This window comes from Trichosurus vulpecula, chromosome 3, assembly GCF_011100635.1.
Source record: "Trichosurus vulpecula isolate mTriVul1 chromosome 3, mTriVul1.pri, whole genome shotgun sequence".
Taxonomy (NCBI): Eukaryota; Metazoa; Chordata; class Mammalia; order Diprotodontia; family Phalangeridae; genus Trichosurus; species Trichosurus vulpecula.
Window position 1 is genome coordinate 367016576 of NC_050575.1, and position 72089 is coordinate 367088664.

Below are 72089 nucleotides of genomic sequence, written 5' to 3' on the forward strand. Positions count from 1 at the left end.
AAAATAAATACAGAAGAGATAATTTAAGAATTTTTGGACTACCCGAAAGCCATGATCAAAAAAGGAACAGCATCTTTCAAACAATTATCAAGAAAAACTTCCCTGAGGTCCTAGAACCAGAGGGCAGAATAAATCCACCAATCACCTCCTGAAAGAGATCCCAAAAGGAAAACTCCCAAGGAATATAGTAGTCAAATTTCAGACTCATCAGATCAAGGAGAAAATACTGCAAGCAACCAGAAAAAAAGCAATTTAAATATCATGGAAGCCCAGGCAGGATTATGTAGGACTTAGCAAGCTTTTACATTAATGGATCAGAGCCTGTAATATGATATGTTGGAAGGCAATGGAACTTGAATTACAATCAAGAATCAACTATCCAGCAAAATTGAGTATAATGTTTCAGGGGAAAAGATGGAAAGATGATACTTGTAACTCTTGAGAACTATCTTTATTATAGCATTTAGAAGGGGGTACACATAGACAGAGGGGGTGGGTATAAGTTGAATTTGATGTGATGATAAAAAAATTGAGGAGTGGAAAAAAAGGATCCTACTGGGAGCAGAGGAAAGGGGGAGTCAGAATAGAGTAAATCATATCACAGGAAGAGGCGTAAAGACCTATTACAGCCAAGGGAAGGAAGGGGGAGATGAGCATTGTTTGAACCTTACTCTCATTGAATTTGGCTCAAAGTCAGGATAATATACACTGCTTATAGAAATCTATTGTGTTCCATAGGTAAATAGGAGGAGGAAGGGGAAAGAAATGGGAGGGGGTGGATGGAAGGCAAGGAAGAAATAGTAGGAGAAAGGGAAAGAAAAGGGAGGAGGGGGTGATAGAAGGGAGGGGAGATTAAGGGAGGCAGTGGTCAGAAGCAAAACACTGGTGAGGAGAGAAAGGTTGAAAGAGAGAGAAAAGTATAAATAGGAAGGAAAATAGGATAGAGAGAAAGACACAGTTAGTAATCATAACTGTGAATGTGAAAGAGATGAACTCTCCCATAAAACAGAAGCAAAGCAGAGTGGATTAAAAACATAATCCCACAATATGTTGTTTATGAGAAACACATTTGAAGCAGAGAGATACACACAGAGTAAAGGCAAAAGGCTAGAGTAGAATAAATTATGCACCAGCTGAAGTTAAGACAAAAAAGCAGGAGCAGCAATCCTGATCTCAGAAAAAGCAAAAGCTAAAATAGATGTAATTAAAAGAGATAAAGAAAACAACACCTTGCTAAAAGGTTCCATAGACAATCAAATAATATCAATACCAAACATATATGCACCAAGTGGGATAGAATCCAAATTCTTAGAGGAGAAGTTAAGGGAGATATAGGAAGAAATAGATAACAAAACTATTCTATTGGAGGACCTCAATGTTTCCCTCTCAGAACTAGAAATCTAGCCACAAAACAAACAAGAAAGAAGTTAATGAGGTGAATAGAATTTTAGAAAAGTTAGATATGATAGACCTCTGGAGAAAACTGAATGGCCATAGAAAAGAATATATCTTTTTCTCAGTGGTACATGATACCTGCACAAAAACTGACCATGTTTTAGGGCATAAAAACTTTTCAATCCAATGCAGAAAGGCAAATCTATTAAATGCATCTATTTCAGACTATGATGCAATGAAAATTATATGTAATAAAGGGCCATAGAAAAAAGACTAAAAATTAATGAGTAACTAAATAATCTAATCCTAAAGAATAAGTGGGTCAAACAACCAATCATAGAAACAGTCAATAACTTTATCAAAGAGAATGATAATAATGAGGCAACATACCAAAATTTATGGGATGTAACTGAAGAAGTTCTTAGGAGAAATTTTACATCTCTAAATGCTTACATGAACAAAATAGAGAGAGAGGAGACCAATGAATTACATATGCAACAAAAAAAGCTAGAAAAAGAACAAATTATAAATCCCTAATTAAATACAAAGTTAAAATTCTAAAAATCAAAGTAGAGATTAATAAAATTGAAATTAAGAAAACTGTTGAACTAATAAATAAAACTAAGAGCTGGTTTTGGGAAAAAATAGTAAAACAGATAAACCTTTGGTTAATTTGATTGAAAAAAAAGAAGAAATGAAAAGGGTGAATTTACTGCCAATGAAGAAGAAAAGTATAATTAGGGCCTATTTTGCCCAACTGTATGCCAATAAATCTGACAATTTAAGTGAAAAGGATTAATATTTACAAACATATCAATTTCCCAGATTAACAGAAGAGGAAATAAAATACTTAAACAACCCCATTTCAGAAAAAAAGAAACTGAGGAAGCCATCAATGAATGAACTCTCTAAGAAAAAATATTCAGGGCCAGATGGATTTACAAATGAATTCTACCAAACATTAAATGAACAATTAATTCCAAGAACATATAAACTATTTGGAAAAATATGTGAAAAAATAGTCCTACCTAATTCTTTCTTTGAAATAAATATATTGCTGATACCTAAACTGGGAAGAACAAAATCAAAGAGAAAAATTTATAAACCAATTTCCCTAATGAATATAGATTAAAAAAATTTAAATAAAATATTAGCCAAGAGATTACAGCAATTTATCATGAGGATAATACATGATGACCAGGGGATTTAAATCAGGAATTCAGGCCTGATTCAATACTGGGGAAACTATTAGCATAATTGCCTATATCACTAACAAAATTAAAAGAAATCATTTGATGACACCAGTAGATTCAGGAAAAGCTTTTGACAAAATACAACACTGGAGAGTGTAGGAATCAAAGGAGTTTTCTTAAAATGTTAAGTAGTATCTATCTAAAACCATTGGCAAGAATTATAGTAATGGGGATAAACTAGAACAATTTTCAACAAGATCAGGTATGAAAAAAGAATGTCCTTTATTACTTTTAATTATTAATTAATAATAATTAATTATTGTTATTCAATATTGTACTAGAAATGTTAGCTTTAGCTATAAGAGAAGAAAAAGAAATTGGAGGAATTAGAATAGGCAATGAGGAAACAATATTATCACTCTTTGCAGGTGATATGATGGTGTACTTAGAAAATCCTAGAAAATCAACTAAAAAACTACTTCAAATAATTAACAAGTTTTGCAAAGTTGCATGATATAAAATAAACCAAAATAAATCATCAGTACTTCTATATACGACCAACAAAGTCCAGCAGCAAGAGAGAGAAAGAGAATTGTAAAGTAACTGTAGACAATATAAAATATTTGTGATTCTACCTGTCAAGACAAACACAAGAACTGTATGAACACAATTACAAAACATATTTCACACAAGTAAACTCAGCTCTAAACAATTGGAAAAATATAAATTCTTCATAGGTAGGCCAAGTTAATATAATAAAAATAAAAATAAATTCTACTTAAATTTCCTTACACAGTGCCATACCAATCAAACTATCAAAAAATTATTTTATGTAGCTAGATAAAATAAAGCAGAATTCATCTGGAAGAATAAAGGTCAAGAATATTGAGGGAATTAAAGTAAATAAATGCAAAGGAAGGTGCCCTAGCCATACCAGAACTAAAGCTGTAAAGTGGCACTCATCAACAATATTTGGTCCTGGCTAAGAAATAGAATGGTGAATCAGCGTTATAAATTAGGTACATAAGACACAGTAGTAAATGACTATGGTAATCTCCTATTTGATAAACCCAAAGACTCTAGCTTCTGGGATAAGAATTTGACAAAATTTAACAAGAATTTAACAAAATTTGAAAAAAATTGCTGGGACAACTGGAAAAGAGCATGGCAGAAACTACCATAGACCAACTTCTCATGCCATATACCAAGATAAGGTCAAAATGGGAACATTTTCTAGACATAAAGGATGACACCACAAGCAAATTAGAAGAGCAAATCATAGTTTACCTGTCAGATCTTTGGAGAAGGGAAAATTTTTTGACCAAATAAGACAGGGAATATTATGAATTACAAATGGATAATTTTGATTAAATTAAAAAGTATTTGCACAGACAAAAACAATGCAACTAAGATTAGAAAGAAAATAGACATCTAGGAAACAATTTTTACAGTTTTTTTCTGATAAAGGTCTCATTTCTCAAATCTATAGAGAACTGAGTCAAATTTATGAGAATACAAGTCATTCCTAAATTGTTAAATGGTCAGTGGATATGAACAAACAGTTTTTGTATGAAGAACTTAAAGCTATCTATTGTCATATGAAAAAAATGTTCTAAATCACTGTTGATTAGATAAATGCAAATTAGAAAAAACTCTGAGGTACCTCTTCACATCTATCAGGTTGGCTCATATGACAAAAAAAGGAAAATGATAAATGTTTGGACAAGATTTGGAAAAATTGTAACACTAATGCATTGTTATTGGGGTTGTGAACTGATTCAACCATTCTGGCAAGCAATTTGGAACTATGTCCAAAGGGCTATAAAACTGCATACCCTTTCATCCAGCAATACCACAACTAGGTCGGTATCCCAAAGATACCATAAAAAGGGGGAAAAGACATGTGTGTACAAAAATATTCACAGCTACTCCTTTTGTGGTGGCAAAGAATTTGAAATAGAGTGTATGCCCATCAATTGCAGAATGGCTGAACGAGTTGTGGTATATGAACGTAATGGAATAATATTTCCTATAAGAAACGATGAGCAGGCAGATTTCAGAAAAACCTGGAAAGACTTGCACGAACTGATGCTGAGTGAAGTAAACAGAACCAGGAGAACATTGTACACAGTAACAGCAACATTGGGCAAAGATCAAGGACAGTTCCAAAGGACTCGTGATGGAAAATGGTATTTACATCCAGAGAAAGAACTACGCAGATCAAAGCCTACTATTTTCACTTTTTTTGTCTTTTTTTCTTTTTCATGTTTTTCCCCTTCTATTCTGATTCTTCTTTCACAATATGACTAATGTGGAAACATGCCTTACATGATTTTCCATGTATAACTTATATCAGAATACTTGCTCTCTTGGGGAGGGGGAAGGGGAATGAGGAAGAAAAATTTGGAACTCAAAATCTTTTAAAAATAAATATTGAAAATTAATTAATTAATAAACAAACTAAAAAAATCCCTGGAGTCTGGAGATGGATTACTTTGTGCAGGAAACAACAAGAAGGCCAGTGTCACTAGATCATTGAGTACATAGTGAGGAATAATGGGGAAGAATACTGGATATGTAATAGGGCATCAGTTTATGAAAAAGTTGTTAATGTCAAGCAGATTTTATATTCGATCCTGGAGGGAATTTGAACCAATGGAATTTATTGAATAGGATGGTGAAAAGCACTTCAAAGTCAATTTGAGAGCAGAGTGGAGGATGGCTAAAAATAGGGAGAGATTTGAGCTTGCTATTTGAGTCAGCATGCTATTGTGATAGTTCGGGTGTGAGACAATGATCTCCATAACTCTCCGGAGCTTTGGAACAGCTAAAGGAAGGTTATACAACTCTGCCCAGGAATAGGAGCTAGAATGTAAGGTTTCTGCTAGAAAGAGAAAGAGAGGTTTATCCAGGAAGTGCTCACAAAAAAATCACACAGTGTTAGAGCTGGAAAAATAATCTTATAACAAAGAGCATTATGGCTTGGAAGAATCTTGGAACACACAATGTGAGAGCTGAAAAGGACCTTCAAACATAGAATATTAAGAATTGGTAGGTACTATTATGAGATAAGAAATGATGAACAAGATGTTTTCAGAAAAACCTGAGAAAGCTTATATGAACTGATGCAAAGTCAAATGAGCAGAGAGTCAGGAAAGCATTGTACACATTAACAGCAATATTGTAAGGATGAACAACTGTGAAAGACTTAACTGCTCTGATCTAGACTAGAACCCAGATTTCCTGTCTCTTCTCCTAGAATTATTCTGTATATCTTGAAAATTATATTGCTGTCTTCTGGAATTCTGATAGAGGAAGGCACCCTGGTGCTGGAACACATAAGCATACTCCTGTTCTTAGCTACCATAGTTCCTTCACAGGAATGACAATTTACTCTCTCAGATACATACTGGTCAATATAACTATGATTCAGGTGATTTTTGCCTTTAAAAAAAATTCCAAAACCTGAAAGAGTTCACACAGTTGAATAAAAAATTGACATCTATTTTTAAGATGATCGGCTTTGTGTGTGTCTATTTATTGGGACCTTGCATAAAGCAAACTATTGAATAATTTCTATAGGCACTCCCTCATTTTTTTTCTTTTTTTCCTGTCATTTTTTCTTCCTGTTTTCTGAATGTGTGTCTCCTGGGTTGAGCACTATCATCCTTTAGGTGTTGAATAAGTGTTGGCAGAAGAGTACAGAAAGCAAGAGATATGCAAGAAGCCAGACAATTTCATCCACCAAACAATTTTTCAAAAGCCAGATGCCAGAATTTAAGGCTAAAAATGAGCAGCAACAAGAAAAAACATCCATGGTAATGAAAGCTTCAAATTTAATAAATGATGGTCTACACAGACACTGGATCTGATTCTTTGTGATACTTTACATAAAGAAAAATGAGAATTGTTGGAAAACCCTATAATATGAAAATGATTACATTCAATTCAGCAAACATTTATTAGTCTATTTATTTTCAGTGTTTTTTTCTCAAAAGCCTAGCCACATAATAATATTCACACAAGAGAAACATGTAACTACCATTTTGCTTAGTATTTCATTGGGACTGCAAGGTAGGCTAGGACTTTAGAGAAAAAATTATAAATAAGATAGCCAATCAATGTACTGCTGTAAGTGAGGGATTAATTAAGGCATTTCACTTAGGATTTCAATCAATATCACCTATGCTGCAAAAATTAAACAGCTCTTAATTTTTTCAGAGCAAGTTATTCTCCACTGGCTGTTTTGACCTCCAACAAAATCCTCTTCACACCCTGGAGGTGATGTGCCACTGAATTAGCAATGGTAAAACAATCAGAGTCCAAGTTCTGATAGGTCCTACCATGGAGTAAAAGCTTCCATTGTGAGTCTCCTGACAGACCATGGGCTTACTTCCCAAGGAATTCCTGGATGATAAGCTTAGAGAGAAGAAAGTCTCTTCAGCAGAGGTTTGAATACGAAGTGATATTTCTTTTTCCACTGACTGCTGTCATGAAAGTATCTCCCAAGGGTGTAGAAGTGGTACAGTTGTTATCCTAGGAGATTTTAACTACCTGGATAGAAGTGAGGAGCAATGAAATATTAAAGCCAGCAGTCTCTTTTTTTATCTTTTTTACTTTGTTTCCTCTTATCTCACACATTTCATTTCTTCATCTCTTTACTCTTTGTCTCTTCACTTTTCTTCATTATCTTTTTAAGGGTCCTTTCTCCCTTTTGTTGTTCTTTTTTTCTTAACTTCCTGATCCTTTATCTTTTCTCTTCCTTTCTCTCCTTTTCTTTTTCCCTGATCTCTGCCCTTTCCTCTTCTCTACACCTGATACTGCTGTCAAATGCTGCAACCATTTATAAAGTTTTATTCTCTCTATCCCGCCCCAAGGTCCCCAGATTTCCTGACTGTCATACCTTAATTTCCAAATCTATAATCTACCCATGGCAAGTCATAAAACATGTGAAAGCAAATCAAACAGCCTGTTCCTTCTCATCTCATTCTTCCATCTGGCTTCTGCAATTCGAATTTAGTGGCAAATGTGGTTCTGAGCATTGGGGGGCTGTGTGAGAGAGAGAAATACTGATACTATCAGCTCAAACGGCTGCACTCTCCTGAACTTTATTTCTTTCACCATCTGTTCTCTGGGAAATGATGGAGGCTGCAATTTCAAAATGCCCCTGTCAGGGCGTGGTAGAGGAGTTTGCCATCTAAGGATGCGAATAATGGAGGCTCCCTTTCTGTGACTTTTGGGAACACCCTGGAATGAATTTGAGAACAGTTCTTTAAAAAAAAAAAACAAACCCAAGATTTTGTGGAGGAAAAAATAACCGTTGCTTTCAAAGAGAGGTATATGCTTGTATTTTATTTAAGGGGGGGGATTGAAGCCTAGAAGAAATCACTGAGAAATACCTATTTGAATTGAGGAGTTTAGAGTACAGAGGAGGAGATTGGAAACTGAGCCAGTGAGAAATACGAAAGAATTCCTGTCTTTTATTTTCCAGTCTGACCCCAAATCAATGTCTTTCTGGGGTTGCTGGTGTAGCCAGAGATCATAAAGTTGCACTACAATGACTATTTCAGTTTGCAGGAAAAACAATTTGATTTCCAAAAGTACCTACTTAGAGAAAAGAATATATCTATACACCTGCCACATTACATGGGTGAGTATGTGTGTGTATATATATATATATATATATGTAATATGTGTGTAAGTGTAGATATATATGTATGTGTATGTATATATGTGTATATATACATACATGTGTATATATACACATATAGAGACACATACACATATATTGTCTCATTTAGTATTATGTATGTGTGTATAACGCATACTAAATGAAACAAAAAGAAAATTAATTATATTTTGAAATATAAGAATTTGAATGGTTATCAGTGGGAGAATTGTTCCTGAATTACTTGCTCATGGTCAGTCTGATTATTGGCTTGTTAGACCAAAGATCAACATCAATGTGAAATTAGAAGAAAGAAGACATTTGAAAAGAAGGTATAATATACAATTGAAAATGATAATATATTATTATGTTAATAAATATGCATATACACATAATATATACTTGTATACATGTATATGTCTGCATATGTATGTATAGCTATTTCTATTTTTTTATCTATCTATAGAAGGATAGATATCTTTCTTTTTTATGTATTTACCAGGTTTGTCAGAAATGTAAAGAGATATTTGTCTCAGATAGAAGGGAAACCACAATGCAAGAATTATTTTCTCTGGGAACTTCAAAAACTCATATCAGAAAGAGTTAATATTTGCTAAGTAGATCTGTTTCATGCAATAGTTTTAACTTTAAATAAGTTGATGATGGACCTCTGGTATCTTTTCCAAGACATTTAAAATATAGCACTTTCCCCTAAGACCACAGAGATTTCCAAATTAGAGAGATTTAGAAATGTTCTTGGAGAAGATTGAGTCACAGTGTGCCTTGAGAGTCAGGGTTTGCCTTGAGAGTAAGGTCATAGTTCTGTGAATAGCAAAGAACTCCCTAGGGATATGAAGTTAAATGAAATGCTTTGACCTGATATGGCTTAGATTAATGTCAGGGTCCGCCAGTCTCTGACCAACAGTCTTAAAAGTCAGATTCTTTCAAATTTTGCTGTCGTTCTTGGTAGCATCTTCGAGGTTATCAACTCAGGTTTATTGGCAGAGAGCTTGAACACGTTAACCATGAGTTCAGTGAACAAACTGACCAGTTACAAAATTTATGACAGGGGATATTTGGAAATATGTTGGACATTTTGGGAAATATAACTTGAGTAATTAATATGTTCAGAAACTCACACCTATGTTACTTTATTACTTTCTTCAAGAAAGGCCGATATGTGCAGAACATAGTAAGAATTAGATAACATAAAAAGGAAATTAATCGTATTTTTAACAGATAAGAACTTTTTATAAATTGGAGAACCATTTCTTAGTCATTTGGCCTGTACAATCTGATAACTGGCTCATTAGAACAATGACCTATATAAATATGAGATTTGAAAAAAGTAGACGTTTGTTACAAAGAAATAAGAGGAAAGTAGATGTCTATTAGTTGGGGAATGGATGGATAAAAAAGGGACAGTATAAATCAAATCAAATCAAATTAAAAATGGGCATATTTCCTTTGTTTTTTAAGTGACCAAACACTCCCCCACCAATACCTAACAATTCATATTATTTTCTTAGCTTGCAAATTCTTTCTGACAATGAAGACATGACAAGAAAGCAGGCAAGGTTTTGCATACTCTTCTACAAAGACCACATCTTTTCAGTTACACATTGACTGAAAAAATATACACAAAATAAAAAAAAAATCCATTGAATTGTTTGTTTGTTTATTGGAAAATAATCCTTTGGTTTTGGCTGAACAACATATAGTCTTAAAAACTCTGCCCTAGCAAGTTGTCTTTAATGGATATCTCAAAAGTATATATGATTTCCTTGGAAGTTGTGACAAAAGAGGCAAATTTGTCTGGCAACTTTCTAATTCAGTGGTTCTTAACCTGGAGGCTATGAACTGTTTGGTTAATATTTTGATAATGATTTCAATGTAATTTGTTTCTTTCGTAATCCAGTATTGTTTATTTTAAGGAATTTAAAATATTCTGAGAAGAGGTCAATAAGCTTCAGCAGACTACCAAAATAATCTAATTTAATTATAAACATAAACTGAGGTATAAAATGGGAAGACATATGCTCACCAAAGGTATTTGCCACTATCGTTTATGATGTTCAGAGCTTAATCCAAATGAAAGAAGGGTTCTTTATAGAAAGATTTCCTCTAGATATCCCTGTATATGAATGAAGGGCATTATACACTTTACCTCTAACCCTAGAAAATTAGTTTCCTAATAAAATCCTTAATGATTCAAAAAAATGTTTGAATTAACTGCACACACAGAAATGTGTATTCCTTTCCTATATATGTATATGTGTACCTTCCCAACGTGTGTATCTCTCTATGTATCTATCTATCTCTATCTATCTATCTATCTACCTATCTATCCATCAAAACTAGATGGCTCAGTGGATGGAGTGCTAGGCTTAGAGTCAGGAAGACCTGAGTTCAAACATGGCCTCAAACACTTACTAGCCATGTGACCCTGGGAAAGTCACTTAACTTCTGTTTATCTTAATTCACTGGAAAAGGAAATGGCAAGCCACTCCAGTTGACAAGAAAATCTCATGTATGGCATAGTCCACAGGGTCATGAAGAGTCAGACATGACTGAACAATTGAACAATGATGAGAAAGAGAAAGATTGGGGGGGGGGGGGGGGCGGGAGAGAGAGAGAGAGAGAGAGAGAGAGAGAGAGTTCTCTGTGTGTGTATCTTATTTTTTCAGACAAATGGAACTGGATAGGCCATATAACGGATCAATCAGTACATATATCTTTCATAGACATCACTTCATTTTTTTATCCCTAGTGATTATCACTGTGCCTGGTACATAGTGGGCATTTAAGAAGTGGTTTTCGATTGATTAATTTTCCCAGATACAGCAGGTAGATGATGAACAGTATGAAAAATTGGGAAATTATGCAATGTTTTTAATGACTAATCTTCTCCCTGAAACAAAAGTCCATTTTTAAAATACTGACATTCTTCTAGTGATGCCATACAGCTTTATACTAAAGGTTCTCAATTTTTTTTTTGCATCACTGACACCTTCAGCATTCCAATCAATGAAGCCTATTGACCCCTTTTCAGAATGTTTTAAGGTGCAAAAAGTAAAATATATCATGTTACGTATTGCATATTATATGTGCATAATATAAATATTTATATGACAATATATTACATATGCATATATACATATTATATATAACATTATATATGCATGTTATACATATTATAAGCATATTAAATACAAGCACATGCGTATTTAAAATTTACAACAGGTTAGGAAGCACCGTTCTATATCATGGAATACAGTAGCCATTGAAGGGTAGAAGTTTCAAGTGATTGATGGAGTACATAGTAAGCATTATTTAGCTCCGGAAAGTAACCAGTGAAGAATTATATAGAAGTGGCATCATGATTATCATCAGAGGTATACCTCACCCGAAAAGGAAGTCATGGAATGAAAACGGAGGATTTTCAATGAATGGCCCATCTGATCCATTGAGTTTCTTTATCATGTCAGAAGAGCTAAGACAAAATTGCCCATTGTATGGGACTCACAAAAGAACAAGTGCAGGAGGTGGAGAAAATACACAAAGGCTCTCTGTTCCGTGGCTGAGCAGGCAAAGGCTCCTGCCCGTGCATCCAGGGCCTGGCTCCCGCAATTGAATCCCGACGTAGCCTGCTCCAGATCCGCCTGGCCTGCAGCTTGCCCTGGAAGTACTGAACCCTAATGGATCAGAGGCGAGTCTTTGGGGCAGCTAGATGGCGCAGTGAGTAGAGCACCAGCCCCGGAGTCAGGAAATCCAACCTCAGACACTTGACACAAGTACTAGCTGTGTGACCTTGGGCAAGTCACTTAACCCCAATTGCCCTGCCTTCCCCTCTCAAAAAAAAAGAAAGAAAATTTTTTTAAAAATATGCAAAAGGTGGCGGAGCCAAGATGGCGGCTGGTAAGCAGGGAATAGTATGAGCTCTGTACCGAGACCCTCCAAAAACTTATAAAAAATGGCTCTGAACCAATTCTAGAACGGCAGAACCCACAAAACAGCAGAGGGAAGCAGGGCTCCAGCCCAGGACAGCCTGGATGGTCTCCGGGTGAGGTCTATCCCACACGGAGCTCAGAGCTGGGAGCTGGGAGCTGGGAACGGAGTGGAGCAGAGCCCAGCCTGAGCGTCGTGGACCATCCAGACCAGAAGCCGGGCAGAGGGGGCCCTAGCACCCTGATTCAGTGAGCTGCGGCAGTTACGAGACTTCTCAACCCACAAACACCAAAGACTGCGGAGAAGGTTAGTGGGAAAAGCTGCGGGAGTGGAAGGAGTTCGCGGTTCGGCTTCCAGGCCCGGGGGCAGCGGAGGTGGGGCAGCTACAGCTGTTGTTACTTCCGGCTCCAGGCCCACCTGGTGGGAGGAAGTAAGTGGCGGATCAGAGCAGGGGTGCACAGCCTGCTGAAGATCTAAGCCCAGTTCAGGTTGGGGGTTCTTGGGGAAGGAGCAGTGTGGGTCTGACAGAGCTGGCACCTCCCCCCCAAACGTAGAACATAGAACTCTGTAATCTACAAGCAGTCATACCCCACTGAAAAACTCAAGGGTCAAGTTAGTTGGCTGGGAATATGGCCAGGCAGCGAAAATGCACCGATATTCAGTCTCAGACTTTGCATTCTTTCTTTGGTGACAAAGAACACCAAAACATACAGACAGAAGAAATTAATAAAGTCAAAGAGCCTACAACAGAAACCTCCAAGAAAAACAGGAACTGGTCCCAGGCTATGGAAGAGCTCAAAAAGGAGTTGGAAAAGAAAGTTAGAGAAGTAGAGGAAAAATTGGGAAGAGAAATGAGAAGGATGCGAGAAAACCATGAAAAACAAGTCAATGACTTGCTAAAGGAGACACAAAAAAATACTGAAAAATACACTGAAGAAAACAACACCTTAAAAAACAGACTAACTCAAATGGCAAAAGAGCTCCAAAAAGCCAATGAGGAGAAGAATGCCTTGAAAGGCAGAATTAGCCAAATGGAAAAGGAGGTCCAAAAGACCACTGAAGAAAATACTACTTTAAAAATTAGATTGGAGCAAGTGGAAGCTAGTGACTTTATGAGAAATCAGGATATTATAAAACAGAACCAAAGGAATGAAAAAATGGAAGACAATGTGAAATATCTCCTTGGAAAAACCACTGACCTGGAAAATAGATCCAGGAGAGATAATTTAAAAATTATTGGACTACCTGAAAGCCATGATCAAAAAAAGAGCCTAGATACCATCTTTCAGGAAATTATCAAGGAGAACTGCCCTGATATTCTAGAGCCACAGGGCAAAATAGAAATTGAAAGAATCCATCGATCACCTCCTCAAATAGATCCCAAAAACAAATCTCCTAGGAATATTGTCATCAAATTCCAGAGCTCCCAGATCAAGGAGAAAATACTGCAAGCAGCCAGAAAGAAATAATTTGAGTATTGTGGAAACCCAATCAGAATAACCCAGGATCTGGCAGCTTCTACATTAAGAGATCGAAGGGCTTGGAATGCGATATTCCGGAGGTCAATGGAGCTAGGATTAAAACATAGAATCACCTACCCAGCAAAACTGAGTATCATGTTCCAAGGCAAAAGATGGAGTTTCAATAAAATAGAGGACTTTCAAGCTTTCTCAGTGAAAAGACCAGAACTGAATAGAAAATTTGACTTTCAAACACAAGAATCAAGAGAAGCATGAAAAGGTAATCAAGTAACGGAAATTGCAAGGGACTTACTAAAGTTGAACTGTTTTGTTTACATTCCTACATGGAAAGATGATGAGTATGATTCATGAGACCTCAGTATTAGGGTAGTTGAAGGGAATATGCATATATATGTTTATGTATATATATAAGTGAATGTGTATGTATGTATGTATCTATGTGTATATGTATGCATGTGTATGTATGTATATATATGTGTGTGTTTTATATATATATACATATATATGTAAAAGAGAGAGAGCAGACACAGGGTGAGTTGAAGATGAAGGGAAGATATCTAAAAGAAATAAAATGAAATTAAGGGATGAGAGAGCAACATACTGAGAGAGGGAGATAGGGAGAGATAGAATGGGGTGGATTATCTCGCATAAAGGTGGCAAGAGGAAGCAGTTCTGTGGGAGGAGGGGAGAGGGCAGGTGAGGGGGGTATGAGTGAACCTTGCTCTCATCAGATTTAGCATGAGGAGGGAATACCATACATACTCAGTTGGGTATCTTACCCCACAGGAAAGAAGAGGGAGGAAGATAAAAAAAAATAAAAGGGGGGGATGATGGAGGGGAGGGCAGATGGGGGTGGAGGTAATCAAAACAAACACTTTGGAAAGGGGACAGGGTCAAGGGAGAAAATTCAATAAAGCGGGATGGGTTGGGAAGGAGCAAAATGTAGTTAGCCTTTCACAACATGAGTATTGTGGAAGGGTTATACATAATGATACATGCCTAGCCTAGGTTGAAGTGCTCGACTTCTTAGGGAGGGTGGGTGGGAAGGGAAGAGGGGAGAGAATTTGGAACTCAAAGTTTTAAAAACAGATGTTCAAAAACAAAAAAAAAAAGTTTTTGCATGCAACTAAAAAATAAGATACACAGGCAATGGGGCGTAGAAATTTATCTTGCCCTACAAGAAAGGAAGGGAAAAGGGGATGAGAGGGGAGGGGGCTGATAGAGGGGAGGGCTGACTGGGGAACAGGGCAACCAGAATATATGCCATCTTGGAGTGGGGGGGAGGGTAGAAATGGGGAGAAAATTTGTAATCCAAACTGTTGTGAAAATCAATGCTAAAAACCAAACATGTTAAATAAATAAATTTAAATAAAAAAAAATTACAGGAAAAAAATATGCAAAAGTATTAAAGTGAGCTCACAGATTCTTCAAAGCATTGAAGTATCATTTATCACGTAAGTTAACTTTCTTGTATGATAGAACTAAATAATTTCTTCCCGTAACAGAGTTTCCTGTAAAGGCACACTGAGGGCCCATCTTCTTTATTAAGAATGGGATTGACCTTTCCCCTAGCTCATCAACACCATGGAACCTTTAAAAGACATGGATACGGCAATGAGTACTTGAAGGTGTACTTAGCTCTCCATCTTGCACTTTCCCCACACACATACTCATATTTTTTTCACCCCACAAACTTCTGCTTAGAGTCAAAGAATATATAACTGAAAGACATACTAGAGACTATCTAGTATCACCCATTCACGTTTCATACTAAATTATAAATGAGCATATAGTCTGCATAATAGGATTTGGCCTAGCAGGAGGTAGATACACAACAGATGGATGAAATGCAATTATCCTACCATCTAATAGTCGCACTGGTTGATAACTCCACCAAGTGGAAATGAACCCCTTGCCAAGTATTGTCAATTCCACCATGACTGTTAAGAGAGTTCTCAACTTGAGTAAGAAATACCTGGATAGTAATATAACCTTACTCATGTGACCCTGGAGAAGTCACTTAAACTTTCTGAGGAAAATAGTAACATCTACCTTCAGGACTTTGGGGAGTATCAGTGGAACAATCTGTAAAAAATGGTTTTCAAATATCAAAACCACATATAAATGGTGAAAGCCCTCATTACCTCAAACCTATACTATTGCAATAGTCTGCTGGTTTATCTGACTATTTTAAATCTTTCCCTACTCTTCTATTCATTCGGCTGTCTAATTGATTGCCCTTAAGCACAGATCTGACCATATCACTCTCTTATTCAATAAACTCTAGTCTTGCTTACCTCTTACCTCTCCCTCTTACCTTCAGGATAGAGTTAAAATCCCTCTATTAGAATTCCTATACCTTCTCCCTACCTTATACTATTTGATCCAATGACATTGGTCTCCTTGATATTTCTGCAGAAGATACTCAATCTTCTGACTCTTAAGCCTTTTTACTGGCTGTCACTCAGGACTTAAACCCTCTCCCTCTTCATTTCTTCCTTCTGAATTCTATGGATTCTTTCAAACCTCATGTAAAGTAACACCTTACGAAAGAAAAGTTTCCAAATCCTCTGCAATATTAGTGCTTTCCTGCATGAGACTGCCTCTAATTTATCCTTTACATATATTGCTCATACACAGTTCTTAGCATGGTATTTCCCTTATTAGACTGTAAGCCTCTTAGGAATAGATGTGTGTGTGTGTGTGTGTGTGTGTGTGTGTGTGTGTGTGTGTTTCTTTGCATCCCAAGTACTTAACATGGTACCTGACACATAGCAGATATTTAATAAATGCTTATTGACTGTTTATACCTTTCTAATCAATTCACTGTTCCATTCACCACAGTGACATTTTAAATTATCTACTGTATGTGGGAAAATCAATCAATCCACAACCATTTATTAAATGCCTACTATGTACCAGGCACAGTGACAAGCACTAGAGATTTAAAAAATGAAGCCATGTCTATGGAAGATATATGTACTGATGTACCAGTTATATGGCCAATCTATTCCATTCCATTTATCTGGAGGAAAGAAGCCTTCTCTCTCTCTCTCTCTCTCTCTCTCTCTCTCTCTCTCTCTCTCTCTCTCTCTCTTTCTCTCTCTCTCTCTCTCTCTCTCTCTCTCTCTCTCTCTCTCTCTCTCTCTCTCTCTCTCTCTCTCTCTCTCTCTCTCTCTCTTTGTTTTTCAATTGATCAGTTGTATCTGACTCTTTGTGACCCCATGGAACATACTGCCCACGATGTTTTCTTGTGAAAGTTACTGGAGTAGTTTGCCATTTCCTTCTCCACTGGATTAAGGCAAACAGAAGTTCAGTGACTTGATCAGAGTCACCCAGCTAGCAAGTGTCTGAGGCCAGATTTGAAGTCAGATCTTCCTGACTCCAGGCCCAGTGCTTTACCCACTGAGGCACTTAGGTACTAGAGAGGTAGATGGATAGATAGATAGATAGATAGATAGATAGATAGATAGATAGATAAAGATATACAGATATATGTAAAACATATGTATATATTTTAAATATAAGATAAATATATGTCTATATATGTTTACATATAACATTATGTATATATACATTTACACGTGTTTGGATAGATAGATAGATAGATAGACAGATAGATAGATAGACAGATAGATAGACAGACAGAATTTCCTAACAATACCTCTTGGTTGAGAACCTTGTTTCAAATTTCATGGGAAAATGAGGCTGCTCCCAGAGTTCTCCCTCTTCACCGCTCCTCCTCATCTCACATAACTCAGATGCCTTCCTCCACTACTACACCTTCACCTCTATCACACATGAAAAGATTAGCCTTTCAAGACAAACTTTTCTACATGCAGAAGTAGTCCCAATCTATCTTCTCCAACAGATTGTCTAGTCTCTCACTTACATTCAGTCTCTCCTTGTCTACTGCCTTCTTCCTTGCTGTTTTCAAACATTCCCATATCTCCCTTGTCCTCAAAATAAATATATAGATAAACAAACAAATAAAATAAACCTCACTTGATGCATTTATAGCTATACCTATATTCCCATACATATCCAATTGTTTGTGGCTAAATTCATTCATGATTCTATCTACCTTCTAGGACTCCAATTCCTTTGTTTCTTTCTTTTTTTTTTTTTTTTTTACTTCTTAACTTTCTGCAGTCTGCTCTCATCATTCAAATGAAATTGTTCTTTCCCAAATTGCCAATGGTCTCTTAATTGCAAAATATGTCTTTTTCTCAGTCCTTAGCCTCCCCAATGTCTCTGTAACCTTTGGCCCTGTCAATCACCCTATTTTCTTTGTTATTTTCTTCTTTCCATATTTTTGTCATGGTATTTTCTCTTGGTTCTCCTTCTACCTTTCTAACTACTACTTATCAATCTCCTTCAATGAATATTCATCCATGTCTGGCTTGCTAACCATGAGTATTCCCCAAAGCTCTATGCTGAGATTCAACTATATAGATTTCAACTGGATTAGCCTCAGATTCCTCGTGTGAAAATGAGGGGGTGGGGGTGGGTAAGAACTATTTGAATTCTAATGCTCCTTCCAGTTCGATATAAATGATCATTTTACTTGATTACCCCTCAAAAGCAAAGCCAGGCCAAGACATGTAAGGACACACAGTGGATTTGAATTATTATTGGACTTCAAAACCTGACTTGTCACAAAATATATTGCAGTGTTCTCTGGGCAGTAGAGTTGTCCGGTTTCCTAAATGTGTTCAAGTCCTAAACCATCATCTCTTTCTTTGATGTTTGCAGTAATCCTGTTATTGGTCTCCCTGCTTCAAGTGTCTCCCTCTCCAGTCTATCCTCCACATAGCTGTAAAATTGATATCCCTAAAATGCAGACCTGATCCCTTTTCTGCTCCAGAAGGTTCAGTGGTTCCCTATTACCACCAGGATAAAAAACAATCCCTTCTCTTTGACGTTTACCGACATTCACTCTCCAACTCCATCCAATCTTTCCTGAGTGATTAAACTTTAAGTTCCGTCACCTACTTACTCTATGGTCCAGCCAGAAGCTACCGCCTCCTCTGTAAAGATATACCTCAGCTGTTAGTTCTTCTGATTCACCAGCCAATAAGTGAGCATCACAGAGGTGAGACCACCCCTTATCTCTGAGTCATATGATGCTGAAAGCCAACAACAAAGCTCCTACAGTCGACCAGATTAAAGAAGGGCCACTAGGAATGCTTGGAGCAGTTGGAATGCTCACTCTCCTCACCTCTGCCTCTTGGAATCCCTCACTCCCTTCCAAGTTCATCTCAGTGACACCTCCTCCAAGAAGCCTTTCATGGTTGTCATTTATCAGCAGCACAAACCAATCACTTTGTATTTGTTTTGTATAATTTTTCTATTTATTGAGACACCATAGCAGAGTAGTTAGAGAACTGTTGTTGAAGCCAGGAAAACACGGGTTTGAGTTTTTCCTGTAATAAATTTTGGCTGTTTCACCCTGGGCAAGTCATTTATCTTTTCAATGCTCTAAATATCCTGATAAGATTCTAAATTATGAAGAAGGTGCTTCTTTAACATTGCTGGAGAAAGTTTCCATGCCTAGGAGTTCCCTATAACAATGAAATTCCTATGCCAAAAAGTCATGTTCCTAACCCTGTATCTTACATTTTCCCCCTAAAATTAAAGTGTAATACAGAATAGAAGATAAACTGTTTGACAGGCTTATACTTTTGTATTTGCATCCCTCTCTGTATTTTGTAGTTGTACAAAAGAAAAAGATGCTTTCTTTTGTATTTGTGTCCTTACCACCTAACATATGCCTGACATAGTGCATGCAATTAATAAATGCTTGTTGGATCTATTATAAAAAAGAAAGAGACAGAAAAATTCTTCATTATGCCTACCTCCCTTCCAACTGTTTCACTCAAGCTGTCCACATGCTTTGTCTATGACTAGTATTGGTTAAACTCAGCTATATTTGGTAGAAGGCAGAGATGAGAAAATTTAGGATATGTATAAAAAACCTATCCAGGCATACTCAGGGGGGAAAATTAAAATTTGAGTAGAATGATATTCTGGAAATTTACATACTTGAACACACTGATATTGTGAAAAGTGTCCTGTACTGGAAATCAGAAGACCTTGATTTAAATCTCACCTTCACTGCTTATTCATTAATCATATCTTTGTGCAGGTCATCTCATCTCTTAATCTAAATTTCCTAAATCATAAATTAGACAGTTAAGTCAAATGATCCCTCGCATTCCTTCTGTCTTTAAACCCTATAATCTTATGACTCACCCTTGATAGCTTTGCTAGGCTAAAGCCCAAAGTAATCAATAGAAACTTTCAGTACACCAAAAGAGTCTTGATTTTTCAGATTTCATGGCTCACAGCATGAAGGGAACATGAACATTCTGTCAATGCATCAAGCATTCAAATACTGTTTGTGTTGACTGAATTTGCTTAGTGTAGTCAAATTTCTTCCCGAGAGAATGGCTGTGCAATTTCTAACGGAGGGAGTTTTGTAAATGTGCACATTTCCATGGTACTTTCAGAGCTGGCCCAGAATTTTTTTTCTTTTATGACTTAGCAAGCTATTTGTTTCCTCTCTTTTCTAGTCAGAAGATCCTGCTATTTCTCCTTAGACAAAATCAGCAGCACAAATAAAACTGCTAGAAAGCCAAAGGAATAAAAAATATCAACATATTCTAAAGGTCTCACAGGTAAATACGTTTCTTTACTAAATCATTTGATGTGCTGCTTTCAGTTAAGTATCAAGAGAAAGACTGTGGTGGTTGTTCTGATCCATGACAAGTGTGATTGTGAAAGAGGGGCCTATTTCTTACAGTCTTTTGCAGGAGGAGGGTATTCAGTGTTTGCATGATTCCTGTACCCTCAAGACCTGTTTACAATAATTGTATTTTCACACATATACTTTCTGTTCAAAGCAATTCACTCTTCATTCCACTTATATTGTTAGGGATAGGATACCTCCTAGTCAGGTTGCTGGGCTTGTTCAGGAGGCCATGTCAGGAAAAGTGAATGGGAATGAGCAAGTCTGACTGCCAGGAGATCTGAGATTCATTGTCATCTTTTTATTCCTCTGCTACCCTGTTTTCTTATCTGTAAAAAATGAATTAATAATGCTCAAAGGTAAGGGAAAGGGAGTAGAGGAAGGAAATCTAAGGAGCTATGTGAGACAGCTATTTATCACAGTAACATTTCACTTATCTAGAAGTTAATTTTGGGGGAATCTCATCTATTAAAACTTGTAGTAATAAACTTAGAAGAAGCACAAAAAAATCTGAGAAGCAAAAAAAAAATAGCCATAATAACATTTATTCACTTAAAGTTGATGCACTTTACTCATAGAATAGCTTCTCAGATCCTTACTTAGAACCTGTTTACTCTCATTCTATATGCACTTCTAAGAAACTTGATTTTCTAATTTCTTAGTTCCAGAAAATTTCAGACGAAACGAGGAAGCATGAGAAAGTAAGCAAAGGAAATAAAGTGGAGCAGGGACTTGGAGACAGGCATGATAACACAAGCAAAAGGTGATAGATAACCATTTGGTAAGAGGTGATGAGTCAAAAATATAGCTAAAATTCATAGAGCATAAAAGTCTGGGACCAGTTGACACAGGAATTTCAATAAGCTCTGAGGGTATATCAAGCACAAAAATTATTGATCATAATGATGAAACTGTGTTGTCAACGTAGCAAGCATACTCTGATCTTATTATTCCAACTCACAATCTAGCAAGACTTGCAACATCTTCCTTTCAGAGTCCTCAGAATAACCGTAAAGAGTTAAGGGGCTTTTTCTAATACTGTCAGTCTGAGCCTCCATTCTGCTGTTTTGTCTCCTACTATTAAATGTAGGTAGTAACTAGTATCTTCCCTTTATCATTGACAGATTCAAATGTTAATGCTCTTAACATCATTTAGCCAATAAATACTACTTAGCTGTTGCACAGGTATATTTAAGAAAAAGCTATAGTAAGAGCCAAGAATTCATTCCCCTTAATTGGTACATACCCTGTGCTCTACCACCAGCTTGCCTTTAGTGAATGGACCTGAACTTAAAAATGATTACTACAATGCAGTCGGCCCAATTAAGTTCATTTCTGAATTCAACATAGCCTCTGGGTGAGAGTGGTGTTAATGTGATTAAAGATCTTCCCCACCCATTTAATAGGCCTCAGGTGGAGCTAGTTAAGGGAAGCCTGATTAGGGGAGGTTTGTTTTCAGGCAGGCCCAGAATCTTTTGCTAACTAGGTGTGAGGCCCTGGGGCCCACACCCTTTTGCTGATTGGGCCCTAAATAGGATATGTATACCCTGAGGGTAGCCGTTAAGCTGAGAAGAGAGAATTGCTAGGAGAGAGACCTGCAAGAGAGAAGAGAGAACTGCAGAGACAGAGAGAAAGAGAGAAACAGAGGGCTCTCAGAACTGCAAGTCCTCAGAACTGAGGGAAGAGAGGATGCAGGCAAGCAGATAGCTAGGATTTGTGAGTGAATGTTTATGGGAAGGCCCCAGAAGAGGGGAAGGTTATAGGATGTCTTGGCTCTTTGCTGTGATATTGTGTTTTAATTTCCTTACTGTTAAATTGAAGTGGACTTACTGGTTTTGGGATATAATTACTGCTATGTCAGATTGGAGTTGTTGGTTTTGGAATCTGATCCTCTAGTGTCTGAATAAATATTTTACTTCTTCTGCCTTTTATATGGAGAGTCTCATATTCTATGATTCCAAACTATACAGGCATATTCATAGTCACTATCAATATTGTGAATCTTGCCTTACTGATATGATGAGTTACTTCTATCTTGTAGAACATGGTATCTGCTGGAGTGTGTTGCCTGATCCTCTGAACTGTATTGGTATTTCAGTAGTCTGAGCTATTGACAAACTCCATTAAGGACTCAAGTTCCTCAGTATATGGTTTTCTTCCTGCCTATTTCATTACCTCTTCCTCATTCACCTAATAGTGGAAAGAATAATATATAGAGTAATAGAAAAATAACTCTGTCATATACCTATGCCTTGTGAGTCTTACTTTCCAAGCTATACATTCTGGATACCCATGACTTACGGATAATAGAGTAAGACAGAGCTTGGGTCCCTCCTTTACCCAGAAGTATAGACATTCTTACTCCTCAGTTGAAGACATCCAGGAAGAGAAATGGTGTTGGCTGGCTAGTGCCTTTTGCATAAACACTCAGTCCTGGTTCAGCAGCCAATAAAAAGATTTTTTTAAATTTTTTTGTTTGTTTTAGGACACTATTACATGTGCTTTCTTGGAAGCAGAGAACTTGGCCCTTCCAGTTCCTGTCACCAGGCTCTTCCTGAACTAAGTTTATGAAACCTGCATATTCCATGACTGTACCCTCATTGACTAACTCTATTTTGTCAATGAGGGACAAAGTGAAGTCTAATAGTTTCTATTATATCTGTTGCAATATAATTTCAATTAAAAACTTTTTTAATTTGCTGCTTTAAGAAGCAAGCTTCAATTTTCAGAGAAATGTACATTTGTGCAACAACTGAATCTTTGGCTATCACACATTTGGGCCAAGTGGGTTGTTTAAGTTTTGTATTTGCGTATCTGGTAACTAGTATAGTGTCTTGTACATATTTGGTGTTTAATGAATGTTTGGTGAATTGAATTATTTGTTTCTATATCTTCATTGCTACACAGACTCTTGTACTTCTAGATCTCTCTTGTGCTTGGAAATATGCTAACAATTTTGACCCCTTTGAAAGTAAAAGAGGCAGAAAGGATTCCACCCTCTCACCGCACCCCATAGCCTCATTTCAACACTAAGTCATCTATTCCACTTAATTGCTTTGAGGAAACATTTTGTTTTTGTGCTTAAGACCTATAAGGAATTATATATAAAATCTTGTTCAATTTCCTTCTTTTATAATTTAGGAAACAGAAGCTCAGGGTGTGTATGTTGGGAATGGGAACAGTAGGGAGATTGTTGTCCAAAGCCAAAGCCACACAGATAACAATTGGCAGAGGTGGAGTATGAACCCAGGTCTTTATAAATCCAATGCTTTTAATAGTATACCCTTCCCTCAAATCTACTGACTCCTTATTGTCAACCATAGATAGTATGAACAAGAAAACTAGGCTTCAAAAATGTGGCAGAGGTAGAGAAAATGCTTTGAAGCCTCTTAAACCAAATTCAGTCTTTGGTCCTACCTCTATTCTGGCCTATCATTCTGGGGAGAAACTTTAGGAAGCTTCCTAATGAATATAACATTACTTTTGTTCCTTTTGGGCCAGAAAATGATGATTTTCTTATCTAAATTGCTACTGTCCTTTCTTTACTCATTCGTACACCATCCTAAAAAGTTTTCCTGGAAAGATGAACCTCAGAATATTTAGCTGTACATTCACTATTCTGACACTTAATTCCGCTAAATTGAATTCCCCATTTACAATTTGGCATCAGATATATATTCCTTCTGTTGAAAGCATTGACTCAGTATCCCATTACTCCCAGATCTACTTATTAATCAGTGTTGAAGAAGTCTCTGGTAGGGAAGGAGATACCAAGTCTGTGGTTTTTTGTATGACCTGCTCTTTGTCAGATATCACTACCTGCAAATTGTCAGGTTCCTGATACCTTGGAGAGGAACTGAGATGCAAGGACACAACCTCTTTTACTGAGGTGGACCTATCTGGATTCTCTTAATGTTACTTATATAAGCTGTTCCTACTTTGAAGCCATTGCTGATCTTCAATGAATGTGTTGTTACCTTGATGTGCTTATAAAAAATTTTGTTTTAATCCTCTTAGTCCTGAGTTTTGCCTCATTAATCAAGCTGAAAAGCACAATGAAGAATTTTCCTTTCAACACTTTTCTTCTTTCTTTCTTTCCTTCCAAACTTTCTTCCTCCCTTGCTTCTTTCCTTCATCTTCCCCCTTTCCTCCTCTTTTTGCATTCCTTCCTCTCTTCTTTCTTTTTCTTTTTCTTTCATATATATAAATTTTGTAAAATGACATCATCTGCTTTACCAAGAAAAACACAGCCGTCAACTATCAGTATGGGCAGAGTAGCAAATTAGAATTTTGTGAATGATTTCAGACAACATGTTAGTGAGAATTAAAAGGTTTAGATTCTAAAAATATAGGCGACATTCAAGAATTTTGCTTATGTTTATTTCTATGTTGATCTATGAATAATAACATTCTTGGAAATGAATGCCTTTCTGTGTAATCATTCTTCACTTAATTTTATTGCTGTCGTTTTCTTTGTTTTGTTTTTGTTTTGTTTTTCTTTGTTTTGGTTTGGTTTTGTCCTGAGTTGTACCTGATTTGTTGTATTCTCTTTCTTTCCCCTTACGGGACTATCCACCAAAAATAGTTGAATTCAAATTTATACATATTATTTCATTTGACCTTTAAAATATTCCCAGGTATTATGAAGAAGCTGAGACTCAAAAATATTAAGAATTGCCTGTAATCAGTTGTTATTGTATGCACAGTTAGTATATTTTAGAGGCAGGATTCAAAACCAAGTCTCTGTTGACTTTATATTCTAGACTCTTGCAGTATACTTCAATGCCACTCAAGCACTACAGATCTGCCTAGACCACCCCAAAGTAACCAGAAGGGAAGCTAATGGTCAATCTTCCCATTTAAGGTCCAGAATTTTCATTGTTGTGGTCAGGGGCCCACAAAGTTGGAATATGGAAGAGAGGCAACTCTCTCCTCAGCCCTCATCCAGGAGCCCAGACCCACTTACTGCATACACAAAGGGAAGAGACAGGTGGACACTGAAAGTTAATAAAGAAAACTATAAGGGGGGGCATGGCAGCTAGGTTGCTCAGTGGATAGAGTGAGGGGCCTGCAGTCAGGAAAATCTGAATTCAAATCCAGCCTCAGATACTTACCAGCTGTGGAACCCTAGGCAAGACACTTTTGTTTCTGTTTTCCCATCTATAAAATAAGCTGGAGAAGAAAAACCGCTCCACTATCTTTGCTAGAAAAACCCAAATGAGGTACAAAGAGTTGAACATAAGGGAAAAATTACAACATGGGGGGTGGGGGGTCATCCAGAAGCTCAGAGTGGGGAAAAATAGTGAAATTAACATAGTAAAGTTCTATTTCCTGCTCCTCATGAAACATTTTTTCTTTTTTTAATTCAGATTTTCTATTTTTAGTTTACAACACTCAGATCCACATGATTTTGAGTTCCAGATTTTCTTCCCTCCCTCCCCACCTTCCTTCCCAAGACGGCATGGAATCTGATATATCTTTTACGTATAACTTCGCATTGCACTTATTTACACAATAGTCAAGTTGTAAAGAAGAATTATGCCCAATGGAATGAATCATGAGAAAGAAAAAACAAAACCAGAAGAACAACATTTTTGATAAGATTCTAGGAATCAAGAGTTCTCATCTAATCTTTGGAAAGGGAAAAGAGGGAGGAGGGGATTCTCTAGGGATATAGTGGCTTTACTCATCACTATTCAATCCCTTACTCCGCAACTTCACCCAGGATTTTCTAAAGGAGGAAGGTGAAAGAAAACATATTCAAGTGTTTAAGATTGAATTGATCTTCGGCTACCTTTTGAAGCAACTGAAGTACCTAGAGACGCAACATCTACGGATAGTTATTGAGTTGTACTGAACTTCTTGAATATATTTTAGCTTCTTTTTCTTTTTTTATTGATGATTCACCCTATCACCACCTCCTCAATATGTCCCTGTTTGCGGTTATCCTAAAGGGAAACACAGCCTCCTCAAGAGGGAGAACAGTCCTCCTTAAAGGCAATCTAGAGCTTTGTGTAGATATGGTCGCCTATCAAAAGTTTTCTGTTAACTTTCAGACACAGTTGCCATCTTCCTACTGTGTCACTGCACTCCTTCCTCCTTGCCTCAGACCTTATACTCCATTTACTTTTCTAGGTACATGTGAAGCAGATTGGTGAAAGTTCAAAATATGCAGGCACCCATTGGCAAATAATAATAATAACTAAGATTTACGTAGTGCTTACTATGTGGAAGACAGTGTGCTAAGTGCTTTATAATTAATTATTATCTCATTTGAGCTTCACAACAATACTGGGGAGTAGCCGCTATTATTATTTCCAATTTCCAATTGAATTGCCTAGGGTCACACAGGTACTAAATGTCAGAGGTCCAGTTCAAACTCAGGTCGTCCTGACTCCAGGCCCAGCACTCTACCCACCATATCACCTAGTTGCCCCCATTATAGTTTGCTTGCTCTCAGATGAACACTACCATAGCTGGAAAGGATGCACAATTCAATTGTCCAGTGATTCAACCTCCCTGTCATTGTCCCAATGAAAATATTATTCCATACCTACTACTGACCTGTATACCTATATGTGCAATCTTACCCTATTAGAATATAAGCTCCACAAAAACAGGGACTATCTTGTTATTATATATGTGCGATAGTATCTAGCATGCAGTATAGCCTTAATTTTTTCATTATTGGATTCATTATCAAAATACTTAAATGAACAATTAAAAATGACCTGGAGTTATATGGCCAATAGCTTTCTGAAGCATTTTGAATCTAAAACAAATCTCCTTGTGCCTAACATTAGCAATAAAGTACAAGGTCTATGGATTTCTTTATAAAGAACGAACTCCAGAAAATATCCAAGGAGGAAATACAGTATATTGTATTAATCTATTCTTCTACTTCTGATTCTCCCCTTGCTCTTCAGGTCTGAGGTTCTAGTCCAGGTCCAATTCTCTTTATGCTTAATGGAAGAACAATTAGAGCTGAGGTTTGATAGGTGAAATTTGGGATGTGCTGCTAATGTGAAATCCATTGATTTCTCATCTTTCTACTTTGAATACAGACAATTATTTCCAAGATGAATAATATAACAAAAGGATCAAACTGATTTAGTATAACAACCTGTACAGTAGGAGCTCAGTAAACATTTGTTAATTGAATGAATGTTCTGATAAAAATAGAAATGTTTTTTACTTATTTTTTTTTACTTATCTTTTTTACTTATTGCTGAATCAAATGTATATGTTGGAAATACCTCATGCAATGAAATCCTCTTGATAGCTGGCAAACATAAAGCTAAAGATAATGGTGTGCATGATGATAATGATGCTGCTGCTGCCAACTGTCATCACTTTTACATTTGCAAAGCATTTACATAGATTAAATCACTTGATAATCACAACTTCATGTGTCAATCACTGTAAAAGTTGGTACCTACTACAAGAGAAGACAATTCAAAGATTCTTATTCCCAATTTACAGATGATGAGACTGAGTCTAACAAAGGTTAAGTGATTTGTTCATGGTCATAGAGCTAATAACTGTCACAAACAGGATCTGAACTGAGATCTCTCTAACCTATCTCCAGAATTTATCAAGGAGTGAGTCTAGTATATTCTGTAACAAATAACATCTTCAATATGATTTCCATCATTTGTGATGCAAAGGTTGATGCTCTTTGCAAGATTCACATGAACTCAATGCAATAACTCCACATTTTCATCAATTTTAGCACATTCACTCTTTATGTGTTCAATCAAGTGTGTTGCATCTGTGATTTTCATTAAGTACGCCTTCTCCTTTAGCATACCCCAGAAAAAGCAATCAAGGGGGCTAAGGTCTGTTAATACTCCAAGTATTTCAAAATATGCTTTCTTGCCTATGGGTCCAGACTTTAGGAACACCCTGTAGATAGATAGGTGATAGAGAGATACATAGATGGAGCATTTATAAAGTACTTACTATGTATCAGACAAACTGCTAAGCCCTGGGGATATAAGTACACATAAGCAAGAGAGTCCCTGACCTCCAAGAACTTATATTCTAATGTAGGAAGACAACACATGAAAAAATGTATAAAAGGACGAAGGATTTATGGATGCTGAAACACGGAATGGAGATGGCCAAGAAGTGAGGGACAGACTTGAAAGCTAATCAGTCAGAACTCATGATGGTTCCAGGAGTGAAACTGTAAAGACCTGGTAGAGAGGAAGAAGTATTTTTGGTGCCATTGATTGGGAAAGGCATGGTGGGAAGTTGTCTGTGAACATAGGAGGAAGTCTTGAACTTGGAAGATGAGGCTATATTTATTTCTATTAATGCACTTCATATTAATTTTGTATGCACATCTTTGTTATCAGCTGTAAACACCTTTCTAGTAGTGATAATTCCATTCTTTTGTATTTGTGAACCCCAACCCTCACACAGAGCCTAGCACATAGTGAGGAATTAATAATTCATTGTTGATTGATTGCTGAACTCCAGATCTAGAGTTCTTTCTGAACATAGGTTCAGAAAATATTAATTGTCTACTCTTAGAGTTGTGGGACAGAGCAGAATCCTTTCTCTATTATTCTGTTATACAGAACATTTTAAAATAGCAATAATAAAAAAGAAAATGCCCATAGGAAGTCGTGACTACAGTGTGTTATGAAAGCCCACTGGATTTAGAATAGGAGCTGAGTTATAAAGATTGTGATCTAAGAAGCCAATGTAAACTCTATTTGCCAAAATCTTCCTGCCTGAACAGAAAATAATCATTTTTCCTTTTTTTTATTACTTAAGCATTTGCCTTTCTTAATCTTATTTAGGATATGTAAGGCCCCAAAAGGATGCAACAGGACAGGGGAAATGGCACGTGAACTGTGTTAAGTCTCACCTCCCATCCAACTCCCAGAGCTCCTTTACACTACCAGACCAGACAGCTCTTTGATGTTAAAATTCTGACTTAATATGTGGGAAAACTCAATGAGTTTGGGAATTACTGTTTAGTAGTTTAGAAGATGGGATTTAAGATTGCTTTAAACAAGGTGATAAAGACCTTTCAACCTTTCTCTTCTTTTCTTTTTAATAGAATGCCTTTCCTAGCCTGACAGTACACCCTAGACAAATATCTACATATTTCCCATAATGAGACAGTGTCATAATTTTGCCCTGACAAACTCCCACTGTAGCTGCATGCCTGGCAAAAGAGCTCTACAATGGCTCAGAAGGATTGGAAGGGAAAAAAAGAGTTATCTAGACCAAAGGTATTTCCCACTCTCCAACCTTTATATATATCAGAATGTCTTTTTTCATATCTCAAGGCATAAATTGAATGGCATAATTTGCTGATGGACATGGAACTGTGTATTAGTTTTTATTTTGACAAAATCATTAAACATCACGTAGGTTGAAAAATGAACTATGAGGCAGTAAGCCAGCTTGGGAAGATTGCACTTCATAAACTGAATTGCTCACATGGGCAACATTTTGGTGGGAGTTATAGATTTTCTAGCATATCACTGATAGATAGTACTAATATAACTTCAATAAAAACTCTGGATATGTCAATATAAAATTTTTTCTACCATTGAAAGATGTAAGGTACTTCAACTAATAAATCGGAAGACAACTTATTCCTCCAGGTGCACTAACTTGCACATTGGATTACAACAAGCCACAAAATCATCTCAGGGATGTTCTGCAACTATACATACATTGTTGGAGAAGGATGCTCTCCACTGCTAGAGACCAGCAGGGTGGTAATTGGCATAGAACACAGACAGAAAATTTAGTACTTTCAAAGCCCTGCAATCTATTGCTTTATACTGTGTAAAATTTGTTAAGAGCTAAAGGAAAAACAAAAATAAGAAAATGTCTTCTTCATATAAACTTAATAAAGAAAGAAAACTTACTAAACAAAGGTCATGTTGATTACCTTTGGGAATGAAACTTAATGAACATACCCTGGAATGATTTAACTGTTAGTCCATGTCTTGCCTTGTAGGGAGGAAAACAATGATTGATAAATGGAAAAAGGAGTTTTGAGGAATGGATGGCAAGGGAAGGAGAAGTGTGGGGTGCTCAGTCAAGTAAAATGTTATTTAGTATGTAAAGATTACTAATTAAATGAAGGTTGTTGTGAGGATCAAAAGACATAATAGTTGAAAAGTGCTTAACACAGTGCCTGGAATACAAGATTGGTAAACGACTGCTCCCTTCCCCTACTTCCTGTGAATCAAAAAAAAGTTTATCAGTATGTTTATTCATTTATTTAATTCAACTTTTTTGGGGGGGAAGAGTAGGCAGATTTTTTTTCCCAGACTTTAGACAAATTTAATTATTTTATACAAATAGTTTGTTAGTATCTATTAGATTGTAAGGTCCTGGACTGTGGGATTTTTTTTGCATCCCCAGTTTTTAGCACAATACCTAGAAAATAGTCCATGCTTGACTGATTGTTTTGCTTATGATAAAGCCCTACTCATTTTTTTATTTAAAAAAATTAAATTTACATTACATGTAAAAACAATTTTAATAAGCATTTTGGAGTTCCAGATTTTCTCACTACCTCTCCCCTCCACAATGAGAAGACAAATAATTGTAAATGTTATTTTTGTGTTCTCATGCAAAACATTTTTATATTATTCATGTTATGAAAGAAAACACAACTTCCACCCACAACAACAACAACAACAAAGAGAAAAATTAAATAATAACAAAATCATGCTTCAGTCTGTATTTGGACTCCATCAGTACTTTCTCTGCCTGTGGATAGCATTTTTCACGTGAGCCCTTCATAATTGTCTTAGATCATTGTATTACTGACAATAACTAAGTAATTCACACCTGGTGGTATACTATTGCTATTACTATGTACAATGTTCTCCTGGTTCTGCTCACTTCTCTTTGCATCAGTTCATGTAAGTCTTTCTAGGTTTTTTTTAAAGTATCCTGATCACCATTTCTTATAGCACAGTAGTATTCCATGATAATCACAGACCACAACTTGTTCAGACATTGTCCAATTGATGGGCATCCCATCAATTTCCAATTCTTTGTCACCACAGAAAGAGCTGCTATAAATATTTTTGTACATGTAGGTATTTTTCTTTTTATCATCTCTCTGGGATACAAACCTACTAAAGGTATTGCTGGGTCAAAGGGTATGCATAGGTTTTATAGGTTTCTTTGAGCATAGATCCAAATTGTTGTACAGAATGGTTGGATTAGTTTACAACTCTGCCAACAGTGATTTAGTATCTCAATTTTCCCACATCCCCTCCAACATTTTGTCATTTCCCTTTCCTGTCATATTAACCATCAAAATGTGTACCACCAGGAATATAAACAATAACTGTCATAACCTGTGTGCTAAGGAAAGATTCTTTTGTGTCCATATTGTCTGGGTTTTTTTCTTCAATAAAAATGCATTGTATATCTTGCCAATTTTTTCTGAATTTATTAATATAATAATATGATTTGGGTTGACTTTTGTCATTAATATAGTTAATTAAATTTATAATTTTCATATTACACCCGCTCTGCATTCCTAGTTAAATCTGGTCACAATTATACTTTTTGAACTATAGTCTTTTAGTCTCTTTACTAACATTTTATCTAAAAACATGGATCTATGTTTATTAGAGATATTGGTCTACAATTTTCTTACTATTTTTACTCTCCCCAGAGAAAGTAATGGATTGTCCATCAAATGAGGAATGGCCCAAAAAATGTGGCTTATGAAAATACTGTAGTACTATTATTCTATAAGAAATGAAGAAAGAGATAATTTCAAAAAGCCATAGAAGGACTTATATGAAATGATGCTGAATGAAAGAAACAGAATTAGAAACACACACACACATGCACACACACACATGCACACACACACACACACACACACACGACAAAGAAACTGTAGAAAGAAACAATTTTGAAAAACGTGAGAACTATTGGCTATTAAAGATCCCAGAGGATGAATGATGAAATATGCTATCCATGCCTGAGGGGTGATATATGTATACACATATATCATGTATTAGTACATATACAATGTATGTATGTGTGTATATGTGTATATACATATATGCTCCAATATACGATATGTCATATATTCATTATATATTCATACACATATATACATGTGTGTACATATACATGTGTGTATATGTATGAATTTATATACAGCTAATGGGGGAAATTTTTTGCTTGACTATGCATATTTGTTAAAGGATATATGCTTTTCTTTTTCTTAGCATTGTAGAGGCAAAAAGGAGATAAATAGATTCATATTTATTAAAAATTAGAGATTTGGGTAGGTGGCTACAGATATGAAATGTTATGTGTACTTTAAGATGAAGTCACTGTATTATTAGATTTACTTGACATTTTTCTTTTTTTCCCAAAAGACCTCTTATTAAGTTGGAGTAATCTGTAAATATTTTTAATGTAAAAACAAAACAATAAAACAAACAAAAATGATCTATAGGCATGGAATAATTCCAAAACTCAGTTTACTTATCTATCAAATAGAGACTAGAGAGTTGATATAAGGAAATTACCTTGTAAATTCTAAAATGCCATATAAATATGAGCCAGCATTTGATACTGTTGCTGATGATCATAGTAACTTTTATAGTTCCTTAAGAATTGCAAATATTTTTTCATAAATATTTGCATCTGACCTTCAAAATTGACCTGCAGACTTCAAGGAATTGTGACCTTTAGGTTTAAAGATAGAGAGAAAATGTCTCTCATGTAGCAGAAAGATATTGTCATGTGGTCCCAAGAGGAAGGGATGTTTACCAAATTAGATAACATTATATTTTATTTAAGTAGTTAATTACCAAGAATATATATTTCTAAAGATATGATAAAAAATTATCCCACAATTTCAAATGTACTGCCAAGTAGAATAACTATAACTCTTTGTGTTGCCTTTTGGCATATCTTCAAGTTTAATTCCTAGGTATAAGTAGGCTTTGGAATACTGCCATCAATGACATGCACGTAAAACATAGCATAAAATATATCATCAAGGACATATATAACCAGAAAATTAATTGGGCTTGTGATGTAGGCAGAGATGGCATGATAAAGTATAAATAGCTCTGATTTTAGAGTTCAATTTTCAAATGTATCATGTAAAAATTGTGTGACCATGATTAAGTCATTTCTCTTCTCTGGGCCTCATCTATAAAGTGAAGGAGTTGGATCATCATTTTAACTGACTCTCCTATGGTTGGGGGACAATAGATAGATAATTCAAGCTGTGGATGAGTTTACCAAAAAAATCTTAAAACCTTGAGAAAGGTCCTTTAACAAATTGGCACAATCCTCTACAGAGAAATAATGAAAGAACAAAAATTATACAAGGTGAAAAGGCATAGATGAGTTTAAAACTGTCGTCATTGGAGGGACTGCCTACACAATAAGTGAATCATGAAAACAATGAAATAAAAATAATTATAAAGACTATAATTGAAATGTATGAAAATATATGGTCATAAAGTTTCCATAATGATTCTGTTAGTATAGTCAACAGGCTCAGATTTTGGCAAAAACTGGTCAAACATATGACAATAAGTGTTTTATTCTGGCCTATAATTCACCTAACCAGAGGCTCAAGACAATTCGCATAAGACTTTACTCATTGGTAGAGGCTGATTACTTGAAATTCTGTGCCTTCACAAGGGGAACAGTTGGTGAAAGCTTGGGAGAAAAGCCTGGTCTTCTGGCTTTCAGTTTTCAGAGAAAAGACATACAGTTCCATATTCTCTACAGGAAGATGTCCCTAATGGGAGAGAAAGAGATTTTGTGAAAGAACCTACTTGTTTTGAACCTGTGGTTATATTAATTATGCAAGATAAATGGTTTGGAGAAAGAAGAGCCATGCCAATTAAGGCTCAGTTAAGTTTTTTGGTATACTAGAATAATAATAATGATAATTATGATTATAGTAATAGCGGCTTAGATAGAGTGCTACACTTGGGTTTAAGAAGATTTGTGTTTGAATGCTAACTAGCTGTTTACTGCGGGGCAAGTCACTTAACCTAGTCTCTCTATATTTTCTGATCTCTAAAATGTGATTGTTGGATTTAGTAGCTTCTAAGGACTCTTTCAGCTCTAAATATATGATGTCATGATCCTATCTATTACATCTGTCCTTATTATGAATTAATTGTTAATATGAATTTTATCATACTTTACTAAGCACTTTCAAGTGCATCATCTAATTTGAACTTTACGCGAACGCTGAGAGTTACATAAATGCCATGATTTAGGTTCTTTTCCTCCTTGAGGCCAAGTCAAAGAGACATAGGGCTCACACTATGAGTACATGCCTAAGTATTCCCTATTCATTTATGAAAATGTAATTCTCACTTATGACCTAGAATATGCTTTGGGTAAAGAAGACAAAGAAGTCATGCAATTGATACTAAGGAATATCAGGAAATGGGGATTCTTTGAGATGAGGGCAGGTCATCCTCTTTGTGGGAAGAGTAGAATGACCTATAAATAGCTATCAATTTAATAACTAACATAGAAACACCACTAGTCCAAAAATACTCATGTCCTAAAGAGTCAGTTGAGCACTGAGCTTCACCATATTCTTATGAATTTGTGTAGTTCTCAGACTTGAAAAGTAATGAACGATATCGTCTTTTCTGTTTTCACTTTTACCATGGCTTACTCTGCCTCAATCCCTGCCTGGTTTTACATCTCCTTGGTATTTTCTTTTGGAAATATTACTCTTTTCACCTTATTTGACTTAGATTGACTTTGGTCTGCACGAGCGAATGCATCAGTGTTAGATGTGGCACACAACCCTGCAATCCAACATCACCTATCAAATCAAATAAAATGATAGTTGTGAAACACTTAACACAGTGTCTGGCACACAGTAGGAGATATATAAATGCTTATTCCCTTCCAAATCAAGGTGCCCTCTACACAACCAAATTAATCACAGGTCACACACTAACTGTGTGACCCTGGACAAGTCACTGAAAACCTCAGGTTCTTTTTTTTTTACTAAATTGGGATGATACTTGGAATATCTTTCCCACAATGGTGCTATAGGGGTTGTGATGGGTGAAATCTAAAATAACAGTTTACTTTAAAGTTTGATCTTCTGATCACATGGAATTATGAAGTAATGCGTGTCAATTACATAACAAATCAGAACTAGGCCTCCTCAACTTGGCATTAAACCCAGAATACAGGGGAAGGTAGATTTTTATGCATTAAAAGAAAACAATTAATAGGACATTAACTATGTTACAATGTAAAGTAATCTGATTTCTACTTGGAGGAAAGATTAGGGACTTTACAAGTGGAGAGGGGAGAGCAAACATGTGCAATTCCCTGAAATCATGAAAAGAGGTTTTCCCCCTCTCCCTTCCCCTTCCCTGCAAGTGTCTATATTTCATCAAAGGAACAAGGAAATAGTTACAGATTGACCAGTATGGGGCCTGTTTTCAGATAAGACATGTGGGTTGTTTGAGATGTATAATTATGAGAAAACATCCTGCAATGACCTTGCTGGGTTTCTGGTAGAGGTGGTTCTGCTTCCTAGCCAAGCAGGGCTGAGTTCAAACAATGCAATAAATTTTTCTCAAAATTCCCATAATTTAATAGTTTTTTGCTTTTTCCCCCCACAAGAAAGGAATTGGACTAGAACCATAATCAAGAAAGGGAACTGAGCTAGATACAGAATTGAGTCACAAGATGGAGTCATTTTGGTTTACACAATTCCCACAATTCTCTTGGGTTCAATAAGGTAATAAATGTCTATTTCAGACTTTAAAGTGTTCAGTTTCCTATTGGACATTCCATTTTACATTTTTGTGCCTTTGCTCTTATATTCCTCCATTCATGAAATGCTCCATCCTCTTACCCCTGACTCAGTTTCCCTGGCTTCCTGCTTTCTTCAAGAGGCCTTTCCTGCTATTCCCAGCCCCTGAATCTTTCCCCTTTAAGGTTAACTTCCATCTTTCTTGTCTATCTCTTGCATGTACCTAGTTATTTACATGTTATCTCCCCTATTAGAACATAAGCTATTCAAGGACAGGAATTTGTGTTTTGGCTTTCTTTGTAAACTCAGCTCTTAAGCACAATGCCTAGCACATAATATGTTCTTAATAAATGTTTAGTGATTTACCCAATGCTTAGCACAGTGCCTGGTACAGATTAAATACTTAATGAATGAAAATATCATGGCATTGGCAAGATTATCTTTTTCACAATTTAATAGATAATTTCATGAGATTCTATGTCCAAAATAACTCATAACTTTGTTGTCACATTCTGATCGTTGTCCTCTGTGCACAGTGAAAACAACAAACACAATCCTCTGCTAGCCCTGTACTGAAAGTCTTTGGACTTTGCTAGGACAATCAGAGCTTATATTCATGCAGGCATTGACCTGGGACCCCCCAGGTCATATTCTCAATGAGCATCAGAGGAGCACTTTAATGAAGGAGAAAACAAATCTGAGCCTTAAATTGCAGAGGAGAGAAATCATTTCCCAAGGGCCAAAATACAAATAAAAATTCTGCAATTATGGCAGTTTTAGTAGTATTGTGGAAAGAGTTTCAAATAACAAAGGTTCTACAAAAACCAGAGGGTGGAACGGCTAGAGTTGTAAACTTCTCAAAGGAATGACCGTCAAACTCCATCCAGGCTAGTGGCAATGTTTTACTTTTCACTTAACACTAGGAAATAAAAAGGAACTGGAAATTAACTAATGTGACCTAAAATGAAGGGAGTTAAGAGGAAAGAACTCTGAATCTGCTGAACCAGAAAAATGACAAGATAGTGGGAAGAATTCTAAGTAGATTAAATACGATGCTGCCAATGGTAAAATTGAACTGGCAAAGACTCGTCAGTTTGTGTTAGGAGAAAGGAGATAGGTAATGGAATGTCATTGAGATCGATGCAAGGCCCACCTCTGTCCACCAATCAGCATTGCTTCCCATCACAGTGAACAAATGTGTAAATCACAGGAAATTGGAAAGGATAGTCAATTGCCAAGAAGAAAGGTTCAGAAGCAGACCCTCTTCAAAATGCAAATGTGATGCTGCAGGTTAATTTCAAAGTGATTAAAGTTTTACTTAAAAGAATGCTCAAACAAATTAATACTTTGATCTAATAAGATTAATGTATGCATTCAGCAAAATAAACCAACCATCTACAGGTTAATATCAACTGATAGTAGACATAACTCTGTATTTTGCAGTATAAACATGATAATATCACTTAGACTTCTCTTATCTAGAAAATCTATTTATATATGAGAAGCAGCATGACATTGAGGACAGGGAGGTGACCTCTAAGTCATGAAGACCTGGGTTCACGTTTTGCCACTGACATATACTGGCTTTGTGGCCATTTGCAAATTCATTAAACTCTCAATTCTCTTGGTAATGATCTCTTGAAATTAAAAATTACAGAGAAGGTGGCAGTCTGCATGAGATAATACTTATAAAGCACTTTGCACACTAACTGGAACATAGTAGGTGCTATATAGATACTTATTTCCTTCCTTCTTCTCAACACCTTCCCTTGCCCACAAGGGTAATCACAGGTCTAGTCCTTATCCACTGTGCTATATATTTTCTCATTCTAGATATTAATTTCTACTTATATGCACTCACATATGCATACACATGTACATATATGTATGTGAATACCTATGCATATACATGCCATATATATCTCACATACACGTGTTTAGTACTTTATTAGTCCTGCTCTAAAGCCTCCTTGGAGTATATAGGTGACATTTTTTTCACAAAAAACAATTCCAGTGAATCAGAAATACTTGCACTTCCTAGTGTAGTTCTAGTGATGGAAAGTGTGCCTATCAGCTGAAGACCACACTAGCTACATTAAGAGAGACTTGTCACCAGATTGCCAGAAGATGATGATTTTAATGGATATAGAAACTCTTGAAGATAGCCCACAAAGCAGTAGATGGATTGTGATCTATAACAAAGCATCAATTAACCACATTGATGAAATTGCAGATCTTTGAAAAATGAAAATATATCATGTAACATGTAGGTGTGTAACATGTATATATACACATGTCCAGGCCTGTTATTATGTAGGGATAAGGCAGTGGTGTCAAACTGACATAGAAATGGATCCTTGTGGGCTGCATAGTGACTTAGAAAACCACAAATTAACATTATCTATGCCATATTGTAATTGTATTTATTTTGTTAAACATTTCCTAATTGCATTTTAATGTAGTTCTATGAAGTAGGAAGCAAGTTTAACACCTCTGGTATAGGAAATGCGAAATCTAGAAACTTCTCTCACTCTTCCAAATTAATTCCTCTATATCTCATAGTTATAGTTTCCTGAGCCATTAAAAGTTTGAGTTACTGGTGATGGTGTCACATAGCAAGTTCTATCAGGTTTTTCTGACTCCAAAACTTCTAAGCATTAGACCATAGTGACCCAAACCCAATCTTTCCTTATGCAAGAACATTGGAAGGAGTGCTGGATTTTGAGTCAGATAACTTGGGTCAAAGAAGTGTCTAATTTGTACTATTTTTATGACCTTGGGAAAGTCACTTAACCATTCTAGATTAAATTTCTTTAATGTAACATGAAGATTTTTGAATACATGAAGGAAATTTTAAATCTATTTATCATATATCCATGGATATATGTATGCCATATGTACCTACATATGTACATATAATATGTATCTTTATCTGTACATGTGTATGATGTATACCTGTATGATATCTATGTCTGTGTCTACATCTATGACTATGACTATGTATGTGACTATATATAGAGCCAAGATTACCTTTGGAAAGAAAAAAAGACCTTGTCTGAACTTCCCTAGACTCTGGTGGAAGGTTTGAGGATCAATGAATATTGTTCACCAGAGAAACAACAAATAGATCTCTATACAAGCATTTATCAATTATGTCCTAGGACTCAGGTATGAGGAACCTATGGTCTTGAAGCCACATATGGCCTTCTAGGTCCTTGGGTGGGGACTTTTGACTGAGTCCAAGTTTTACAGAACAAATTTTTTTATTAAGGGAATTTATTCTTTGAAGTTTGGATTCAGTCAAAGGGCTGCACTTGAGGACCTAGAGGGCTGCATATGGCCTTGAGGCCACAGGTTCCCCACCTCTGTGACTAGGTATTATGTTAAGTGCCAGGGCTACAAAAACAAAAAAGAAACAGTCCCTGGCCTCAAGAAACTAACATTCTATTAAAGCATTTATAAGAACCCTTGTCCCCTTTGAAGGAACTTGAACTCCTCATCTTTTTTCTGGTGCCACTAATTTGGCATCCCAAAAGGATCCTTTTATTTAACACTGGTTATGACTTTGATGAAACTCATTTCTGTGATAAATGAAAGATTTTCTCATGACAGCCTAGTGAAATATGTAGGACAAATATTATTATCTCCATTTTACTGATGATGAAACTGAGACAGAAAGACTGTAGTGTCTTGCTCATGGTCACAAAGCTTGTTGGGTTTCAGAGTCAAGATATAAATTTAGGTCTACTGATGCCAGTTTCACAGTCTATCTTTCCCTAATATCATGCTGCCTCTCATGAAAGATTAAATGGCCACTTTCCACGATTTCTCTTAGGATTTGAGAAGGAAAAAAAAAAGAGAGGAAAACAGACTTCCATAAAGAAAGATATAATCAAAGTTAGAAATAACTTTCTAACATAAAGAACAGGTGAAACATTCACATTCATTTCCAAGGAAGGTTATGAAGTCTAAATCTCTTGGGGGTTTTAGGAAGATCATAGGGAGAATGACCTTAGTCATTTAGCTCAGGCAAATCTCATTTTACAAATGAAGAAAGAAGCTCATAAAGTTGAACGTGCTTTCCTTCTGAGATTACCTTGAAGGTATCTCATATCATGTATCTTATATCCATATAATTGATTGCATGTTGCAGAATGTGAACTTCTTGAGGACAAGAACCTTCATGCCTGTTTGTGGATGGGGTGTGTAGGCAGGGCTTTGTTGGCATTTCTAGAGCTGTGCCTGACCCATAATAGACTCTTAATAAATGCTCAAGGCTGACTTAATATTTGTCTAAATTCATGCAGTAGAAAAAGTAGCATGCAAACCCAGGCTCCCTAAATCCAATTCATTTTTGCTCCCCCACTACAGGAGGGGAAAAGATGGTTTTCAGGACAGTAGGCAGCACTTGGAAAGGATAGTATACCAACAGCAGAGAGATGAGGCCGCAGGTGCAATGCAGAGAAATAAATATCTAATCCTTATTGCTACCATAAGCAGGCAAAACAGACAAACATTCAATTTAGGATTAATTTATCTTCCCAAGATTTTTAAATGGCATGTGGAAACAAAGTGAGGGACTGATCCACAGCTTTAGTGGAGCAGCCAGAATTTCCCAATGGGGGAAATGATGGCAAAAACCTATTGTCAAATCTTTGGGTCTGTCACTGCTTCCTGAAGATCATTTATTACCGTGGAAAAGAATGTTCTCTGGAAATAGAAGGTAGTTTCCTGAAAGAGGATAGCAATTTTTGTTCATATGAATATTACATAAGTGTACTTATGCCTATGAATATACTTCTCATCACATATCTGTGTAAGCTATATATGCAATATGCAGTAATCTGTGAATATATTAATAGATTACAGATGTAGATTCACATAGAATCTATGTCCCATGTGTGGAAATATATCCATTTAAGCTGCCTGATCAACACTGGCCAACAGTGGAATATTATTTAAGGCCATTCGTAGGCAACAAAAATGGTACCATGTTTTGAGAGAGGCCTATTAGTGCTGCTAAGTTAACTCTGCCTTGTGATAAACAGAATAAATAATGAACCTCTAGAAGGTACTTGAGAGCTATTTAGACTTTGGAGACCTTATTTGTATGCTAAGAAAAAAAGGTAGTAAAGCTAGTTCTCACCTGGCAGGGGTTTGTTTATTCTGTTTACCTCATAGCAGAGCTAATAGTCCTAATGATTTTGGATAAAATCAGCAAATATCCATTTAATGAATGTTGCAATGTATGTTGAAGCACTTTTTTTCAGGCAGGGGAAAATATCAAATCCCTGAGAGTCCAACAATGTTGCGTTATGAGGATTTTAAAAAGGATTGTCACATGAACCTGTCCCACAGAGCATATTTTCTGAGAAGCCTGAAGGTGAGAAATACCACATTGTCCTTGTCTCTGAAAGAATCTAGCCAAGAATTATTATAGAAAGAGCTAGATATTATTGCCATTCTTCTTCTTATTATTATTATTAATATATTAATTTTGTGACCTGACCAAGTCACTTAACCATTCCTGATTTTAGTTTCCTCATTTGTAAAGAAGGGATAATAATAACTACCTCACTGTTATTGTTAGGATTAATTGAGATATAACTTCAGTTTACGTGTAAACATGTAAACACTATAAAATGCTAGCTTCATTATTGCAGATGTTTTAAGGGAATAATTCTAAAATAATACATATTCTTTAAGGGAAATTTAGTCTAATTCTGTCTTGCTATTTGCTTTTCTCCATGCACATACTTTTTAGGTTGGGGAAGGTAAGAGATGAGGACAGGGAGGGACAAGGAGGTCTTCTTTGATTGTTTGGATAATCTCTTCCCACAGTTCAAACAACGTTATTCTCCAAATAAGAGAATATCTCAGACAGAAAGTTAATATATATTCATTGTGCCCCTATCTGCCAGGAACTATGGGGATACCAAGAAAGGGTTGACAGTCCCTCCTTTTGAGAATCTCATAGTTTAATGGGGAGACAAGTATCCAAACAACTATGTAGGAGCAAGTTATATGCAGGATAAGGCTTGCAGGAGAAAGTGGAATATTACTGGGGACCTGAAGGGATGTAGGGGGCAAAGATGAGGAGGGAGAGAATTATAAACCTGGGAGACATCCAGTAAAAATGCAGGCCTCTAGAGATGGCCAATATCATTGCATCGCTGAGTACAGGGGTGTGGGGGATGGTGCAAGATTTAGGGAGACTGGGATGGTCAAGGAGGAGGGGGCAGGTTGTGAAGGGATTTGAATACCAAATCAAGGATTTTATATTTGATCCCACCTTTTACACTCCTTTGGACTTCTCAATCAAGCTCCTTTTCTGTTTACCTTCCTGGTCCTCCACCACAACCCTCATTACTTTTCAGTTACCTTTTATGTGATATATTTTCTCATTAAATTACAAACAAACTCCTTGATGGCAAGGACCTTCTTTTTTGTATTTATATCCCCAGTGATTAGTATAGCACCTGGTACATAATAAGTATTTAATAAATGTTTATTGACAATTGATCCTGGAACTGATTAGGAGCCACAGAATTTTAATGAGTGGGGAAGGTGACATGATGAATCTTGAACTTTAGGATGATCACTATGGCAGCTGAATGGAGGATGGGCTGAAGTGAGGAGAGACTTAGGGCAAGGGTCCAAACACTACACTATTGCAATTGTCCAGGTGCAAGGTGATAAGGGCCTGCATCAGAGTAGTGTTGGTGTCAGAGGACATAAAGGCATAAATATGACAGAAAATATGTCCTGGCTTAAAAAAGATTGCTCAGACAAGGAGGTGTTGCAGAAGGGAATTTGGTATTCATATTCTGCTTGGGTTTTTCCGTTGACATTTTCCTATACATCTCTTGACTATAAATTGGGTTTTGAATGATAAATAGCCCACCAGTCAACATATTCATGTATTGATACCTAATCTTAAGTTTCCACAATGATATTTAAACATCATTTAATTAAAAGATTTTCGTGAAAAGATATTTGTAGAATCACAAATCTGCATTAAGCAGGGCACGTTGATAACACAATCCACACACACAGGTTAAATTTGCTTGGCAGGGGGCAGAGGGCATAAAAGTTATTTCCTACATTGTGTTTCAGAATCATAAATTCTCAAAGACGAAACCACAGATTCCCTTCAATCACTTTACCAAGGTCTCCATACCTATCCTAAATGGATACCTACCATTTTTGTTTTTATAACACTCGAATGATTTTAGCTGGTTGCTCAGTAAAACATATTTATCCACACCCACCCCTGCTCGAGACAAGCAACTCTCAAGTCATACAACCTTGATCTTGGATTTGAAAGGTTGATTTTCAGAAAAAATAGGATGACTTTATATTTATTCCCAAAGGATTTTACCTTATTTGATTCAGCCTAATAGTCTAATCTCATGAGATATTTCTGTATCTTGACTTTTTCATCCCATTTGTTACCAATGACTTCAAGCTTTGAGTCATCTGAAAATGGACTATACATGTCATCTATATCTTTATACAGGACATGACGTAGATGAATAAATAAAAGATAATTTGTTGGAAGATCAGAATGAAAGATTTGACATCTCTGTGCTTTCTGTCTTAAAGTATTTGAAGATTTGTCATGTAAAGGAGGAATTGCACTTGTTCTCTTTTGTCTCAGAGGGCAGACTTAGGAGCAATGGGTGGGAATTGCAAGGAATCCAATTTAGGTTTGATAAATAGAAAAAAAAATCTTCCTGTTACAGCTATTCACAAAGGCAATGGGCTGCCCTCCTAAGTAGAAAAATGTTTTGTTTTTGTTTGGTTTTTGCTTTTCTTTGTATCTCCAGTAGTTAGGAGAGTGTCTGGCACATACTTGATGCTTCCAATAAATGCTACTTGATTAAATGACTGACTAGAGGCTGTGTATTTGCAAGTTATGTTGTAGTGGTAAGTCCTTTGGGGTATATCATAGACTGGAAGGCTGCTAAGGTCCCTTTGAATGCTCAGATTCTGTGATATTAAAATCTACAGAGCCAAGCATAGATCCCTAGGTTATTACCCTAGCGACCTTCACACTTGCAATCAAACCATTAAAGACTGTTTTTTGCATAGCCTTATTCAATTCTTTCACCAAATTCACCTAATTATATTGTTATCTAGACCTATTTTTCTCCAACTTGTCCCAAAAATATCAGTAGTTAACTTTGTCAAATGCTATGCTAAAATGCCAGTAAGTTATTATCACATCATTATCCTGATATACTAGCATAGTAACTTTGTTAAGAAAGGAACAGAATTTAATTTTTCTTGATCTTTTTTTTTAAATCAAACTCTCTGACCTCCTCACTTTATTTGTAGTTATTCATTAACCCTCCCTTTAGAGCTAAATTTAAAATAAATAATGCTCCAGAATTTCGCACAGAATCAAGCTTGCTGGTCAATAGTTTGCAGTCTCTTCTTCTAGTCCTACAACATCTCTCTCCTTAGCCAGTTCTTTCTCTGCTTTGGGAAAGAGTTCATCTGTCTCTTCACCAAGGTGAATTTGCCAAGGAGAGTAAGGTCTACTGTTCTTGGCATGGTAAAATGAAAAACATCATTGACTCTGAAATCAAAGGTCAAGAAGTCAAATCTCACCTCTGAAAGTACCTGTGCGACCTTGGGCAAGTCACTTAATTTTTCTAAGTCTGTTTCATCTTTAAAGTGATGCCCTTTGAGGGGCCTTTTACTTCAAAATTTGAGTCATTGAGCCTATTCATCAAGCTTTTAAATGTCTTATTACCATTTTTTATTCTTTCCTTTCTCATGCAAACCCATGATTGAAAGATGTATAACTTCACTGGAGGAATATTCATTTCAAACAAATGGTTTTGGGTGTCAAATACCATTTTGAGATCACTAGAAGTATAGCACAATTATAAAGTGTCATCCAGCTAACCTCTTCTCCTATACAATTTTGTATGTCCAGATTATAATTTATATATAGTGTCCAAGTAAAAATGAAGTGTTCTCTGTCTCTGATGTCTCTGTCTCTATCTCTTTCTCTCTCTCCGTCTCTCTTTTTTTCTTATCTTTCAGTTTCCATTTTTATATTACTAAATCATTCTCTTGAACGTCCATGTATCTCACTGATTTGATGCTGGAGCCAATGAAAACACATGGTATAGAGAAATAAGTTGTAAAATGTTCCAGCGATGACTTACCAACAAAAAAAGAGAGGAATAAAAGACATCATGCACATAGACACACAGACACACACATGTGTATATACATACACATACATATATATTTATATAGTACAGATACATATATACATATATGTGTATAGACATATACATACATACATATGTACACAAATACATATATACACATACATATACATTCTTTTTAAATACACACGTGTGTACGTGTCTGTATGTGTGTGCCTCTGTGTGTATGTGTGTGCGTGTAGAAAAGGGTTTCTCATGTAGGAAGAGCAAGAAATAATTGAAGGAGAACCCAAAAGGCACACAAATATCTATGAAATGTTAAAATAGCCAGAGAAGACTTTTAGGTACCTTAGTTTGGTACTTTATGGATGATTTGCTCAAAGACAGAAATAGGAAGTGCAAATGGGTGAAGAGGCATAGATGGATTGTAACATGTGCCAGTTGAAATAATAGTTATACCTATGAGAACCAAGACTCATTAAGTTATGGCATTAAGTACTTTTCTGCTTTCAAGTATAGAAGAAAGCAAATACTTAAGAAACACAATGCCTGTTATCCTTAACTAAGGTTTGCAATTCTCCTGTATAAAAAATCTGGAGAAATAAATGTAGTAAATAATAGTATACCTTTTGATAAATAAGCTGCACACTTACACAGTTTGTTAGAAAAAGCCTTCAAGTTTTGCAGAAGAGAAGACATATTACATTGTTTCCCAAAAGAAAACTCTTGACTTTAAGGGGCAGAGACAAGATGGCAGATTAAAAGCAGAGACTTGCTTGAGCAACAAATTCTAGAGCTACAGAACCCACAAAATGACAGATAAAAAACAAATCTCCAGTTCAAGACGACTTGGAAGATTCGTGCGAAGGGTCTATCATACCATGCTCGAAGCAAAGTGCAGCCCAGTGTGGCCTGCAACAGCACAGACAGGGCTGGAGCAGGCCTCAGGGCACGAAATCACTGGCAGCTGTGGCAGTTTCCAGACGTCTCAACCCACAAAGGCCAGAGACAGCTTAACATGTCAGTGGGAAAACTCTTTTGTACCTGGGTGAGAGAAGTGTGGCCCAGTCCCAGCCCCAGGACAGCAGAGGTGGTAGTAGCAGAAGCAGCAGCAGCTGCTGCTTCTTGAATTCTAGGGCCATGGATGGTGGAAGGATCAAGTGGCTGATCAGAGCAAGAATGCAGAGATCTCTGCACTGTCACTGAGGCAGGATTCTCTTGCTTTTCCCTGCTTCGATCTGGATCAAAGTCCTGGGTAGTGGTCTTGGGTTGAGGAGGAGCGCTGGTGTGGCAGAGCTTGTGGTGGTTATGGAGAGGTGATTCTCCTCACAGAATCAAGGCAGAAAAGAGTGCTTGAGGTTACTCACAGACCAGAGCACAGGCCAGAAGAGGAGTAAACACCTTGCCTCTCATCATACCACCTCAGAAGAACTGAAAATTTACAGGTACCTAGAAGTAGCTCTGAAAAAAGCTGAAGCTTAGGACAGGGCACTCTCCACTCTGGAAGCAGAGTCATACCTTGACAAATAACTCAAAAGTCAAGCAACTGGCTGGGAAAACGAGCAGACAGCACAGAAAAACTCAAAGTATAAAATCTTACTTTGGTGACAAGATCAAAACATACAATCAGAAGAAGGCAACAAATTTATAGCTCCTACATCCAAAGCCTCCAAAAAAAATATGAATTGGTCTCAGGCCATGGAAGAGCTCAAAAAAGATTTTGAAAATCAAGTAAGAGAAGTAGAGGAAAAATTGGGAAAAGAAATGACAGTGATGCAAGAAAATCATGAAAAACGAATCAACAACTTGCTAAGGAGAACCCAAAAATACTGAAGAAAATAACACCTTAAAAAATAGACTAACTCAAATAACAAAAGAGCTCCAAAAAGCCAATGAGGAGAAGATGGCCAAATGGAAAAGGAGGTCCCAAAGATCACTGAAGAAAATAATTCCTTAAAAATTAGAATGGAGCAAATGAAAGCTAATGACTTTATAAGAAATCAAGAAATTATAAAACAGAACCAAAAGAATGAAAAAAAAACAGAAAACAACGTGAAATATTTCAATGGAAAAACCACTGACTTGGAGCATAGATGCAGGAAAGATAATTTTAAAAGTATTGGATTACCTGAAAGCCATGATCAAAAAAAGAGCCTAGACCTCATCTTCCAAGAAATTATCAAGGAAAATTTCCCTGATATTCTAGAACCAGAGGGTAAAATAGAAATTGAAAGAATCCACTGAACACCTCTTGAAAAAGATCACAAAAGGATAACTCCTAAGAATATTTTAGCCAAATTCCAGAGTTCCCAGAGAAAATATTGCAAGCAGCCAGAAACAATTTGAGTACTGCAGAAACACAATCAAGATAACACAAGATCTAGCAGCTTCTACATTAAGGGATCAAAGGGCTTGGAATATGGTATTCTGGATTAAAAACAGAATCACCTACCCAGCAAAACTAAGTATAATACTTCAAGGGGAAAAATGGATTTTCAATGAAATACAGGACTTTTAAGCATTCTTGATGAAAAAACCAGAGCTGAATAGAAAATCTGACTTTCAAATACAAGAATCAAGAGAAGCATGAAAAGGTAAACAGGAAAGAGAAGTCATAAGGGACTTATTAAAGTTGAACTGTTTACATTCCTACATGAAAAGATGGCATTTGTAACTCATGTGACCTTTCTCCATATTGGGGTAGTTAAAGTGAATATGTGTGTGTGTGTGTGTGTGTGTGTGTGTGTGTATGAGAGAGAGAGCACAAGATGAGTTGAATATGAAGGGATGATACCTAAAAACATAAAATTAAGGGGTGAGAGAGGAATATATTGGAGAGATTGAATAGGGTAAATTATTTCACATAAAAGATGCAAGAAAAAGCTACTATAATGGAATGGAAAAAGGCAGAGGTGAAAGGGAATGAGTGAACCTTACTCTCATCAGATTTGGCTTAAGGAGGGAATAATATACACACTCAGTTGGGTAGCTTACCCTAAGGGAAAGAAGGAGGGAATGGAATAAGGAAAGGGGGGTGGAGATAGAAGGGCTAGCAGATTGTGGGAGGGGATAGTCAGAAGCAAATACTTTTGAAAAGGGAAAGGCTCAAAGGAGAAAATAGAATAAATGAGGGTGGGATAGGCTGGAGGGAAATATAGTCTTTCACAATATGACTATTATGGAAGTGTTTTGCATAATGACATATCTATAACTCTTACTAAATTGCTTGCCTTCTCAATGAGGGTGGGTGGGAAGAGAAGAACAGAAAGAATTTGGAACTCAGTGTTTTAAAAAGAAATGTTAAAAAGTCTTTTTACAAGCAACTAGGACATGAGATGCACAGGTAAAGGAGTATAGAAATCTATCTTGCCTTACAAAAAAGTAAGGGGCAAGGGGATAAGGGATGGGGTAGGGTGATAGGAAGAAGGGCAGACTGGGGGAATGGGTAATCAGAATGCATGCCATCTTGGGGTACAGGGGAAGGGAGATGGGGAGAAAATTCAGAATTCAAAATCTTGTGGAAATGAATGTTGAAAACTAAGAATAAATAAATTTTGAAAATGCTTAAAAGAAAAAAGAAAACTCTTGCTTCTCGCCTTCTGAAAACTCCTTTATTTGCGACTAAAGGTTCATGTCAAATCAAGGAATAATTAATGTATTAAATGGAAATCCACTAAAAGTCAAGAAGATAGATTTACTGTATTTTAAAAGACATTCTTTATGGTAAGGAATTATTTTAATCTTCCTCATTTTTATTTTTTTTAATTACATGTAAACAAAAATAATTAATATTTGGTATCTAAAATTTTGAATTCCAGGTTCTCTTTCTCTCCCTTTCCTCCCCCCTCATTGAGAAAGCAATCATTTTGATGTAGATATAAATGTGCAATCATGCAAAATAATTCCATATTAACTGCATTGCAAAAGAAAATAGACAAAAAATAAGAATTGTAAACAAAGAAAATTAGGCTTTAATTAGCATTCCGACTCCATTAGTTCTTTCTCTGGAGGTGAATAGTATTTTCCATCATAAGTCCTTCAGAATCATCTTCTGTCATTCTATTGCTGAGAATAGCTAAGTTATTAACAGTTAATCATCATTACTATATTGCTATTATCATGTACAGTATTCTCCTGGTTATACTTATTTCACTTTGCATTAGTCCATGTAAGACTTCCCAGGTTTCTCTGAAAGAGTCCCATTCATCATTTTTTATAGGACAATGGTATTCCATTACAATTTGTTAATCCATTTGCCAATTGATGGACATCCTTTCAATTTCCAATACTTTGCTACCACATGAAGAGTACTTATAAAATATGTTTGAGCATGTAGGTGCTTTTTTCTTTTTCTTTGGTCACTTTGGAGTACACACCCAGTAGTATTATTGCAGGGTCAAAGGGTATGCACATTTTCTTTGTCCTTTGGGCATAGTTCCAAATTGTTCTCCAGAATGGTTGGATCAGTTCACAATCCCACCAACTGTATATTACTGCCCCTACCTTTCCACTTCACTTCCAACATTTGTCATTTTCCTTCCCTACCTTGTTAGCCAGTCTGATGGATGTGAGGTGATACCTCAGCAAGTTTTGATTTGCATTTCTCTACTCAATGGTGATTTAGAGCACTGTTTTCTATGAATAGAGACAGCTTTGATTTCTTCTCCTGAAAACTGCCTATTCATATTCTTTGATGACTTATCAATTGAGGAATGACTCATAGTCCTATAAAGTTGAGTCAGAGCTCTATCTAAGTGAGAAATGAGCCCTTTATTAGAGAAACTTGCTGTAATTTACTGCCCCCCCCTGTTTTTTGTTTTCCTTCAAATTTTGGCAGCATTGGTTTAGTTTTTACAATTTTTTTAATGTAAAGTAATAAAATTATACATTTTACATCTCCTAATGCTATCTCTTGTTTAGTCATAAATTCTTTCCTTATACATAAATCTAGCAGATAAACTATTCCACAGTCCCCTAATTTGCTTCTGATATCACCCTTAATATCTAAATCATGTACCCATTTCACCTTATCTTGGTAAACCTTGTGAGATGTTGGTTTATACCTAATTTCTGCCAGACTGCTTTCCAGTCTTCTCAGAATTTTTTGTTAAATGAATTCCTGTCCCCAAAACTGGTATCTTTGGGATTGTCAAACACTAAATTTCTATGACCATTTACTACGGTATATTATGTACCTAATCTATTCCACTGATCCATTACTGTATTTATTAGGCAGTAATAGATTGTTTTGATGATTAACACTTTATAAAACATTTGAGATCTCTTACTGCTATGCTATCTTCCTTCACAGTTTTTTTTTTTCACTTATTCCCTTGATATCTTGATTTTTTGTTCTTCCAGGTATATTTTGTTATCATTTTTTCTTTATTGTGGTTGCTCAGGCCTCTTCAGTTGTGGTCAACTCTTGGTGATCCCATTTGGGATTTTCTTGGCAAAGATGGTTGAACGGTTTGCTGTTTGTCTCTCAATGCCATTTTACAGATGAGGAAACTGAGGCAAATAGGGTTAAATAACTTGCCCAGGGTCATGTAGTGAATTCACTCTTTTCAATTTTGATACTAATAATTTTGTTTTCTTTTTCCTTTTTTAAGATCAAATTAACCAATGGTTTTTTTTTCATAAAACCATCTCCTAGTTTTATTTATTAGTTCAATTGTTTTCTTACTTTCAATTTTATTAATCTCTCTTTTGATTTTCAAGATTTCCAACTTGATATTTAATTACAGATTTTTGATTTCTTCTTTTTGTAGTTTTTTTTCTCCTAGTTGCATTCCCAATTCATTGATCTGCTCTTTCTCTATTTTATTGATGTAAACATTTTGAGATAAAAGCCACCTCTAAGTACTGCTTTGGCTGCATCCCATAAATTTTGGAATACTGTATCATTTGTGTCATTCCTTTTAATGAAAATACTGATTGTTTCTATGATTTGTTCTTTGACCCACTCGTTCTTTAGGATTAGGTAGTTTCCAATTAATTTTAAATCTGTGTTTCCAAGATCCTTTACTGAATGTAATTTTATTGCATTATAACCTGAAAAGGATGCATTTAATATTTCTGCTTTTCTGCATTTGGCTGTGAGTTTTTTAGGCTTTAATAGATGGTCAATTATTGTAAGGTGTCACACACAGCTGAAAAAATGGTATATTCCTTTCTATTCTCATTCAGTTTTCTCCAGAGGCTGATCATATCTAACTTTTTCTAAAACTCTATGCAAATCCTTATCTTTTTTTCTTATTTATTTTGTGGTTAGGTTTATCTTGTTCTGAGAAGGGAAAGTTGAGGTCCCCCCACTGGTATATTTACTGTCTATTTCCTACTGTAACTAATATAACTTTTCCTTTAATAATTAAGATGTTATGTCATTTTGTGCATATATGGTTATTACTGATACTTTTACTTCATTGTCTATGGTTTGTTATTGTTGTTGTTCATTCGTTTTTCAGTCATACTTGGCCCCCATTTGGGGTTTTCTTGGCAGAGATACTGAAGTAATTTGCCATTTCCTTCTCCATCTCATTTTACAGATGAGGAAATTGAGGCTGAGAGGGTTAAGTGCCCAGAGTAAGTGTCTGATTCAAGATTCGGATTTAAGAAGAGAAGTCTTCCTGATGTCAGACCCAGCTCTCTATCCATTGCCCTACCTAGCTGCCCATTGTCTACGGTATCTTTTGGCAAAATCTAGTTTCCCTGTTAATCTTTTTTAAGTAACTCTATTTTTGCTTTTGCTTTGTTTGAGATCATGATTGCTATCCACGTTTGTTTCTTTTTTTTTTTTTGCCTCAGCTGAAGTATAACAGATTCTGCTCTAGCTCCCTATTTTTACACAATACATTTTGTTCTGTTTTTTTTTAATCAACCCTACTATCTGCTTTCATTTTATAGGTGAATTCACCCCACTCACATTCACATGGTGTTGTTCAATTGCTTTAATTGTATCTGACTGTTTCTGAACCCATTTGGGATTTTCTTGGCAAAGACTTTGGAATGGTTTTTGCCATTTCCTTCTCCAGCTCATTTTACAAATAAGGAAACTGAGTCAATGAGGGTTAAGTGACTTGTCCAGGGTCATACACCTAGTAAATGTCTGAGGCCAGGCTTGAACTCAGGAAGAGGCACCTTCCTGACTCCAGGCCTCACGCTCTATCCACTATGCCATGTAGCAGCCCCTTATTCATAGGTATGATTATTAATTGTGTATTTCTCTCCATCCTATTCCTATCTTAATGCAGCCCAATATTCCATTTGCAGTTTATACTGTTATCTTATTTTGACATTCTATTGTATTAAAAATCCCACATCTTTTATATAGCACCTACTATTTAGCCATACCACTGCAAAGCATAATTTAGGAAGGAATTATGTAAGGAGACAAACAAAAGTCATGGAGGATTAGAAGCCATAAATGGGATAAATAGTTCAGCAATCTGAACCAGAAAGAGGTTAGTTGGGGGAGAAGAAAGAGTGATGGTGTGTTTGGAGGAAAAGACTTGAGTCCAAATCCTAGCTCTCTTATGTACCACTTTGTGAACTTGGTGAAATGATTTATCCTTTTTGGAATTCAGTGTTTTTTTTACATCATGTATCTTATTCCAATATCTTATAATTTTATAAGAGTATTTGTATGATTCTAGAAAGTCATTGAGGATGAATACTACCTACCTCCCGACAAAGAAATGATGGACAACATATGCAGAATGAGATGCCTGTATTTTGATATGACCAATATGAGATTTTGTTTTCCTTCAATGTACATATTGGTTCTATGTAGTTCTGCTCTGACCCCAGTGGGGTAAGAGGTGGGAAGAAAAAGAAAACTTTTATTAATTGAAACAAAATAAAATTTAATTTAAAAATTTAAGGGGGTTACACTAAGAAGCTAATTACCTTCAAAATCTAAATCCTTTGTTGCTTTGAGCTGAATCCTTACAGCCCTCATTTGGGGAAGCAGCTTTTGTGGAAAAGGTGCCAGCCTATCCTTACCAATTGTCAACCAACTTCTACATACAGGGCAGGCAAACTACTCTAAATGAAATGTAAGGACACCCTGACCTTTTGACAGGCAAATCAAACCACCACCAAAACCTTGATCACCATCTTCTCTTAAACTCTGATGGAGATGGTCTGGATCTTTAATCCATGGGCATTAGCAAAGGCAATACTTCCAGCCTGGTGCCCTCAGGCATCATCCTGGGAAGCAACCTCTTTTAGATGCAGTCTGGCAACTGCTCAGTTGCTACAAATACAGATGCTAAAGACCCAGAAGAGAAAGTTCTTGCGACTAAAGGCCTTCATGCTGTCAAATGCCTCAGCTTCAGAACCTGATATCATTTGATAAGTTGGACTGACATAAAAGAAGAGGCATTAACATTTGCTTTTCTTCTACATGTTAAGCACCATGGGGCTTTTCCTTTTTACTTGAAACTGAAACTTTCCACATGTATTCTCTGCCATTAGAATGAGAGCTCTTTTAGGTGGGCATAATCATACTTTTCTTCTGGTTTACCCAGTGCTTATCACAGTACATGGTACATAGTAAGCACCTGATATTTTATTCATTCATTCATTCATTAATCTCTGATCCTTTGATGATTCTAAGGAGTAACTTCAACTATGAAATCACAGATCCATCCAAGTATAGAAGTATTTTTATAAATCCAGTAAAAAAGAGAAGTTTAAATAAGAAAAAAAAAGTCCTTGAAAAATGTCTTTCCTATGTATCAGTCTCAAACATCCCCCCCCCTCCCTAGTCTTCTTCATATGCAGTATTATCACTGGGCTTTTCCACAAATTTGATAAAATAAGAAAAGTGATTAGGTGAATTCAGAGATAGAGGAAAAAGTTATGTGTCATCACAAACAAATATTACAAAGACAAAATTTAATCACAATGGCAAAATCTGCTTCAGCCTGCCCTCCTACCATTAGCAAATTTAATTTCAAACTGAATAAAACATGTCCCAACTTAGACAAGTTGAAATCTTTGTGCTTTTTTTCTCCTTTTTTCCCTAAGTTTTGATTGCTTAATACATATCTTGAGTCAACACAGTTCCTGTCTTTTAAATTGGCACAAATTATTTTGGACATCACCACTGTTCAAAAATGCATGCCAACATATAAAAGGAAGAATGTTGTTGAATGCTTAATGTTATTCATTTCCAAGCTTGGCTGTGTATAAATACAAATGACATCCCTATCTCTGATTATGGATTCTCTCTCCTTCTATCTCTCACATACTAGCACAGCCTTTATATTTGGTGCTAATTTTTCTAGCCCGTGTATTTGCACATAAACTCCACATCTGCCACAGTCCCCTTCCCAGACTAACATATGCTTCCAATGGACACAAATGTTCATTGCTGTTTCTGGAAGAAAATAATATTATGTAACAGGATTTTTTTTTTTGGTCTATATGCCTTGCTCTCCCCTTCCCCCCAAGAAGCTAAATACTTAATGATTTTCAAATAGTCTAATTCCCAGTTTTCCTCCTTCCTGATTGTTAAACATGTTTTCCTGCCATTTAATACTTCCTACCATGGTAGGAAGATTATTTGGAAACAATAATCACAGGAGATATTTAGCTGTTTATGTCTGATTTTACTTAGAGTTTTAAAATGCATGTCATTTTCATGAATAATCCATGCATATCTCAGTGCAAATATCACATTCTTCAGTGCTTACATCAACTCTTTCAAGATCCAGTTTTCAAATTTTACTTAAGTTAATGTGTTCATGTTCATATGTCAAGTGTTCTTTCTTCAGTTATGAGAGGAATAGTCTGCTCACAGTGTATAAAGAAAGTCATGGCAGTTACTGTGAAGGCTCAAAAGAAATCTACAAAGTATCATTGATGAATTCCTTTCCTTTTCTTATAAACTCGGTTGTAAGTTTTTTTTTCTCAATGAACCACCTCAGTGTGCACATCTGCTGATCAGTGCTAATTAGTCTTATATTGTCCAATTTGTAATCTCAATATATTTTATGGAGGTGTAAGTGGTGAAACATCAGGGTGGGTAATCTTTCTCTAAGAAGCTTTTGCTGAGCAAGTGACCAATAAATTGTATTTAATTTAAACATTAAGCAAAGAGAATACTGCTAAAAGCTCCATCCAGAAGGATATTCATTGGGAAAGAAAAACAGTTCTATATATACCCCATCTTCATCATTAATTATTATTTATGACCAGTTTAAGCTTTGAATATTCAACACAACCCATATGGCTTACATAGAATCAGTTCCCAGATTAAACACAAGGTATTTTCCAAAAATTCATTCATAAGTCAATTATCACTGGATGTATTTTCCCAGAGAAGCCATGGTATAGACTCTGGTTAAATTTCTCAGGTTAAGATCAAATATCTTGTTCATGCTGGATTTTCATATTTTTATAATCTTTTGAGATCCCTATCTTCTCTCTCATTGGGTAAAGAATGATTTAATATTTCCCAATTTCTGAACACATAACTTATAAATGTGCAGTACTTATAAATGGCTAGCTTGCCCAGGAAGAGAAATAATTCTGCCTACCAACTCAGAGGCCAAAGAAATGTGACCCAAGTATTACATCTCTTCTACCTCAAGTAGAAAATCCCCAAGGCACTGAAGTTGTGATGAGGAATAACGGAGTAGTAGAAAGAACAGTATACTACTACTAATACTACTAGTACAGCAGGTACTGGGAAATGAGGCATGGTTCATATACTTTTTCCATCCCCCTACACCTATTTGAAAGGAGGCTCACACCCGTGGGGCACATATCATTCTTTAGTGTATAAATCCCATTCTGAAGGCACTGATTCCTCTTTGGCAGGGTGAGGGCATAGAAAATGAGTCTATTACTGTAGCAGACTTGTCTAGTTTCTGCTATGGACTTTCCAAATTTTCAGAAGGATGGTTTGGCTCAGTTTGGGTTGCAATGAGTCAGAGCCAACCATCTTCACTCTAATTTAGAATGCAATATTATCATTGACATTGCAATTTGCTTTTTATCTGCAATATAAGAGCTGGACCAGTGTGGATCATCATTTCTCCTCAGGCTCTTTCAGAATGGGGACCAGGACTCTTGAAAACATTTTAGTACTTTAGCCATTCCTAATTTGGTAGGAGTAACTCTTTTCTCCATCAAATCAGATTGTCCCTTAAGAAAAATGTGTTTTCTGATCTTGAAAATTATGGATGAGTTGTCCATTGAGGAGATAGATGCATCAGGCTAAATATCTGGGTAACTGGATCCCAATTCTAGCTCTGCTAGAAGAGGTTTGATTCTTGACAAGTAACAACTCTTTGAGGTCCCAGTTCTCTTGTGTATAAATGAAGGAGTTGGATTGGATAGTCTCTATATAACTCTATGTGTGTGTGTGTGTGTGTGTGTGTGTGTATTTTTCCTTGGGGTGTGGGGAATGATCCAAGGCCAATACAAAAACATCCTCAAAAATGTTGCAAAGATTAAAGGACATTTTGAAAGATTGTAATAATAATGATTTACTGAAAATTAGACACATTTAAGTTGCTTAAGAGGAGAAAGTAAAGGATTAACCAGGGTTGTAACTTTCTAACCATCCATCAGCCACAAGGCAGGACACAATACATGAAGAGGAAATGAAAGGAGAGATGATTTCAACTTTTCCATTTAAAAGAATGATTTAAAGAAAAAATGTTAACTGCATACTAAGTGCAAAACACTATACTAAAAGTTTATCATAGAAACAGAACAGCAAGATAGCCTCTGCTCTCAAATAGTTAACATTCTATAGGGAGTGGGAGGAAGAGAAGGTTTCAGCTACAAATCAGATGGAAAGTCCTTGTAATCCTTAGGGTGCAGCAACAAAATTGGTATACTTCATTTGTAAAGAGTTTTGCCAACTTTAAGGACCAATATAAAGACTACTTATTATTGATATGCTTTTTCCATTGAATAAACCTTATGTCCTTCTGAGGTTGAACATTTTGATAATGCTGAAGCTTTTATTGGTGTTGTTACAAAAGGGAGTTGCTCCCACTCCCACGTTCTGAAGAACTTCTGGTTATTGAGAACTAGAAATGACCATAAAGATAATCAGGTCCAACCCTGTTATGTAATAGATGGGGTAAAAGTGAGGTCTATAGAAATTAAAGACTTAAAGGGGTTATCTAGGTCAGGGCTGTCCAACCTTAGGTTTTTATTGAAACAATAGACAATATATTTTGACTTGTCATTTCAGTGAGAGCCCTGCAGTAGCTCAGCTTCCTTTACTAAAGCATTTATGTACATTTCTATGCTTGTAGGCAGGCTGCATAAATTGCACCGCAGGCCGCATGTGGCTGCTGGCCACATTTTGGACAGCCTTGATCTAAGTCATAAGTGAAAGGAATAGGACTCAAACCCAGGTTCTCTGAATCTCAGTGACTATTCCATTTTACCAGCAGACTGGGATAATGCATTCCAACCTACATAGTTTGGAGTTGGGATGAGTCTTAGAAATAATTCATTTAGTCCCACCCTTTTTATTTTTAATATAAGGAAAATGAGTCTCAGAGTAATTCAATGATGCCTAAGATCATAGATATAATAAATTGCAGAGCCAAAATGTGAAACCAGGTTCTCCATCTCAAAATCTGATGTTCTTTCTGGTGTGCCATCTTTTTCCTACTGTTCTTCGGGAATGTTGAAAGGGTCCTCTTGCCTTCTTCACAATATCTTTCCCTTGCTTTCTGTCAGATACTTGAACTTCAATGGTATGCCTTGAGTCCTTTTGCGTAAGGAATGTTTGTGCTTATTAAAATCCAGAAGTTACTGAGAAAGACAATCCTTTACTCATTAGTATGAATTTGTTTTAAAAAACTTTCTTGAAAGTTCTCCTTACAAAGCTTAGTAGGGAGAGATGCTCTTGAAAGGGTTTGTTGTTATGGTAAGAGAAGACAGAAAACAACACCAAAAAAAAAAAAAAAAACAAACAACAACAAAGCTTTGACAAAACAGAGTTGCAAGTCTGGTTGACTTAGTTTACTTCATCAAATTGTAGAAACTCACCTCTGTATTAGAAGTTAGGCATAGGCAATAATGTTGCCTTACTAGCCTTTTTGTTTGCTCTTGCTAGTAGTCCTTGTAGATATTTTCTCAATTATTCAGAAATAGACAGGGTCCTGAAACTAAAATAATCATAATTCCATATCAAGAGCTCCAGGATGTATGTTTAGTTTCCTGATCAAACAGGCTAGTGACAGAGAAAAAAAATGCAACGGAAAGAGTAAATGATCTTCGATTCAAGAGATCTGGGTCCCTGGCCTACTTCTGCGGGATAACGGTATAGGTGATATCACCTCTCTAAATCTTATTTTCTTCCTATGTAAATGAATTGAGTTTTACTAAATGATTTCTGAGTTCAAGTTTTACCATAGTATATCCAGAGATTTAACATTCTATAGTCTAAGGTTTCTTTCTGTTCTAACAATCTGTCATAAAATCTTTCTTGGCCTAGCACTGGCTGCTATCCATGTATCCCAAGAGGCACACAAGAAATTGTTCTTGGAAAGCATATAAGGCCAAAACAATAGATAAATAGCAAAACTATTAACTGAAAACTGTGTTTTCTCTGTCTCCATCAGTCTGTCTCTAAGCATAGTGTCAGGCACTAAAGATTAAAAAAAGGCAAAACATTCTCCTTGCCTTCAAGGGGCTTACATTCTAACTGGGGATAATGGAAACTTCACATCTGCTAAAGTGAGTGTTCTCCCCCCAAAAAAAACTACAACCAAAACCAAACCAAACCACAGGTTAACTGTGTATTCCTGCTCGTTAATTTCCCATTCCTTCATTGGCCTATCTGTTTTCTAACCTAAAATACAACAATTCATTTCTTATATATAAAAAAGATACCTAGTCACAAAAGATCACTGGACTGAGAGTCAAAATACCTGTATTGTGACTTCCTTTGTGCTGCTAACTAGTTTTGTGACCATGAGCAGTTCATTTGCTCTTTGTGGTTTTACCAGTAAAGTAAAGAGGATGGATTCATTTTATTCATTTATTCAATTGATCTAATTGAAAAAAAAAAACACTTGTGATGCAGGCTCAAGCTGATAATGGGCTTATTACATTACACTATTTGTAAATTCATAATATGTTAAATTAGTAATAATTTTAAATTTGTAATATTCAAATTTGTAAATATTTTGAAGAGTGTTTTATTAAGTGTTTGGTATGCAATTTTTATCTGCTACTTATTCAGCCTTTTTTTTAGATGTAAGGGAGTTTTCCATGGATCTTATTGTTTTAGTCAGATCATTTGATCATTGATAAAATTCCTCTTGTGTGCCAGGCACAGTGCTAGGTGCTGAGGACACAAATAACAATGACAATGAAAACTACAATAAAACATTCCACCGAGGCATGTACATTTCACATAGATGTTCTCTGTGTTCCCTTCCACTTCTCACTCTGAATCTGCCTGCACCCTCCTTTTTTGTGTCTTCCTCATAACTCCTGGGCTCAGGAAAACACTGTCTGGGCTTATTTAAGATGCTGCTGTTTTAACCTTTGCACCTTGTCACGCACCTGTTTTTCCTTCCTAGTCTTTTCCCTCAATGAACATTAGAAATATATTTTGTGGCAAAAAGAAATGTGAAAGGTGTTTTGGAATTAAGTTATAGCCAAGGCAAAGACAGGACACTGTTTCTATCCTCTAGAAAAGAGCAAAGACTTATTGTCAATTTTTAATGAGGATGACACACACGAGTCAGCCTACCATCATAAGACTTCTCAGGTATACAGAAAAAAACAATTAATGGAAAGTTTCTTTAGAAAGAAAAAAAAATAGCATCCTCCTCCCATCTCAAAGTCAGAACTTCATTTTAAGCCAGGTATGATATTTTAGACTGCTGGAGAGCATGCCATACTTAATGTTCTGACCATTGTAGCATATGCATAGATAATATATGTCTCATACAACTTTCATAACCCCTCTCTGCTGACTGGCTTCTAATACCTCTCTAAAGACATCTGTGGTATCACTCTTCATTTATTTTGCATGCTGCTTTCTCCCACTGTGGATAAACATGAATAAAAAATTCTGGAGGTATGAACAGCTATCTTTGCTATGGCTTGACTAGCTTCGAATAAAATATAGATAACACAAGCTGCCAGGCAGGACTTCATGAAAGTCCTGTAGTCCTGATGAAGTAGGGAGTTAATTATGATATTGTGTGATTATAGTGAGATTAGTGACTCATGAATACAGGATATGATATAGCTCCAGTAACAAGTCCCCCTTAAGGGAAAGGTAGTACTAATTGGCACATATTGAAAAGAATGAAATGTACAGAGTAACACCAGAACTTCAGTACATGAGAAAGATGCTGAACCCCAAAATAAGACTTCCCAAATTTGTATAACTTCAAAACTTTACTAAAGAAAATCCTAAATTATCTCATAGCTACCATAAGCAAGAAGACTCAAAATGAAAAATAAAATATGCTGACATTGCAATTTTAAAGGGTGGGGGGAGGGAGAAGAAATAAATATAGACTGTATAAATTAAGCACTAATTCCTTCCCTTTTCACAGTTTCTTGAAAGAAAAAAAACACACCCCATGGATTCATCCTTCTGAACTATGAAAATGTCATTTTCCTTATTTAAAGATATTTTGAAATCAGCAGTAAATTCCACAGATACTTATTTTCTTATGGGGCTTCAGCAGATTTAATGTTTAGGATTAGAGCTTGACAAATAGAATGATAGATAGGCCTGAACAAAGATCAAGGAAGCACTTGACTCACTCATGCAGGACTATTCATAGCTCACCAACCCAGTCTGCTAAAGCCGCAGTGTGCCAAACACTTACTAACCATGTTACAATGGATTGGGGGCTTAGGTAATGTGGTATCCGATGTTCTTTCCAATTCTAACTTATGAGGGTTGTAGATTCAGGGCAAAAACATGCTTACCTTTGATTGCTTGCTCCTGGATAGACATCAGGAATACCTGGTTCACTTTGAAAAGGAAGGTATCATGGTTCATCCAAACAACATATCATAAAAATATGTGGACCCCTAGCTAGGTGCCACAGTAGATAGACTGCTGGGCCTGGAATCAGGAAGACTCATCTTTCTGAGTTTAAATCTGGCCTCCGACACTTACTGGCTGTGTGATCCTGGGAAAGTAACGTTAACCCACTTTGTCTCAGTTTTCTCGTCCGTAAAATGAGCTGGAGAAGGAAATTGCAAACCATTCTAGTATCTTTGCCAAGAAAACCCCAAATGGGGTCACAAAAAGTCTGACACAACTGAAATAACTTCAGGAATATAGCTGATTGATTCAGGGAAACTGCCAGGTAGACTGGTTATTTGCCACAGTGAGCCTAGTGTTCAAACAACTTGTAGAAATCAATGTATGCAAAAGCAGTCAGAACTCTCCAATGATACCATTTATAAAGTGATTTATTTACACAAATTTATCTTTATTTATTTTATATTTGTATTTAAAGAAGCTATCCCTGACCCTCAGTGAGGGAAATGACTTCCATCTACCAATTTCACATAACACTTTACAATTGTCATAATCTATACATATGGCATTCTAATCTATATTGTAAATTTATTCAGTAATAGATATTTAGTTTTCCCCCAAGAGATTTCATGACCGTGGGGTCCATGTCTTATTTGTCATTCATTATTCAACCCATACCTCCTGTCACTGCCTAGAACAGGGATTTGGAAATAGTAGGATTAGTAGTAGTGGCAGCAGCCAGAGGAGGAAAAGGAAGAGGAAAAGGAGTAATAGCAGTAGATGATAACTACACACCCGCTATATGCCAGGCTCTATGCTAAGCACTTTTCAAATAGTATTTCATTTGATATGAAGTCATACTGGGAGGTAGGTGTTGTATTGTTATCTCCATTTTACAGTTGAGAAAACTGAGGCAGAAGTAAAATACCTTGGTTCACATAGCTAGTAAATTGAGCTGGACGTGAACTCAGGTCTTCCTCACTTCAGGCCCAGTTTTTAAAGATGGACAAAATGCCCAAGAGCAGAAGTCTTTAACGTTTATTTATGTCTTGGACCCTTTTGTTAGTCCCGTGAGCCCATGAACCTCTTCTCAGAAAAGAAAATACACAAAATAAAATAAATAGGATCACAAAGGATACCGATTATAATGAAATATAGTTATCAAAATAAAATATATAGAAGCCATATTCATGGATGCCAGATAAAGAAGCCCCTCCCCTGGAGCCATAGCCCTCAGTACCATGGTTTCCCACCCAACTCATTGGTGTCTACAGACAAGTTTCTCCCAAAAGGCTAAGAGCCAAGGAGAAGCTAGAGGAGAACAATAGTGATGAACTAGACAAGACCTTGGCACAGAGATTATGGCCGGAAGGTCATGGTCACAGAACATGTATGATACACAGCTAGAGCCCTTTGTCCCTCAATGTGACCCAGAAAATATATAGGTTCTCAAGGGCAGTACACGGAACTCGGGAACACCTCTTCATGATCCTGATTTTTAATATTACCTTTGAAATTCAGCAATAGCCACAACTCCAGGAAGTGGCAGATTCTTTTAGGTCTTGACATGGACCTGTTGAGAGGGATACCAAAGACTCTACAACTACTTCCTAGAAATAGTTAAAGTGTAACTCTGATATCTGACTCTTTGAAAAAAATCAAACTCAGTGTATCTGAATCATTGATTTATTGAAATGTTTGTATCTATCTTTCAGGTTTTGTTTTTGTTTGTTTGTTTTCCTGTTGAAGCATCTAAACATAATGGGCAAAATCCTCCCCACACACTTTCTAGAGATGCTTTATCTTTTATCTCCAAGCTCAATCAAAGCTGTTATTTCTTCCATTATTCCTTTCACTCTAAAAAAAGATGAACAGAAGTACTGAGATCAAGAATACAAACAGTTACCCCAATTCTGGCCTCCCCAAATACTAAAGTACCAAAGTATCCTCTCACTATTTCCTTTGAGAACTGCAGTCACTAGGTAGGGTCTAGTCATGACCTCTGAGAACTGATTTTTTAATTTAAAGGCATGAAAGAAAGAAAACCAGCCCTAAAGGAATCAACTGTGTGGTTGATAGGTTACTGTGAATCCTTTGTGTTTGGAGAACGAGGGATGGAAAGAAGGAGGGCAGTTCTACCACAACATAAGAAAAGATGATCAAGAAGCAATTTCTTTCATCAGGTATTCTGGCTGTTTTTATTTGCTCTATGAAGTACTATGTGTGTACGTGTGTGTGTGTGTGCGTGTGTGTGTGCACACACATACATATATCTACATATACACATATATACATATATGCATATATTATACATACACATACACATACACGTACACGTACACATACACATACACATACTCATATACATACACTCCAGAGTGAATTGGGTTTAAGGCTTGGTTTTTGAGAAAAATATCTGGCCAGTAAACCCAAAGTTAAGGAAGCAGACTTCAGACATTGAAATGTACCTTTCTTTGGACACAGCACCCTAAGGTGAGGTGAGGTGAGGTTAGGTGAGGTCAAGAGGGGAGGGGAGAGAAGTGGAGGGGAGGAGAGAGGAGAGGAGAGGAGAGGCTACTCACAGGTTGTGCTTGTCCTTCATTCTCAAAGAGGAGCATGACATCAGGGAAATGATGACATGACATGCAATTGATTTTGATTTGAATGAGGAGGGCTGTGCAAGGTCACCAGCCTCACCTTCTCCTACAGAACCATCTGGGTCCAGTGGCTTGATATTTATCAGGACTACTGAAGAGGGCCCAGGATGCATTGGGAGACCCTGGCCCTTTTAGGGTAAGGTCTTTTTAGGTTCTCACTTTGAGTGAGGTAAAGCCCATTCAATAAGTAGGTCCCTGCCCTCCTAGCACAGAGTAAATGTAAATAGTAAATAGTAAGTGTTTCTCTTTTGGTCAGGAACCCTAAGGGTCTTCACCTCTCACTTTGATTTTTTTTGAGTTTCGATTAAAGGGGCCATCCCTCGATTAATTTCTTAATGAGGCCTATTCACTGAATGTACGTTATCTCAAAGTGAGAACCTGAAAAGACCTTAGCCTAAAAGGGCCAGGGTCTCCCAGTGCATCCTGGGCCATCTTCAGCAGTCCTAATGAATATCAAGTCACTGGACCCAGATGGCTCTGCAGGAGAAAGTAAGGCTGGTGACCTTGCACAACTCTCCCTCACTCAATTCAAAGTCAACTGCAAGTCATGTCATCATTTCCTTGATGTCATGCTCCTCTTTGAGAACGAAAGATAAACACAACAACAACATACACATACACACATACACATACATATATATACCTATATACATGTAATGTGTGTATATATAATATATAAAATCAGTGCTTTTTGTATTAAATAGTTTTAAAAATTATTAATGGTGAAAAATGGGAGAACATATATACACCCAAGAAGTCAATGGATACCCTTAAAAAACCCACATGTAACTCAAATTCAACTGACTACTAAGACTATTGCAGGGTTTCTTAACCTGGGCTTCATGAACTTGTTTAAAAAACAACAACTGTATTTTAACATAATCTTTTATAATCTCATGTATTTCATCTTATGCATTAAAAAACATTATTCTGAGAAGGGCTTGATAGACCTCACAAGGCTTTTAGATGGGACTACGATACCCAAAAAGTTAGTATTTGGATGCTTTTGTTTCTGTGACTCTATCTTCTTTTTGACTTGTGATGATTTCTCTCATGTTACACTTTGTGCAGTTGATATTTTGAACCCAAGTGTAGAACTACGACCTTATCACGTCCCTATCACATTTAATTTTATTTGAAATAATCCATGGTTCTAACCTGTCAAGATATTTTTTTGTATCCTGATTCTGTAATTCGAAGTGTTACATACCACTTCCAGAATTGTGGCATCTGTAAATTTGAGAACTATGCAATCTGCATGTAAATTACCTCCTCTTTCTTATGTAGACATTTCGCTTATTGGAAAGGGTAGTCAAAAATGATGTTTTTGGAAAAAAACAGAAAAAAAATCAGCGTGAAGTAAAACACAGATTACTCTGACAGGACATGAGGAAAAAAATACTTGAGGAGGAATAGAGACAATTATAAAAGTGCCTGAGAGAAAGAAGCCCCTCCAAGAGAAAATTACTTACGGGTGGTTCATTTTAAACTATCTCCATTCTTGCTACATTCATCTTTTTGGATTCACTGAGACCTGGCTCCCTGCGAATGTTAGAGTCTCCTTTGCCACCCTTTCTATCACTAATTGGACTTTAACCCGGACTCACTGGTTGTGGTGGCAGAGTTGGAATACTCCTTGCTCCTCATTTCCACTTCTAGGTTCTTTCCGTATCTCCAACACTCAATAATCCTTCGAGGTTCATTCACTACGTATTTATCACTGAAACAAAACTCTGGTGGCTGCTGTTCAAAATTCCAGGATCCTCTTTCCTCAGTGAGTTCAGTACCTAGCTCACAATCTTTTTTTTCCTCCCTAACTCCTGCCCTCAGACTAAGAGATTTCAACATATGTATGATAGTCCTTTAAACACCCTAACTTTACAGTAACTCAACTTACTCATTTCCTAGGACCTCCTCTTCCACCCCATTACAGCTATACACAGAGATTGTCCGACACTTGATCTTGCCATAACCTACAAATGTACCACTTTAATGCTCACAAACAATGAATTATTGTATATTATCTCAATCTGTTGTCATTCTAATTCTTCCTCTGCCTTGCAATGCCAAAACTGGTTCTTTGTGCTCACAATGATATCCAATACTTCTTTCCCTCAGTTTATTCCCCTCCTGTCACCCCTGCACTGGCTAAATATTCCTCCCTCATTTGACCCCTTGGCAAACAGGTTAAATTCTAAACCATTCTCTTTTTACAAATTCATTGCTCTTTCATCTCATTGAAGATTGAGCACTTCAGTCTTGTATTACTTCTTCCCATATTGACTGCATTTGCTTCTATTTCATATGCTGCTCATTGAAATTAGAAAAAAACCATGAAATTATGCTGACTGGTTCCACTAAAATTTGGTGGTAGTAGGGATACATCCTGGTAGGACTCATCAGGAACAATACTTGGAAATAGTAAACTTTTCTTAGAGAATATCAAGACTACCACTAGGACCCTAAGAATGCATTATAGTGTCATGGCCATCACTTTGGGGAACTACTTCAACCTATCAGAGTGAGTACAGACAAGGTAAGTAAAAGAGAGTAAGTAAAGTAAGTGAAAGAGAGGAGAGTTAGAGGTCAGTTCTCTGACTCATACTACACACACTACACACATACTACACATACCTTCACCAAGTCATTAATAAAAATGTTAACAAACAAAAGACCAAAGGCAGATCCCAGAAGCTCTCCATTAAAAACTTCCCTTCAATTTGGCCATAAATGTATGTTATCTAACTTCCCTTCTGATAATTTATTTTGAAAAAATTAGTCTTTTGTTTCTGTACCTCAGTAGTTATAGGATCTTAGAAGTGACCTAGTCCCACTCTCCTAACAAAATAGGAATAACTGCCAAAGAATTGCTGAAAGATAATCATCTCACAGCCGTTTGCATATATCCTGTAATGGAGAGATAACAGTCTAAAGCACCAACCAATTTGATTTTTGTTTTCTTGATTATTAGGAAGAACTTTACTTAAGCTGAGATCTGTATGCTTTTACCTTCTACTTCAGGAAGAGGGAGTGTAAACTAAATCAGTTGCCATGGCAATGGATATACACACATTGGCTCCATGGGGAAGGACACATGTTTTCTGGTCCTTGGGGCAGGGAGGCAGGAATGGTATGGAGAATGTTTTGCCAAAGGAAATTGGCAACTAAACCAGGAAAATCCACTTATACTTTGGACCACAAGGAGCTAAAAAGCAAGGGAAGGAAGAAGTTTCTTATCCATTTTAAGGTGGCCTCTGTTGGAACGCAGTCAATACTAGATTATAGCTTTTCCTTAGAGAGACAGGTGCTTTCCCCTTTCTGGAATAGCAGTTATGACAGCTACAGTTATTTGGCAGTAATATCATGTCCTTGCATCAGTGAGTTTAAAATTGGGTCTCAAATTCTTGGCTGCTTCTCTCATGCTTTGTGTTTTTCTAACTAGGTTCACGTCCCCAAAGAGTGATGATGATGATGATGATGATGTAGACAAAGATGATGATGACTAGGATTTATATAGTGCTTTAATATTCCGAAATCACTTGACATATATTATATCTTTTGATCCTTACAACACTCCTGTGAGACAGATGCTATTGCTATTCCCACTTTAGCAACAGGAAAATTGAGACTAAGAGGGGTTAAATGACTTGGTTGTTCAATTCATAAGTATATGAGGCATGATTTGAATACTGGTATTCTTGACCCTAAGATTGGACTCTATCCACCATGCCACCTAATAATCCTGATAGATGGATATTTCTAACCTCATATGATGATAAATTTAGAGATATAATGTCCAATTCTTTATTTTATGTAAAGTAAGTACACTCTAGCTCACTCTCTTATGGGCAAACCAGCTAAATGTTCCTCAGGGTTCTGGGGTACCAAGAAAGTTTTGGAGGTATCTCTTCTCTACTATCCTTGAACTTGAGCCCCATCTAGCTGTATCTCTCCTGTTAGGTGCCAGTGTCAAGCAACCCAGTTTCATTTAATTACTTAGCATTGATTAGCTTTTACAAAGGGACATTCACTTCAAAGTTATAACAGGACGAATTTACGAACTTTTCTCTCTACCCAGGTGCATACTCTTTCTTAACCCACTTCAGTCTCTTGAGAGAATAAGCACACTTTTTTTCAGGTTCTATATTACACTGAGCTCACTAAATTCTTTTTAACTCAGTCATCTTAACTCCAACTTTAGCTCTCTGTCTCTGAACTATTCTCTGAGGCTTCAACAAATAATACCTAATGAGTTCAAAAATTTTAAGGGCTGACTGCCCAGCAGGAGATACTTACTGAAATTACCTTCTTATCAGAGGAGAAGGTGACCAAGACCAGAAGGAAGAGCCTTATCATGGCTAATTAAATAAACAAACAGAAACAAGAAAATAAGCAAGCAATAAATAGTTTTATAAATAAATGAGTAAATAAACAAATGAATGGATAACCAAAAGACTTCAATTTGAGTTCCTCCTTTCTTTGGGGTCAGGTACTCCTACAATTGAACTTGTTTCATTTGAGCCTAAAGATAGGGATCTTTATGGGAGAAGATGCTCCCTTTTGGGGTAATAGATGACATAATCATTGTGCATGCTTAGCTCCTGCTTAATTATTGCCTAAATCTTTTAAGGATCAATTAATCTGTAAACATTTATTAAATGTCTTCTATGTGTCAAAATAAGTGCTAAATACATGGAATTGCAAAAGTCTCAGCTATCCAGCTATCACAGGAACATTTTACATTTTGTGTGCACAGATCCATAGTTTTTTATACATGGAAAGAAAGCCTGCAGACCATTTAGTCCAACCTTTTCTTTTCATAAAAGGTTTGTCCAATACCTCAAAGCTGAATTAAGAGCAGGATTGTAGATATGGGCTTCCTAACTTCTAACCCAGTACTCTTTCTACTATACTAGGCTTTTTTCTCACTACCACAGTAAAAATCATTAGTATATTTAATCATACCCAACAGCTTAATTTAGCAATATCTTAAAAACCTGCAATTAGAAAACTTAGGGAAAAAGGAACCCCTAAATTCTTGTATCCTGAATTATAAGAACGTTTCGATTATTCTGTGCGATGAACTGCAGTTTTATTGGCTTCCTTTTATTTTCTGACTTTTTTTAAACTTGAGAATGTCAAAATCCTCACCCTGACTGTTACATGAAAAGGCAAAGAATGTGTCTTTGTGCATGGAAATCAATTTGAAGAGCGTTTGACCCTTCAGTTTTTCACTAAGCGTCTCATAAGGGGGCAATGAGGTCATTGGTTTGATGTAGCAGTAAATATTTCGTAGCATAAATGTGTCTGTCCATTTTAACTCTTCTTTTGATAATTCAAACATGACAGAAGATCACATATTGAGCTAATAGTTTGAAAGAGTTGTGCTTTCTAATGTGACATTCAGATTTAAAGCTACCTGATCATACTTAATTACTTTAAATTACATACCCCAGGCAGTTCTACAGGTTTTGTTTTGATTGTGTTTGTGTGTTGGTTTGGGAGAGTTTTTTTGTTTGTTTGTTTGGTTGGGTTTTTTTGCTTTGTTTTACTTTGAGGAGCAACATTTCCCATGGTCAGTTTCAATAGAAAAACTGATTTATATAATTCAAGATTCACTCCAGGGTCAACAACTGGTTTGAACCTCGAAGTTAGAAGTATGAGTGATTAAAAACTAGAACATTTCTTTTTGCTTTCATAGTCTAGAGAAAGTTGTTTTGTTTATAGCACTAGGTACTTATATACATATATTAAGTGCATATATATGTGTGTGCATATACATATGCATTAAGTATACATGTATATATACATAATTATATATTATACACATATGTATGGTTAAGTACCTCCTATGTGTTATGGCTATATACCTAAATCAATCTAATAGATTTAGATTTTTAGGCAGAGACATTGATAGATCAATGATAGATCAATAACTATCTAGATATATAGAGATAGAGACATCTATATGCAGCTATGTGGCACAGTGGATAGAGTACTGGAAGATCTGAGTTCAAATCTGGCTTCAGATAATAGCTCTGTGACCTCAAGCAGGCCACTTAACCTCTGTATACCTCAATTCCCTCATCTACGAAATAGGGATGATAATAACATCTACTTCCCAGTGTCTTGGTGAAGATCAAATGAGAATAATTATAAAGGGTTTTAACAAGTATCCAGTACAGTAAGTGCTATGTAAAAAGATTTGAGATGTTTCAACCATGACTGACTCTTTATGACTCCATTTGGTGTTTTCTTGACAAAGATAGTAGAATGGTCTGCCATTTCCTGCTCCAGCTCATTTTACAGTTGAGGAAACTGAGGCAAACATCATTAAGTGGCTTGCACAGGATCACACAGTTAGTAAGTATCTGAGGCTAGATTTGAATTCAGGTCTTTCTGGAGCTCTAACCACTGTACCATATAACAGTCCAAGAATTATATAAATTTTAGGTATTGTTAGCTATAATAATAATTGTTTTTATTATTATGTGCATATATTTAAAAACATAAATATCAATTGGAATATCAAAATAGAACTAGAAAGACTTAGAGATCATCTACTAAAGTGCCTCAGTTTTAATGAGGAAGAAACTGAGATCCAGAGAACTTAAATGACTTGTCCCAAGTAGTACATATTAAATACTTTACATAAATACTTTAATCATATTAATACTTTAATAAATATATTTTACACTTACTATATGCCAGGAAATGTGAGAAGTACCTGAAAATACAAAAACAAGCAAACAAACCATATACAGGCTCAAATATCCCTGCCCTCTGGGTGCTTACAGAAAATATATGCACAAATCAAAACATACAGGATACATGCAGAATAGATTTTCCAGGAAAATTTAGCAGCTACAGTGTGAGGTAATGGTGCAGGAAAGGGCTCCCATAGGACATGGACAGTAATTCTAAGAGTCAGATTGAGGAAGGAGAGCATTTTTCATATGGCATATATGCAAATAATGTTTTAAAGTTTCTAAAGCACATTACCTACATTTGTTCATTTGTTCCTCACAATACACTTGGTTACTGTGGTTGGCTTTGCATGCCTTTCTTGCAGAGCAAACACATACAGTCCATAATTTTAAAAAATGTGAATGTGATTTGTTTTAAAAAATGTTTATTTTTTCAATAACACTTTGATTTCCGTACACAGATTGAGAAAACTGAATCTAAGACTTGTCCATTATCACAAAACTGGTGTTAAAGGAATGCTTGAACTAAAGTATTTCCTTACACCAAATGTAGTTGATCTTACCACTGGACTGCAATTTCCCAGAGCTGACCTGTAGATAATATCAACTAATACTATATAAATGCTAATATCAATTAATACTGGTATCAACTAATACTAGGTAAATAGACCCATGCTCCAGCATCTTTTCAAGCTGTGCATTTATCTAGTACTTTTCCCATTTTATCTCCAGGGAACTGCATTTTTCAGTAGAGCTGCTACAAATGTGTATACATTCAGGAGAAAAAAAAAATAAAAGAAGGGAAAGGAGAGGAGAGGAGAGGCAGAAAGAGAAAGGAAAGGAGAGGGGAGGGGAGGAGAGGAAAGGAGAAGAAAGGAGAGGAGAGGAGAGAAGAGGAGAGGAGAGGAGAGGAGAGGAGAGGAGAGGAGAGGAGAGGAGAGGAGAGGAGAGGAGAGGAGAGGAGAGGAGAAAAAGTAAAAGAAAAGAAAACAATTTTTTTTAAAAAGGGCATGTAGCTGAGGCATCCAAACCCAGTAGTCTAGTTGTAATTGAGAGATATGTCACAAGAAATTCCAGTGAATTAAAAGTTATTTTCCAGGCTTGACAGCTTTCACTATTTTATTGTTTCAACTTAATAGGAATATATTCTTCATATTTAGGTCTCAAATAGCAACTGCGATCCTGTTATAAATATTGCCATTACTTAAGCAAGAGTAATGCTTGGTATCATAGATTAACTCACATAAAATAAGGTACTTTAAGTGATGGAAAAACGTATCTTTGAAAAGGGAATGTTGCACAGATTAATGAAATGAT